The following is a 68,997-nucleotide window of genomic DNA, read 5'->3' as shown; positions in this document are numbered from 1 at the left end:
CCCCACCCCCCCCCCCCCCCACCCCCCCCCCCCCCCACCCCCCCCCCCCCCCACCCCCCCCCCCCCCCACCCCCCCCCCCCCCCACCCCCCCCCCCCCCCACCCCCCCCCCCCCCCACCCCCCCCCCCCCCCACCCCCCCCCCCCCCCACCCCCCCCCCCCCCCACCCCCCCCCCCCCCCACCCCCCCCCCCCCCCACCCCCCCCCCCCCCCACCCCCCCCCCCCCCCACCCCCCCCCCCCCCCACCCCCCCCCCCCCCCACCCCCCCCCCCCCCCACCCCCCCCCCCCCCCACCCCCCCCCCCCCCCACCCCCCCCCCCCCCCACCCCCCCCCCCCCCCACCCCCCCCCCCCCCCACCCCCCCCCCCCCCCACCCCCCCCCCCCCCCACCCCCCCCCCCCCCCACCCCCCCCCCCCCCCACCCCCCCCCCCCCCCACCCCCCCCCCCCCCCACCCCCCCCCCCCCCCACCCCCCCCCCCCCCCACCCCCCCCCCCCCCCACCCCCCCCCCCCCCCACCCCCCCCCCCCCCCACCCCCCCCCCCCCCCACCCCCCCCCCCCCCCACCCCCCCCCCCCCCCACCCCCCCCCCCCCCCACCCCCCCCCCCCCCCACCCCCCCCCCCCCCCACCCCCCCCCCCCCCCACCCCCCCCCCCCCCCACCCCCCCCCCCCCCCACCCCCCCCCCCCCCCACCCCCCCCCCCCCCCACCCCCCCCCCCCCCCACCCCCCCCCCCCCCCACCCCCCCCCCCCCCCACCCCCCCCCCCCCCCACCCCCCCCCCCCCCCACCCCCCCCCCCCCCCACCCCCCCCCCCCCCCACCCCCCCCCCCCCCCACCCCCCCCCCCCCCCACCCCCCCCCCCCCCCACCCCCCCCCCCCCCCACCCCCCCCCCCCCCCACCCCCCCCCCCCCCCACCCCCCCCCCCCCCCACCCCCCCCCCCCCCCACCCCCCCCCCCCCCCACCCCCCCCCCCCCCCACCCCCCCCCCCCCCCACCCCCCCCCCCCCCCACCCCCCCCCCCCCCCACCCCCCCCCCCCCCCACCCCCCCCCCCCCCCACCCCCCCCCCCCCCCACCCCCCCCCCCCCCCACCCCCCCCCCCCCCCACCCCCCCCCCCCCCCACCCCCCCCCCCCCCCACCCCCCCCCCCCCCCACCCCCCCCCCCCCCCACCCCCCCCCCCCCCCACCCCCCCCCCCCCCCACCCCCCCCCCCCCCCACCCCCCCCCCCCCCCACCCCCCCCCCCCCCCACCCCCCCCCCCCCCCACCCCCCCCCCCCCCCACCCCCCCCCCCCCCCACCCCCCCCCCCCCCCACCCCCCCCCCCCCCCACCCCCCCCCCCCCCCACCCCCCCCCCCCCCCACCCCCCCCCCCCCCCACCCCCCCCCCCCCCCACCCCCCCCCCCCCCCACCCCCCCCCCCCCCCACCCCCCCCCCCCCCCACCCCCCCCCCCCCCCACCCCCCCCCCCCCCCACCCCCCCCCCCCCCCACCCCCCCCCCCCCCCACCCCCCCCCCCCCCCACCCCCCCCCCCCCCCACCCCCCCCCCCCCCCACCCCCCCCCCCCCCCACCCCCCCCCCCCCCCACCCCCCCCCCCCCCCACCCCCCCCCCCCCCCACCCCCCCCCCCCCCCACCCCCCCCCCCCCCCACCCCCCCCCCCCCCCACCCCCCCCCCCCCCCACCCCCCCCCCCCCCCACCCCCCCCCCCCCCCACCCCCCCCCCCCCCCACCCCCCCCCCCCCCCACCCCCCCCCCCCCCCACCCCCCCCCCCCCCCACCCCCCCCCCCCCCCACCCCCCCCCCCCCCCACCCCCCCCCCCCCCCACCCCCCCCCCCCCCCACCCCCCCCCCCCCCCACCCCCCCCCCCCCCCACCCCCCCCCCCCCCCACCCCCCCCCCCCCCCACCCCCCCCCCCCCCCACCCCCCCCCCCCCCCACCCCCCCCCCCCCCCACCCCCCCCCCCCCCCACCCCCCCCCCCCCCCACCCCCCCCCCCCCCCACCCCCCCCCCCCCCCACCCCCCCCCCCCCCCACCCCCCCCCCCCCCCACCCCCCCCCCCCCCCACCCCCCCCCCCCCCCACCCCCCCCCCCCCCCACCCCCCCCCCCCCCCACCCCCCCCCCCCCCCACCCCCCCCCCCCCCCACCCCCCCCCCCCCCCACCCCCCCCCCCCCCCACCCCCCCCCCCCCCCACCCCCCCCCCCCCCCACCCCCCCCCCCCCCCACCCCCCCCCCCCCCCACCCCCCCCCCCCCCCACCCCCCCCCCCCCCCACCCCCCCCCCCCCCCACCCCCCCCCCCCCCCACCCCCCCCCCCCCCCACCCCCCCCCCCCCCCACCCCCCCCCCCCCCCACCCCCCCCCCCCCCCACCCCCCCCCCCCCCCACCCCCCCCCCCCCCCACCCCCCCCCCCCCCCACCCCCCCCCCCCCCCACCCCCCCCCCCCCCCACCCCCCCCCCCCCCCACCCCCCCCCCCCCCCACCCCCCCCCCCCCCCACCCCCCCCCCCCCCCACCCCCCCCCCCCCCCACCCCCCCCCCCCCCCACCCCCCCCCCCCCCCACCCCCCCCCCCCCCCACCCCCCCCCCCCCCCACCCCCCCCCCCCCCCACCCCCCCCCCCCCCCACCCCCCCCCCCCCCCACCCCCCCCCCCCCCCACCCCCCCCCCCCCCCACCCCCCCCCCCCCCCACCCCCCCCCCCCCCCACCCCCCCCCCCCCCCACCCCCCCCCCCCCCCACCCCCCCCCCCCCCCACCCCCCCCCCCCCCCACCCCCCCCCCCCCCCACCCCCCCCCCCCCCCACCCCCCCCCCCCCCCACCCCCCCCCCCCCCCACCCCCCCCCCCCCCCACCCCCCCCCCCCCCCACCCCCCCCCCCCCCCACCCCCCCCCCCCCCCACCCCCCCCCCCCCCCACCCCCCCCCCCCCCCACCCCCCCCCCCCCCCACCCCCCCCCCCCCCCACCCCCCCCCCCCCCCACCCCCCCCCCCCCCCACCCCCCCCCCCCCCCACCCCCCCCCCCCCCCACCCCCCCCCCCCCCCACCCCCCCCCCCCCCCACCCCCCCCCCCCCCCACCCCCCCCCCCCCCCACCCCCCCCCCCCCCCACCCCCCCCCCCCCCCACCCCCCCCCCCCCCCACCCCCCCCCCCCCCCACCCCCCCCCCCCCCCACCCCCCCCCCCCCCCACCCCCCCCCCCCCCCACCCCCCCCCCCCCCCACCCCCCCCCCCCCCCACCCCCCCCCCCCCCCACCCCCCCCCCCCCCCACCCCCCCCCCCCCCCACCCCCCCCCCCCCCCACCCCCCCCCCCCCCCACCCCCCCCCCCCCCCACCCCCCCCCCCCCCCACCCCCCCCCCCCCCCACCCCCCCCCCCCCCCACCCCCCCCCCCCCCCACCCCCCCCCCCCCCCACCCCCCCCCCCCCCCACCCCCCCCCCCCCCCACCCCCCCCCCCCCCCACCCCCCCCCCCCCCCACCCCCCCCCCCCCCCACCCCCCCCCCCCCCCACCCCCCCCCCCCCCCACCCCCCCCCCCCCCCACCCCCCCCCCCCCCCACCCCCCCCCCCCCCCACCCCCCCCCCCCCCCACCCCCCCCCCCCCCCACCCCCCCCCCCCCCCACCCCCCCCCCCCCCCACCCCCCCCCCCCCCCACCCCCCCCCCCCCCCACCCCCCCCCCCCCCCACCCCCCCCCCCCCCCACCCCCCCCCCCCCCCACCCCCCCCCCCCCCCACCCCCCCCCCCCCCCACCCCCCCCCCCCCCCACCCCCCCCCCCCCCCACCCCCCCCCCCCCCCACCCCCCCCCCCCCCCACCCCCCCCCCCCCCCACCCCCCCCCCCCCCCACCCCCCCCCCCCCCCACCCCCCCCCCCCCCCACCCCCCCCCCCCCCCACCCCCCCCCCCCCCCACCCCCCCCCCCCCCCACCCCCCCCCCCCCCCACCCCCCCCCCCCCCCACCCCCCCCCCCCCCCACCCCCCCCCCCCCCCACCCCCCCCCCCCCCCACCCCCCCCCCCCCCCACCCCCCCCCCCCCCCACCCCCCCCCCCCCCCACCCCCCCCCCCCCCCACCCCCCCCCCCCCCCACCCCCCCCCCCCCCCACCCCCCCCCCCCCCCACCCCCCCCCCCCCCCACCCCCCCCCCCCCCCACCCCCCCCCCCCCCCACCCCCCCCCCCCCCCACCCCCCCCCCCCCCCACCCCCCCCCCCCCCCACCCCCCCCCCCCCCCACCCCCCCCCCCCCCCACCCCCCCCCCCCCCCACCCCCCCCCCCCCCCACCCCCCCCCCCCCCCACCCCCCCCCCCCCCCACCCCCCCCCCCCCCCACCCCCCCCCCCCCCCACCCCCCCCCCCCCCCACCCCCCCCCCCCCCCACCCCCCCCCCCCCCCACCCCCCCCCCCCCCCACCCCCCCCCCCCCCCACCCCCCCCCCCCCCCACCCCCCCCCCCCCCCACCCCCCCCCCCCCCCACCCCCCCCCCCCCCCACCCCCCCCCCCCCCCACCCCCCCCCCCCCCCACCCCCCCCCCCCCCCACCCCCCCCCCCCCCCACCCCCCCCCCCCCCCACCCCCCCCCCCCCCCACCCCCCCCCCCCCCCACCCCCCCCCCCCCCCACCCCCCCCCCCCCCCACCCCCCCCCCCCCCCACCCCCCCCCCCCCCCACCCCCCCCCCCCCCCACCCCCCCCCCCCCCCACCCCCCCCCCCCCCCACCCCCCCCCCCCCCCACCCCCCCCCCCCCCCACCCCCCCCCCCCCCCACCCCCCCCCCCCCCCACCCCCCCCCCCCCCCACCCCCCCCCCCCCCCACCCCCCCCCCCCCCCACCCCCCCCCCCCCCCACCCCCCCCCCCCCCCACCCCCCCCCCCCCCCACCCCCCCCCCCCCCCACCCCCCCCCCCCCCCACCCCCCCCCCCCCCCACCCCCCCCCCCCCCCACCCCCCCCCCCCCCCACCCCCCCCCCCCCCCACCCCCCCCCCCCCCCACCCCCCCCCCCCCCCACCCCCCCCCCCCCCCACCCCCCCCCCCCCCCACCCCCCCCCCCCCCCACCCCCCCCCCCCCCCACCCCCCCCCCCCCCCACCCCCCCCCCCCCCCACCCCCCCCCCCCCCCACCCCCCCCCCCCCCCACCCCCCCCCCCCCCCACCCCCCCCCCCCCCCACCCCCCCCCCCCCCCACCCCCCCCCCCCCCCACCCCCCCCCCCCCCCACCCCCCCCCCCCCCCACCCCCCCCCCCCCCCACCCCCCCCCCCCCCCACCCCCCCCCCCCCCCACCCCCCCCCCCCCCCACCCCCCCCCCCCCCCACCCCCCCCCCCCCCCACCCCCCCCCCCCCCCACCCCCCCCCCCCCCCACCCCCCCCCCCCCCCACCCCCCCCCCCCCCCACCCCCCCCCCCCCCCACCCCCCCCCCCCCCCACCCCCCCCCCCCCCCACCCCCCCCCCCCCCCACCCCCCCCCCCCCCCACCCCCCCCCCCCCCCACCCCCCCCCCCCCCCACCCCCCCCCCCCCCCACCCCCCCCCCCCCCCACCCCCCCCCCCCCCCACCCCCCCCCCCCCCCACCCCCCCCCCCCCCCACCCCCCCCCCCCCCCACCCCCCCCCCCCCCCACCCCCCCCCCCCCCCACCCCCCCCCCCCCCCACCCCCCCCCCCCCCCACCCCCCCCCCCCCCCACCCCCCCCCCCCCCCACCCCCCCCCCCCCCCACCCCCCCCCCCCCCCACCCCCCCCCCCCCCCACCCCCCCCCCCCCCCACCCCCCCCCCCCCCCACCCCCCCCCCCCCCCACCCCCCCCCCCCCCCACCCCCCCCCCCCCCCACCCCCCCCCCCCCCCACCCCCCCCCCCCCCCACCCCCCCCCCCCCCCACCCCCCCCCCCCCCCACCCCCCCCCCCCCCCACCCCCCCCCCCCCCCACCCCCCCCCCCCCCCACCCCCCCCCCCCCCCACCCCCCCCCCCCCCCACCCCCCCCCCCCCCCACCCCCCCCCCCCCCCACCCCCCCCCCCCCCCACCCCCCCCCCCCCCCACCCCCCCCCCCCCCCACCCCCCCCCCCCCCCACCCCCCCCCCCCCCCACCCCCCCCCCCCCCCACCCCCCCCCCCCCCCACCCCCCCCCCCCCCCACCCCCCCCCCCCCCCACCCCCCCCCCCCCCCACCCCCCCCCCCCCCCACCCCCCCCCCCCCCCACCCCCCCCCCCCCCCACCCCCCCCCCCCCCCACCCCCCCCCCCCCCCACCCCCCCCCCCCCCCACCCCCCCCCCCCCCCACCCCCCCCCCCCCCCACCCCCCCCCCCCCCCACCCCCCCCCCCCCCCACCCCCCCCCCCCCCCACCCCCCCCCCCCCCCACCCCCCCCCCCCCCCACCCCCCCCCCCCCCCACCCCCCCCCCCCCCCACCCCCCCCCCCCCCCACCCCCCCCCCCCCCCACCCCCCCCCCCCCCCACCCCCCCCCCCCCCCACCCCCCCCCCCCCCCACCCCCCCCCCCCCCCACCCCCCCCCCCCCCCACCCCCCCCCCCCCCCACCCCCCCCCCCCCCCACCCCCCCCCCCCCCCACCCCCCCCCCCCCCCACCCCCCCCCCCCCCCACCCCCCCCCCCCCCCACCCCCCCCCCCCCCCACCCCCCCCCCCCCCCACCCCCCCCCCCCCCCACCCCCCCCCCCCCCCACCCCCCCCCCCCCCCACCCCCCCCCCCCCCCACCCCCCCCCCCCCCCACCCCCCCCCCCCCCCACCCCCCCCCCCCCCCACCCCCCCCCCCCCCCACCCCCCCCCCCCCCCACCCCCCCCCCCCCCCACCCCCCCCCCCCCCCACCCCCCCCCCCCCCCACCCCCCCCCCCCCCCACCCCCCCCCCCCCCCACCCCCCCCCCCCCCCACCCCCCCCCCCCCCCACCCCCCCCCCCCCCCACCCCCCCCCCCCCCCACCCCCCCCCCCCCCCACCCCCCCCCCCCCCCACCCCCCCCCCCCCCCACCCCCCCCCCCCCCCACCCCCCCCCCCCCCCACCCCCCCCCCCCCCCACCCCCCCCCCCCCCCACCCCCCCCCCCCCCCACCCCCCCCCCCCCCCACCCCCCCCCCCCCCCACACCCCCCCCCCCCCAAACCCCGCCCCCCCCCCCCCCCCGTTTCCCCCCCCAACCCCCCCCCCCCCCCCCCCCCCCCCCCCCCCCCCCCCCCCCCCCCCCCCCCCCCTTTTTCCCCCCCCCCCCCCCCCCCCCCCCCCCCTTCCCCCCCCCCCCCCCCTCCCCCTCCCCCCCCTCCCACTACCCCCCCCCCCCCCCCCCCCTCCGCCCCTCCCCCCCACCCCCCCCCCCCCCCCCCCACCCCCCCCCCCACCCCCCAGAAAGATCTACATGACACTTTTGCCCTGTACTAAAGGACTCAGGCTAACCGGATATCATCAGATCTCAGAAGCTAAGTAGGGCTGGTCCTGGCAAGTACTTGGATGGGAGAACACCAAGGAATACCAGGGTCCCTATGCAGAAGAAGGCAGTGGCAGAACTCCTCTGTGAGTTGCTTGCCTTAAGAAATATATTGTTACTTAATGACACTTCAGAAACACCCAACTCATTTAAATGTGCTAATTGTTGTTTGTATTTTCATAATGTGACTACCATTCAGAATAAAGCAGGGGTCTTCAAACTATGGCCCTCCAGGTGTTCGTGGACTACAATTCCCATCAGCCCCTGCCAGAATGGCTAAGTGGCAGGGCTGATGGGAATTGTAGTTCATGAACATCTGGGGGGCCATAGTTTGAAGATGCCTGGAATAAAGCAGGAACGCAGCATCTACTTCCACTACTGCATGCTGCAGAAGGAAATGCAATATCTTTCATGAAGAGCATAAGGAGCTGCTGGGGAAATAATCCAGTACCAAGCAGAGATGCTTCTGATGAAAGCCAACAGGCACGAATCATCTTTTGCCGGCACCAGGTATTGCTCGCCGGCACACAGTGCTGTGACCATGGTCTCCGTATCTCCACTGCTGCTTCCAATTCCCTTGAACCAGGTACCACATCTTTTCTCCCTTCAGTAATTCCTGAGATCCACCACAGAAGGTTCTGTTGATAGAAAGTGCCACGATCGGGTATGAGAAGGCAAACAACAAACCAATTGATCATCCAGCATTTTGCTGCTGTTGCTTGCAATCTTTTACTTTTAAAAAATGAGGGTCTCACATACTCTGTAGAAGAAAGATGCAGCACTTTCAGATAGATAGTTTTGATCCAGCCACTGTGGCCTGCTGTAGTATAGTTTCCCTTGCATACAAATGAGGACAATCAATTTTAATCCACAAAAGCCGGAGTCATTCGATGCCACAAAAGTTGCTTATAGGGCTCAAAACAAGACCATCAATATCACTTTAATGGTTCAAGGAAGGAAGGAAGCAAGAGAATTCATATATATACACATACCCAAAACTGAACACATTACACACAAGAGAGAGATTTCTGCAAGTGTTTCCTCCTAGGCCTTGGCTGATAAATCATCCAAAGAAGCTTTACTGTCTGGAAGAACTGTACTGCAGCAGCTGTTTTGTACGTTTATTGAAAGTGTGAGCTCAATCAATAATTTTATTTGCCAAGCTTAAAGGGTCACCCCCCTTCTATAAATGTTTTCCAGAGGAAGAGTAATCAGATGCACTCTGAAATACGAAATTAGAATGCCTAAACAAGCCCAATTGAGCTGCTGACCTTTTGAGAACATGTTATTGTCGCTGATAGGTCTGCATGTTGTAGTGTTTGGAATTGTCCTGTCTGAAGATCGTCCTGGCTAAAGCAAGTGGCTGATAGATTACAGAGACTTTCAGGTTACTCTGAAGAGGATCGGCAGGTTAAATGTCTGTATCATCCATCTGATTTAATGTTGTGGCTGTTGATGAGTTTCCACCGATTTAAGAACATTAGTTTGCAGAGACTGTTGATCGAGTTGGTCGTTGCCAGTGCCACTGGAGTTATTCTTTCGATAGGTATTGTTATAGAAAAGGCTGTTGCTGATGTGTCTTTTTCTGGATTTATGGAAATCTTGAGAGCCGTTGTCCTTTAGGCAACTCTGGAAAAGGAAATAAAGAAACTCTGAGATTAGAGTATATCATGTGAAAAGAAATGCTGATTTAGCTCTTTAATGTTTTGATAAGATTGTTATAAAACTAGGCCTGCCGCACGGTACCTATCTATGGCTCATTCCGCACATGGAGAATAATGCACTTTCAAACTGCTTTCAGTGCTCTTTGAAGCTGTGCGGAATAGCAAAATCCACTTGCAAACAGTTGTGAAAGAGGTTTGAAAACGCATTATTTTGCGTGTGCGGAAGGGGCCTATGAGTAAGCCCTGGTGATCTCATAGCTGGTTTCGTTTTCATTCATCCCCTCCCCTTGAAGCATGATTCTCAAAACTTACTTTTGCTTCATTTTCACTGAACCACCCTTTATCCAATGTGCTGATTCCAGTTTAACGGCTTCAAAAAATCCAGTTTGTGGATCAGGGTCATCATCACTATGGTAAATTACGAGTGTGGTTGGTTGCTGGGCTTCGGCAACTCATGGAATTTATTATACTTTATCAGCAGCAAAAACCACAACTCCACATACTACGGTGTATTATTTTGTCTAACCAAATTTATAGCTGGGCAGAATTTGCCAGTTTTGCAGTCTGTTTCATCCAAATGATATTAAGACCCATCCCCCTTTGTGATCATGTACTTGTGATCATGTGATCGTGTGCTCGGCAGAGGCCAATTTGCTGGTGGTTCCTGGCCCCTCAATGATGCGGCTGGCCTCCACACGGGCCAGGACCTTTACGGCCCTGGCCCTGGCCCCGGCCTGGTGGAACACTCTTCCTCCAGCTGTCCGGGCCCTGCGGGACCTTGGTGAATTCCGCAGGGCCTGCAAGACTGAGTTGTTCCACCGGGCCTTTGGAGTGTCCAGTCGCTGAGGTGCCCCCCCCCCTTCTTTGCTTTGCTCCTTGGCTCTTTTGCTCCCTATCTTTTATAATTTATTTTTGCATATTTATTGGTATTTTCAGGGAGGAGTCCGGCCGCTCCCTTCTTTTTGGGGTGGTTTTAAAGGAATTGGGTTACGGGACGCCATTACTATTGTTATTGTTTTTGACCGCTGTTTAAATGGTTTTAATGGTTTTAATGGATTTTAGTATATATGGTCACTATTGTGACCCTTGTTATATATTGTATATAGATAGTGTTGTGCACCGCCCAGAGCCCCTTGGGGATTGGGCGGTCTATAAATTTAAATAATAAATAAATAAATAAATAAAAATACTTGTAGCTGCTGTTAGAACACCACCATCATTTTAAAGTCATTTAAAAATGTTACAAGGGCTTTATCCAGATTGGGCCTGCAGCATGTCACTCTTCTTTACATCTATGCCTTTTCAAGTGCTGAACAATTTTGTGTGTGCGGGAGGTTTGCAGCCATTTCAAGCTGGCGATAAGGTGTGCAAGGAGGAGGGCCCAAGAGCATCTCAGCCTGCTGTGCCACAGGCCCAATCAGTACTGGATTCTTGCGCCATTTCTAATTGATGCCATTATGTCTGGTTGGGGCTGAAGACATTTTGGCTTGTCCAACTTCATTTTCTGGTTTCCTTGCGTACAATTCCCCCAGCTTTCTCTCATGCCTATCTTTGGGCCTTTCCCCACTTACCTTAAGCCCCGGGCTACTACCTCGGCACTCCCCACTGAGAGGGGCGGCGACAGCGCAGCCGCCCCGAAGCTGCTGCTGTCGCGCCCCTCAGCACGCAGCATCCCAGGCGCTCTTCTTAACGGCTCCTTTTGATGGCCTTGCACAGAGTGCGGGGTCATGGGGACGGCCGGGTGCGCGCCTGGGATGCTGCGCACTGAGAGCAGCGTGCGGCATAGAGGGGAACGACGAGAGTGGGGAAAGGCCCTTTCTGCTTGCTGCTGTCCAGCAGCAATTGTAATTGTGGCTGATATGTTTGTTTGAAATCACTGTTTGTGGTGAAGTGGGAAGGACATGCGACTTGCCCTCTTGGATGACACCAAACGATCCATCAAAGAGATAGAGTCAGAGCAGTCGAGAAAGGAGGCTCAGTGCCTTGACCCCTCTATCTCTCTGACTCTCTAGTCAAGTCCCCCTCTGGAATCTGAGGTTAAGAGACAGTGCACAATCCTTCATTTTTAACAACAGGTAAATCTAAGATTATATCTGATTGTATCTGATATGTTCTCATTATCTTTTTCTAAAGCAGGATTAGAAGCCAAATTTAAACCTTACTCTCTATTCAAAGGCCACTTCTCCAATAGTTCTGTAACTGTTTTAATTAGCTGTCAACTAAAAAAACACCCTTAAGCAATCAGAGTTCACCAATAATTGAGAGTTCTCTCAGAACTCTCTCAGACCCACCAACTTCTCAAGGTGCTCGTTGAGTGAGACTCCTTAAGGTAGAGGAAAGCAGATTATAAAAACAATAATTCTTCTTCTACAGTTGAAAGGATCCATGGAGAAGGGGGTATTATTTGGCTTAAAGAGGACATATGCCTTATGGACACAATTATCCCTTTGGCAAACCCCCAAATACCAAATTCTAACTGATTAACTTTTTGCTCCTGGAACATACTGATTGCTATCAATACTGCAAACAGTATGAGATTGTTACCAGGAAGAGTTAGAATATTGGTATACCAGTCTACTGTTACAATAGGTGTGGCAGGTTCTCTAAATTCCCAGCTTTCATTTAAAATGTTTGTAGCTCCTTCCCATGTGGAGATACAAGAAAAATAGCATGTGTTTGTAAGGAAAAGAGCTATATACTTTTTCTTTTTAAAAAATGGAAGTTGGGAATTTAGGGAGCCTGCTAGACATATCGGTTCAACGGTATAACAATAAAATGATATTCTTGTGCCGAGTGGAGTTTGTTTAACTGCAAAAGTCCTTGTGGCCCCGGGAGAGAGGTGGCCACACCTGGGGAATTGGAGCAAAGAAATTTAGGGAAACCTGTTGTGTGGAAGCCCTTCCAATGTTGGAAGCATCTCTGAAACATGAGTAAAGATGAGCCATCCCTAGATAGGGAGCCTTACATAATCCCTTTTCAAACCTGTATAAAGCATAGGAGCATAGAATTGTGTATGCTTAAGAATCTCTCTACACATAAGAACCCCCCCCCCAAAAAAAAACAGGGTGCCAAATCATGTTCCAATTAATGTACATGGTTTGGGATGGAGCTCTGCGCTGTGATTCTTCTCCCATGCACAGAGACATCTCTATCATTTTCCCTGAAAAACGCTACGTATACTAGTTCCAGTTCTGAAACACTGTCAGTATGATGTCATAATAGATCCAGATTTTGCCATCGATGAGCCTTTAAATTCACCAGGAGGTCTGCAGACACACATAATAACTTACAAGATGGTAACAAATATATTAAACTGCAAAAAGCTCTTTCTTGAGATCTAGGTAATATTAAAGATTAATGACAGCTAATTTAGTGTCTCTAGGTCTTTACTTCTGTGGAGGGTTATGTCACGTATAATTTTTCATTTAGATGGTCATCTCTAGCATAAGGTTCAGAGGTTTTTTTTTTCCACCACAGAGCTTCAACTGCAAATGATGCTTACAGGTTTTTATATGTGGAGAAAGAGATTCTTTTTATAATTGATTTTTTTCACAATATTTTGAATTCTGTGCAGGAAACTGAGATCTTCTGTTAGTTCCTCTGCTCCAGATTAGAAAGTTCTTTCTTTTAAAACATATCCAGTCACACCCCTTTGGTGGATGACACTCAGTATTGCAAAAGTTTGCCCATCTCAAAAACACACAACAGAGATGGAGAAGCGCAACCAACCTGCCCACCAATGGCATTGGGACGTGGCCCAGGAGGCTGCTCCCTCCTTCCCACTCCTGGGGTGGGGGGGGGGAGGTCATAAGAACATAAGAACATAAGAACATAAGAACAAGTCATCTGGATCAGACCAAAGTCCATCTAGTCCAGCTCTCTGCTACTCGCAGTGGCCCACCAGGTGCCTTGGGGAGCTCACATGTAGGATGTGGACGCAATGGCCTTCTGCGGCTGTTGCTCCCGATCACCTGGTCTGTTGAGGCATTTGCAATCTCAGATCAAGGAGGATCAAGATTGGTAGCCATAAATCGACTTCTCCTCCATAAATCTGTCCAAGCCCCTTTTAAAGCTATCCAGGTTAGTGGCCATCACCACCTCCTGTGGCAGCATCTTCCAAACACCAATCACACGTTGCGTGAAGAAGTGTTTCCTTTTATTAGTTCTAATTCTTCCCCCCAGCATTTTCAATGTATGCCCCCTGGTTCTAGTATTGTGAGAAAGAGAGAAAAATTTCTCTCTGTCAACATTTTCTACCCCATGCATAATTTTGTAGACTTCAATCATATCCCCCTTCAGCCGCCTCCTCTCCAAACTAAAGAGTGCCAAACGCTGCAGCCTCTCCTCATAGGGAAGGTGCTCCAGTCCCTCAATCATCCTTGTTGCCCTTCTATGCACTTTTTCTATCTCCTCAATATCCTTTTTGAGATGCGGCGACCAGAACTGGACACAGTACTCCAAGTGCGGTCGCACCACTGCTTTATATAAGCCGTCTTCCTTTTTCCTTTACCCCCAACTTGCCACCTAGCCTGATTTGGGGTGGGGGGGAGAAGGTGCATGGTATCTTCCTGCTGCATTGCATCAGGCCATGGTGGCAAACCTATGGCACTCCAGATGTTCATGGACTACAATTCCCATCAGCTGCTGCCAACATGACCAATTGGCCATAGCTTTGGACCCCCTGGACCAAACTTCACAAAACCTGGGTGGTATCAGTAAGAGACTCTCCTGATGATACCTCCCAGGTTTGGTGAAATTTGGTTCAGGTTGTCCAAAGTTATGGACTCTCAAAGGTGTAGCCCCAATCTTCTATTAGCTCCCATTGGAAACAATGGAGGATGGGGGCACCCCCTTTGGGAGTCCATAACTTTGGACCCCCTGAACCACACCTCACCAAACCTGGTAGTATCATCAGGATAGTCCCCCAAACAATCCCTGAAAGTTTGGTGCTGCTAGCCTAGACAATGCGCCCCCTGCAGGCCAGAAACCGAAAAACACTAAAAATGTTTTCAAAACCCACAAACGGGTGGGTGGAGCTTCGGACATGAATGGAGGGGTTGAACCGGAGGAACCCACCCCCCTTACCTACGTCCTTGTGTGGCGGTCTCTGTGATACAGTGGAGGGGGAGCAAGAAGGATGGCTACCATGTTCCCACATCCCCACACTTAGGGTTTCCCAAATCCTTGGGCCAGCCCTGGCAGAACCATCACTGTGTGTAACTGCATGATCGTACCACAGGTTTTTCCTCAGAAGATCTGAAGTGACACAGGAACTGATAGGGCTCATTTCACCTCCAAAGATTCTAGCTTGTTAGATAAAAAAGTTGTTGCCTAGAGGTAGGCTCAACTGCTCATAATAGGCCGTTTGCTTTCATTCTCCAGCCCAGACATAATGATTCCTGCGAGGCCGTGTTGCAAAATTGCATCCCAAAAAATCTGGTTCAACCCAGAATACACTTACACATGAGGAAGTGCATGAGTCATGATCTCCAAAGTACTCAGAAATAAGTTTCATTTTGTTCAGTGGGGCCTTATAACTACCCTGTTTCCCCTAATATAAGACATCCCTGGAAAATAAGATGTAGTAGAGGTTTTGCTGAAGTGCGAAATATAAGGCATCCCCCAAAAGTAAGACGTAGCAAAGTTTTTGTTTGGAAGCATGCCTGACGAACAGAATGCAGAAATATAAGACATCCCCTGAAAATAAGACATAGCGCATCTTTGGGAGCAAAAATTAATATAAGACACTGTCTTATATTCGGGGAAACACGGTAAGAATTTGTTCCGAGGACTGCAACCTGTTTTAAGGATTGTGTTTTCAATGAGGCCAACAAATATGTTGGAAATAAACTGAAAGAACTCACGCAGGCAACAAAAATGAGCAGCAAGTAGAAAAGTCCAAGCGAGCACAACAACGCAAGTTCTGCTCTGTGCTTTGTAAATGTTGCTTCTTCTAATTGCGGCGGACAACCTGGAAGGCAAAAAGGTACATTCATTTAAAGATGTCTGGAATGAGTTAATATGCATTTGGGGGTGGGGGGTGGGGGATAACCCGAGCCACTCATACTATACCTTTTACTATTAATGTAATAGTATTACTTTCATTGTACTTTCTAGCTGATGTTTCCAAGATGCACTTATATTTCCCACTGTTGTAATTTGTTGCATTTTCAATCCTCAGAGAATACCACTTGCTGTTGGAAACCTCTGAAGATGAATTAAGTTGTCTTGAATAATTCTGATCCTTATTGTACTGCAGCTTCTCCCATCCTGTCTTTGATAAGCCTCCATCTTTTTCATCGATCTGCAAAACATTGGCATGTAATGTCAGCAATTAACCATAGAGTCCTAGGCATTTATGTTCACTTGCAAGAATCAAGTATGCCACTATTTTATAACCTGCATTCTCTTCCATGTTTCCAATATGCACATACAACACACAGAGGTTTCAGTGCTCATATAAATATTTATTTATTTATTATTAAACTTATATACTGCCCTCCCCAGAGGGCTCAGGGCGGTTCACAACGAGTAAATAAATAGCACACACCATACAATAGGTGGTGGTGTACATTAAAATACAGTGTCCAATCATAAAACGTTTCAAACAACAACAGCAACAGATGGCGTCCAATAATTAAAACTCCCCTAAGAGGGAAACAGCAGGGCCCCAGTTGTTAGAAATAAAGGGGGGGAGAGGAGGGGCATCAGCGGCTCCCCCAAACCCCAAAAGTATCTTGCATTAAAGCCAGTGGCGTACTGTTAATGGGGACATGTGGTATTCCATGTCCCTGGGTGCACGCTGTTTCGTCACGTGGGGGGGGGGCGCCAGGCGGGGGGCTCGGCGGGACCTGCCCGAGCTGCCTGCCTGGGTTCCCTGCCACCAAGCCCCACCCCCATCCTCCCTTCTGGCTCTGATAAGTGGGGTGCAGGGGGATCACAGGGAGCCGGTCATGCCCCCAGGTGCCATCTAGGCGCAGTATGCCACTGATTAAGGTATCCTTAATCTGGTTGCTTTTAAGTCTGGACTATAAAGTTTATATTGACTTTGTACAATTGCAATGAATATTCTGACCGGTTGTGTTTACAACAGAATGTTTTGACCAGTTTTTTTTAAAATCACAATACAGACAAGAAACTTCTTCAGCCTATTTGAATCCCTTCCTGATCCTTCTCTCTGTATGATAGTGGCAGACTTCCTCCTGGAAATTACTAAATGCCAGTAGATTTCCTTCGACCTAGCATTTATTTCCTGTATTGTATATGCTTTTTAATCCGTTGTTTATTATTGTTGTACTGTTGTCTATGCCAATAAAGGCTTGCTATGAATTATTTGAATCCCCATCTTTTTAAAGCCTTCTGGCACCTTGTGAATCCTAATACGGAGCGGTTGCAAACACAAAATGGGAGGTGGAACCTACCATAAAATGTCCAGGAGTTAGGTCACTCATAACTCGAACAGTAACACTTTGGGGTTTCAGGTAGAAACGCTTTTTAACTGGATGCCTTTTAAAATGGAAATAGCAGGATGCCTTTTAAAATGAATTAGCTTCAATCACATAGTGGAGATCCTTGTGCTACGGAGCCACTCCTGCCGAAGCAACTTTTCAAAAATCTGTCAGTCAGAAGCCCTGCTGGGCAAAAGCCTTACCTGGCCCCACCCCCTTTTAAAAAACGATTGGTGGGTGCCAGAAAGGTGTTAGGGGGCGTCCAGTGTGAAGTTTCATTCTGGACCCATCTATCTACTATCTCAAAACTGGCACCCACCCTTTAGAGGTGGCCAGGATAATGTCTATTGAAGTCTAGCAATCTGGGCCTCTGGTAAAAGCACAGCCACGCAACTGGAAAGCGAAAGAGGCGAATAACCAGCTGTCACACTGGTCCCGAGGTCTTGTCTCTTCCATTACAAAGTCCACGGTAAAGGTGCTGATGGTGGAGTTTCTAGAAGTTCGGATTGACAGCTTTCGAAAACGACGGTATCTTAGCACGTTCGAGGGCGCATGTGAATGGCAATAAATAATTGTTTCTGTTCTGTATACAGTAAATATAGGAGGAGCAGCAGTGGCGTAGGAGGTTAAGAGCTCATGTATCTAATCTGGAGGGACCGGGTTTGATTCCCAGCTCTGCCGCCTGAGCTGTGGAGGCTTATCTGGGGAATTCAGATTAGCCTGTGCATTCCCACACACACCAGCTGGGTGACCTTGGGCTAGTCACAGCTTCTCGGAGCTCTCTCAGCCCCACCTACCTCACAGGGTGTTTGTTGTGAGGGGGGGAAGGGCAAGGAGATTGTAAGCCCCTTTGAGTCTCCTGCAGGAGAGAAAGGGGGGATATAAATCCAAACTCCTCCTCTTCTTCTTCTTCTTCTAAATGTAGGGGCACATGTAACATAAACAAGAAGAACCCAGGCAATACTGCCTGTTTGATTTACTGGGGAAATAAAAAATGTATAACTATAGGCATAGATCTCTATCTGGATGTTCTCATTCTGAATTCATACAAATGTGATGCACTTTGGAGGAGTTCTCTTCCTGCCTTTTCCAATGACAGTTCTCTTTAATCGCCAGGCAATATGCTCTCCCCTGAACAGACTTCCCTTCACAGCTGAACAGCCCTGTAATAATTTTTTGCCTAGGGAGACATCTAGTGGTAAATTGTCAGTTTTGGCAGCAAGATCTATCTTCACACAAGTTAAGGGGGTTTTGCTAGCAAATTGTTCTTTAATTGTGTGCATGTAAAGTGCTGCCAAGTCCCAGTCCTGAAATTGCCTTCGGGATTTATCTTCCCCCCCTCCCAGTTCTGGACTGTGATGCCATAAAGTTTCTCATTTGCTTTTTTTGGCAATATTTTATATAAACGTTAAAAGCTTTCTTATGCTGCTTAATTACCGGAAAACCTCAGAATCAATTTAAGAATTTGCATAACTTCTCCCCATACCTCCCTGTAATTTCAAGTAATCAGTAAATATTCAGAGTTAAGAATGAAAGGGTGCACACTTGTTTGTTTCTTTCGTCTCAAAGCTATTTAAGAGCACGTAAGCTATTTAAGAGTACATAACCCACCTCTTTGATTGGGCACCTAACAAATTTACATTAACGGATCATATTACAATCAACTGCCAATTTGTGACATAGAATCCAAATGATGACAACCTAAACTTTTGCCTCTTTTGCACGAAAGGTCTTGGGATAGTATGAGTTGACCTCAGTTATCCATGATCCAATTGCATCATGGTTCAATTACCGTAATACGCTCTATATAGGCTTGCCTTTCAAGACTGTTCAGAAGCTATAATTGGTCCAAAACCCAGGAACAGCAATGGCTCTATACCCCGTTTCCCCGAATATAAGACATCCCCTGAGAATAAGATGTAGTAGAGGTTTTGCTGAAGTGCGAAATATAAGGCATCTCCCAACAGTAAGACGTAGCAAAGTTTTTATTTGGAAGCATGCCCGACGAACACAACACAGAAAAATAAGACATCCCCTGAAAATAAGACATAGCGCATCTTTGGGAGCAAAAATTAATATAAGACACTGTCTTATTTTCGGGGAAACACGGTAGTTCTGCAAACTCACCCTGTTCACCGTTATATCATGGAATTACTATTAAACTGGGCCATACAGCATATTATCTTAGTTTACTGATTGACCCTAAACAGAGGCCCCTTCTGCACACGCAAAAGAATGTGTTTTCAAACCACTTTCACAAGTGGATTTTGCCATTCCGCACAGCTTCAAAGAGCACTGAAAGCAGTTTGAAAGTGCATTATTCTGCATGTGCGGAATGAGCCAGAGATGGGTTTTTACTAGGGCCAGGTGCAATGTTTTCCCTTCAGCTCTGCACTTTGGTAGATTTAATAAAACACCATATTCTGTTAGAGTTTGTAACTGAATGTAAAACAACTGTTGAAACTTTGGAACATATTTTATTTGATTGTCCGAAGTATGATGTGTTTAGGAAGGACTGGTTTTTTTATTAGCCAAACCTAACAATAATAGGAAGCTGAATGTTACAAATACTTAATGGGAATGATTTCCAAGTTCTACAAAGTACTGAGAATTTTTGGGGGTTAGTTTTACAGAAGCGATTGTTCTTATATTCTTTTTTGACAAGAATGCCTAATAAAGGTTGACTGACTGACTGGACCAAAACACTGCAGCAAAGTTACTTGACTGGTGAATTACTGGAAAAATAAGTTCCTGGTCTTGAAAGGTCCTTTCCACACAAGCCCCTGAAAACATTTTGCAAACTTTTCAAAAAACCCCCCCCACCTCCATTTATCCGCACTCACCCCCTCAAAAATCTTCCTGGCTGTCATTTTGTGGCTATGGCAGGTTTGTTTGTTTGTTTTACTTCATCTTAGATCCAATGCTGCGTGGTTTGAAAGCCTCATGCTGTGATTCTCTGGGGGTCATGTCTGGATAGCTACATAGACACAATCCCCCCGAAATAAAAAAAAAAGATGTAATTACAGCACAAGATGGCCAGCACAAGCTCAGAAAATTGCGCCGATGAGGAAGTCCAGGGACTGCCAAGCAGCATGGGAAACATTTTAAAGATGGGGCTGTTTCCCTGGGTGCACATAGACCTGGGCGCTGGCACCAGCTCTGGGTGGTAGGCCTGGATGCTGCCATCGGCTCTGAGCAGTAGACCTGGACACCGGTGCGAGCTCCAGGCAGTAGACCTGGATTCTAGGTGGTAGACTTGGGCACCTGTGGGGTGTCTCTCTCTCTCTCTCTCTCTCTCTGTGTGTGTGTGTGTGTGTGTGTGCGTGCGTGCGCGCGCGCGCAAAAAAATCAGATTTTTGTTTCCAGGCTCCATTTTTCCCAGATACGCCTCTGTTAAAGAGCAAGTGAAAATGCTTCTGCAAAAGAATCACTTCTAGAAAACCATTTTCAAAAAAAGAATTGCTTGGGAACAGGATGCAAATAAAAAGTTTTCAGGCAGGAAATAAAACGTTTTGGACTAAAAAGCACGTGGAACTCAGTGGAGGAAAAGGTTTTTTTTCCTGCCTCAAAACATTTTATTTGGTTTGTGCGTAAAGATCCATGCTGTCTATCTGTCTGCTTCCAGATGCAATTCAGAACACTGTTTATTAGCTAGAAAACCCTAAATGGTCTGAGACTTAAAAGACAGTTTAAAAGGCACTTAAAGGACCCCCGTCTTCCATACGAACTGCTGCTAACTGGGGGCCTTTCCCCACTTACCTTAATCCCCCCTACGCCGAGTGCTGCTCTCAGCGCGCGGCATCCTTGGCGCGAGCCCGGGCGTCCCCACAAGGCGCCGTTTAAAAGAGTGCCAGGGATGCCGCGTGCTGAGGGGGCGCAACAGCGGCAGTGTCGGGGTGACTGCGCTGTTGCCCCCCCTGTTGTGGGGAGTGCCGGGGGACCCCGCGTTACTTTCGGAGCGTGGGGCTTAAGGTAAGTGGGGAAAGGCCCTAAGATGAGCTACAGAGTTTCGGCTGCGCATACCCCCACTTTTGAAAGTAAGATGGGTGAGCACCAAAGCAAGTTATTTTCGGTTGTGGCACTTCTGTTGTAGAATTCCCTGCTAACATAGATTTGTGTAGCACTGAACCTTCTGAGCATCAGACTCTAGGTAAATATGCCCCACCCACCCCCTGCCTCGGACTGTTTCTATGCTGCATTTGCTTGATTTACTTTTTATGATCTCTTTATACTACCTCTTTTTTTTGTTTCTGTGTGCTGGTGTTGATATTCTCTTGCTGCCATTTACTTAATGATCTTTAATTTATACTGTTGAAAGCTGTCCCAAAAGCAATGTGCTAAATGGGTAGGGTATAAATATTTTAAATAAATAGTAGAATAAGGTTTAAGAACCCATGTTCATACGGTGGATAGAATGAGAACATTACACATTACAAAGAACATGGCAGCCCTGTGCTTCCCCTCCCCTGTGTCTCTCTAGGAACGGGGACTCTTTCCCATTAACCCTTAGGGCGACTCTCCGAAGGAGGCTGAGAGGACTCAAGCCACGCAGAGCCGCAGTACAAGGACAAAAGAGCTGCATGCGGCTCCGGAGCCGCAGGTTGCAGACCCCTGATCTAGTTTAACTGACCCTCCGTCATCTTTGACATCATTGGGTATATTGTTGGGCACTTGGGGAAACCCACAAATTTCCATATGGGTTTCCTCAGTGAGCCAAATAGCACTCCTGGACATTTCCGGTTGGAGAATGGAATAGGGAGGTTGCTGAATCCCATACTTCATGTACCCCATAGTTATATTCCAAATTAGACACCGCATACATGGCAGCTGAGGAACTCACACGTGGCTGTTATCAGCCCTGGGCCAACTAGCAGCCACTTTGCTTGAGCTTGTTCACTTATGAGTTAACATTCTTACAATCAGCATCTTCAACTGGCTTAGGACAAATGTGCTAGACGAAATAAGAATGGGAAATGTCTACTGAAATCAAAGCGGATGTTGATGTGGACCATTATGAGTGAACACATCTCATACTGTGATGGGCCCTATCTTATCTCCTCATATCTAACTGAGCTGGGGATAATTAGGAAAGGAGTTGATAATAAAACTGCAAGGATTGTCATGCCCTTATATAAAGCCGTGGTGCAACCGCACTTGGAGTACTGTGTTTAGTTCTGGTCGCCACATCTCAAAAAGGATATCGAAGAGATAGAAAAAGTGCAGAGAAGGGCAACGAGGATGATTGAGGGATTGGAGCACCTTCCTTATGAGGAGAGGCTGCAGCCAGTTTGGGACTCTTTTAGTTTGGAGAGGGAGACATCTGAGGGGGGATAATGATTGGGAAGTCTATAAAATTATGCATGGGGTAGAAAATGTTGACAGAGAGAAATTTTTCTCTCTTTCTCACAATACTAGAACCAGGGGGCATACATTGAAAATGCTGGGGGGAAGAATTAGGACTAATAAAAGGAAACACTTCTTCACGCAACGTGTGATTGGTGTTTGGAATATGCTGCCACAGGAGGTGGTGATGGCCACTAACCTGGATAGCTTCTTTATAAAAAGGGCTATGGAGGAGAAGTCGATCTATGGCTACCAATCTTGATCCTCCTTGATCTGAGATTGCAAATGCCTTAGCAGACCAGGTGCTCTCAGGAGCAGCAGCCGCAGAAGGCCATTGCTTTCACATCCTGCATGTGAGCTCCCAAAGGCACCTGGTGGGCCACTGCGAGTAGCAGAGTGCTGGACTAGATGGACTCTGGTCTGATCCAGCAGGCTAGTTCTTATGTTCTTATGTTCTTATGCAACTGTTGTCCTCTCAGATCCATTTTATTTCCTCACATGCAAACCATGTCATGAAAGATCTTCACCTGATATAGCTGTCGTTTATGTCACCACGATCCACGTTCTGCCCCGTTAATTAACAGGAGCCATTTCATCCTGATTTCCCCATTCCCCACACCACATTTCACCCAGTAGAGATGCAGAATGTTTTATCCATTTGCATGCTAAAAATGAACTTATTATCATACTGATTACTGGGAATTACTGAAGCGAAATGTTTGCCTGAGGGGAAAAGAATTCCTCTGAGAAGGGCCCTTCTGCCTGTCTTCGTGAAACAGACCGTTGCAAAAACTGAACAGCAAAAGGAATTTGAGAGAGGGCTTGACATATTTACATTCGCTTATGGCAGTGCCACTGGGAAACTTCCAAACTTATAGGTGTTTGTAAAAAAAGTTTTCATCAAGAATGCTGTTGGCTATTTGCCACATTTAGATCGGCGTTGAGGGGGGGGGGGTGTTCAGAGAACAGTACTGCATGTAGAGATGATAGAGACAGACTTTCCAAAGACCAAAATACAACAGAAATATACGCGCTCAAGAACATTTCCTTTAGAAAGTTGCACTATAATCAACATTTTAGAACATTAGGATTTCAGAGGATACGCTGAGGTGTTCAAATGGTAGACAAGAATCTAGGAGACCCAGGCTCAAATCTGCACTGTGCTATGGAAGCTTGCTGGGTCCCCACTGGCCATTCACTCTCACTCAGGGTATGTTACAAGATTGTTGCTGTAAAGATAAAATTAAGCAGGGGGGTTCTCAATCTCGTAATCTGCTCAGGGCAGTGGTGGGATCCAAAAATTTTAGTAACAGGTTCCCATGGTGGTGGGATGTCTAAACTGCATGGCGCATTTCGCCAATGGGGCTAGGGCGGAGGCACCGATCGGCCCAGTGTGGCCGGGCATTCTGTGGGCGGGGCATTCCTGGGCGGGGCTGTGGCAAGGACACAGCTGCTGCACCGGTCCTTGGGCAGGAAACGAATGCACGCAGGCGCAGGCTGCCACGCACGCTGGCGCACCTCCTGCTAGACTGCTTCAAGTTCTGCACACTACTGCTGAGATGAGGGTCGTAACTAAGGCAAAAATCACGTGGCAAAATGACCAATTAGTAACCCCCTCTCGGCACACACAAATAATTAGTAACCTACTCTCAGGAACCTGTGAGAACCTGCTGGATCCCACCTCTTGACCAGGGCCCTCGGAGGAGAAACATGACAGTAAAAATACAAATAAATAAAATATTTGAAAGTATATAAGAGATGGTTTACTTGAGGTGACCAGGGATGATTCCATGCTAGTTATTTTCTGCTGAACTTACGTCATAAATTCACAGAGTTATAGAGAACCCGATGATACCGTTGCCCAAGCAATACATTCCAGTGTTTTCTTCAGGTTTTTTTAAAGGACCCAACTTGTGTTTTTCCTGAGCGTAAATGAAACTGTACGACCAGCCTGTCCAGTGTGTACCGGTGGGGACATTACTGTTGCTGCATCTGGCAGGAAGAGTGATCCAAGAGACTCTAAGACCCTGGTGGCAAACCTATGGCACGGGTGCCAGAGGCGGCACTCAGAGCCCTCTCCGATCGCAGGCATCGCACACATACCCCCCGCATCTAGGCTGGCCTGGGCTGCTGGTTTCAATTATTAGCATTAAACCTAAGACCTAGTTTTGGGGAAGCAGTATAGGTAACCCTGTTAAGCGCTGTTAAACCTCACTGATTTTCATGCGAAGAACTAAAGCGCAATCCTTTACCTGGGAGTAAGCTCGGTTGCTGGCAATGCTGGCTTGCTTCTGAGTAAACCCTCTTAGGGTTGTGATTCACCCGTTGGAAGAGTTGCATGGTTGCTTCAAAGCAAAGCCACCGACTACCACCAACCTTACTCCTGAGTAACGCGTGCCTCGGAGCCAACCACTTTTTCTAAACTAAAACCTCAGTATTCAGTGTTGGCACTTTGCGATAAATAAGTGGGTTTGGGGTTGCAATTTGGGCACTCGGTCTCGAAAAGGTTACCTAAAACTGCCTAGGTGATGGCTCCTTGGAGCCCATTTGTAATGGCTCCTTGGAGCCCTTCTGTCTTTATGTTCAGATAGTATCTGAGCTTGCCTCTTAAATTACCCTCAAATAACATAGAATTTCCTCATTCTCCAGATCTTTGACTCTTCAGACTCCAAGATAAGCAAGGAGGGTGTCACATGCTACAGTCTAGACTTGATGGAGTCAACAAGAATCCTATTGTAGGAGGGTTGGGAAGCCCCCCCACCCTTGCCGCAGCCTTCAGTGGTTGCTGCTGCCTCGCTCAGCAGTATTTGTTTGTTTGTTTAACTCACTTATAACCTGTCTTTCTCTTCAGTGGGGACCCAAAGCAGCTTACATAATTTTCCTCTCCTCCATTTTAACTTCACAACAACCCTGTGAGGTAGATTAGACTGGGAGAGTATGACCGGCCCAATGAGTTTCCACAAATGAGCGGAGATTTGAACCTGGGTCTTCCAGATGTTAGTTCGACACTCTTAACCACTATATTACACTGACTGTCATGAATTTTTCATGTCCTTGTAATGAAGGTACATTGGCATGTGGCGTAGGAGGTTAAGAGCTCATGCATCTAATCTAAAGGAACCGGGTTTGATTCCCAGCTCTGCCGCCTGAGCTGTGGAGGCTTATCTGGGGAATTCAGATTAGCCTGTACTTCACACACGCCAGCTGGGTGACCTTGGGCTAGTCACAGCTTCTCGGAGCTCTCTCAGCCCCACCTACCTCACAGGGTGTTTGTTGTGAGGGGGGAAGGGCAAGGAGGTTGTAAGCCCCTTTGAGTCTCCTACAGGAGAGAAAGGGGGGGCTATAAATCCAAACTCTTCTTCCCTCCATAAATACCAAGAGCACTGGTGGATCAGACTAGTGCAGTGGTGGCGAACCTTTGGCACTCCAGATGTTATGGACTGATGGACTGATGGGAAGGGGACTGATGTCCATGTTATGGACTGATGGGAAGGGGCTGATGGGAATTGTAGTCCATAACATCTGGAGTGCCAAAGGTTCGCCACCACAGGACTAGTGGTTCTTCTAGTCCTGTGGTGGCGAACCTTGGGCACTCCAGATGTTATGGACTACAATTCCCATCAGCCCCCTGCCAGCATGGCCAACTGGCCATGCTGGCAGGGGCTGATGGGAATTGTAGTCCATAACATCTGGAGTGCCAAAGGTTCGCCACCACTGTTCTAGTCCAACATCCTGTTTGCAGACAGTGGCACACTAGTTACTCTGAAGGGTCAACCAACAGGGTACAGATGCCATGACCTTCCCTTGATGTTGCCTTTGAGCACTGGGTTTCAGGGGTTCACTCCCTTTTTGCCAGGGAGATGGCCAAGTGCCAACCCTACAATAGTAAGAAAAATGCAGAACCTTTTGATGGCAAATTAAATGAATATATATATTCAAAAGGTGCTACTACATGACAAAAAAATGCATCCATTTTTTCAAATCCTGCTTGAAAATTTATGGAAATATGTTTTGCCATGTTTTCAAATTTGCAAAATTAGATTTCAGGGGTTTTGGCCGAAGAACATGGATTCTTGTTTTCCATAGAAAACTATCAGGAACAGCTTGCCCTCCTTCCCTGGTCCTGCATGGAAGTTCCAAAACTGAGGGCACATAACTGAACCACCTGGGAGAGCGCCCCCTACTGGGCAGCCCCGTATCTTCACAGCATCAATATGGTGGCCACACAACCAAGCATGTACATGTATTGTCGAAAGCTTTCATGGCCAGATTCAACTGGTTCTGGTGGGTTTTCTGGGCTGGGTGGCCGTGGTCTGGTGGATCTTGTTCCTAACATTTCACCTACGTCTGTGGCTGGCATCTTCAGAGGTGCATCTTGTGGCCCCCCAACAACCCCTTTTCCTGGCAACGCAGCAGCTACACAAAACTCCCCACTGTCCGCGGATCTGTTGTGCAATCTGCTCAGGGGCTTTCCTGATTGGCTGCTGTGTTGTGCTGGGGCGGGAATTTTTTTTAACGTCCACCTTGCAGATCCACGTCTGCACGAGCATGCGCAGAACTACCATATGCAGAAACAGGCTATTAAAGCAAAGGCCCGTTTCTGCTCTGCTTTGTCCCCTCATATCCACGAGAATATGAGGTTTAGCGCTTCTTTGTATTGCCTTTAACTCAGTGAAGCATTCAAAACCGCCCCCACATTGCTTCATATAGACGTGGATCTTAGCTCTGCGAAATTTTTTTTTTAAGGGTTGTGTCTAGCAAGAAGGGAAAGTTTAGACACTGTGTGTAACAGACTTCCCTCTGTGATACACCTCTGAAGATGCCAGCCACAGATGCAGGCGAAACGTTAGGAACAAGATCCACCAGACCACGGCCACACAGCCCGGAAAACCCACCAGAACCAAGCACGTACATGGCTTACAGGGAAAGTTGATGAGGAAGCACTGAGGGTATGTTATATGATAATACGGAATCAAATCAATAGTTGTGGGACTTTATGGGGCTTCTTTCTGCAGTCTCTTTGTAGGTATAATTGTATTTTTAGTGTACGTTAGACAGAAATGGTAAAACTCGTTAAATTATTTCTACACTGTTATCTTTCAATAAATTAACAGACGCTTCTAAAAAGTTTTGTTTTAAGACAAGCATGACAACCTTGATTTGAATACATATATTTTCAGCAGTGTCACAAAAATGGCTTGCCTGGATCCAACAAGTGTTGAGAAACCCCAGCAAAACCTTGCTCGTTTTATAACCTGATCATTAATTCTCTGCAAACAGCAATGCACTCTATACAGTCCCATCGTTGTCATATTTTTTTATAAAAGCAGTCAGAGTCAGAGGTTAATTGCCCACATTTACTGTACAGTTCAGAGTGACCCTGTACAAGACATTTAACCCAAGAACTGTTTGAACTTTACAGTCTGAACTGTTATACTGTTTGTCGGAACTACTGTTTAATGGATCCCTTGAGAGTATTATACACTGTTTATTGATTAGGTCCTCAATAGATTTCTTGTGAAGTGATTAATTCTACAACTCAGTTGCTTAGCTGCACTCTGTCATTTTATCTCTCTCCCGCACCTCACAATGTTTAAAGTGGGATTGAGATCTGCAATTACAGAGCATAGAAACAACCGTGGAAAAGCGAATGATTCTGAGTGTCTCTAGTGATTTCGAGGGACTTACCGCTTTAGCGTTAGATTGTAGCACAGAAGAGGCATTGTCCAACCAGAGTATTAGGATCTTAGCAGCCCACTCCAGAAGGCTGCAGGGGCTGGGGATGGCACTAGGGGATGGCACTCTAGGGCAGTGGTGGCAAACCTTTGGCACTCCAGATGTTATGGACTACAATTCCCATCAGCCCCTGCCAGCATGGGCAATTGGCCATGCTGGCAGGGGCTGATAGAGCCAATGATCCATAACTGTCTGGAAGTGGAGTTCTGCAACTATAGGATAACCTGTTCGGTCCGAATCACCTCCAATTTGGGCAGATTCAGACCGAGCCAGGTCCAAATCAATGGCATCTGATTCGGCATCATTACCGAATCGGGCCTCAGATGGCCCAACTCATTTTTTTTAAAGCCCTCCAATGAAAAAAACCCTTCCCTCCCAAGTCCCCAACAAAAACCTTCCCTCCCTCTGCCCCAAGTGTGCCCCTTGCTTGAAGTGTGTTGCAGAATGGCTTCATTTTAAGAGGTGGAGGTTCTGTAGGGTTTTCCAGGCTGTGTGGCCGTGGTCTGGTAGATCTTGTTCTTGACAAGTTGCCTGCATCTGTGGCGGGCATCTTCAGAGGTATATCACAGGGAGAAGTCTATTACACAGTGTCCAGTGACTAAGCAGGCTTCATGTGTAGGAGTGGTGGTGAAACACACTAAGCCTCTTCAAGTTCTATGGTGGGAAGACTAGAGAGCCGGGAGATTCTGTGCTCTGAAGTGGCTCCATTGCAGCCAATGGGAAATTTCTGGGGGAGGGCCGTGGGGTGCACATTTCTCAAGGTAAAGCCACAAAACTTTCAGGATATCTTCAGGAGAGTCTCTTGATGACACCATCCAGGTTTGGTAAACTTTGCATCTGGGGGTTGAATGCTATGGGCCCCCAAAAGGGTAGGGCCCATCTCCCAACCTTTCCCCATACTCTCCCTTTTCTTGTGTGCCCAGAGGAAGGCCAAAAACCTCCAGGATCCTTCCAAGGGTGTTCTGCCCAGGGGGACATATGGGGGCAAATGTACCCGGGCGGAGGCCATTTAGTCACGTGTGGGGGCAGAAAATCACCCCCACAACCCTCCTCCTTCCCCCAGGATTTTCACCTGAGTGGTTCCCCCTCGCCCATGGCGGCAGTGGCCCAGACAGGAGAGGCTGCCTGCCCAGCCTCTTCCTGGCGTGACTTGGACGCCTCTAGGTGCAGTGCCGCTGTTGCTGCTGCTGCCGGGCAGCTATTCTGGGGTGGGGAGGATGAGGCAGGGCCAAAGTAGAAGCTCCCTTAGCGACTGAACCCCCAAGCCTCTGCCCCCGCCTCTTGCCTGCCTGCCTGCCTGGCGCTGTCCCCACAGCCTGGACTGGGCACGCGACCGCGGGCAACGAGGGTGCAGCTGGGCACGGGAGGTGCAAAGCCTGGTGGTTCCCATGGCCACTTCCATCCTACCCGACACTGGAGCCAGGGCCAGGAAGACAGCTGGCAAACATGGGAGGCAGGGGCCACAGGAAGTCCGAAGCCACGTCTGGCAGCATACCGATGAATGACCCGGCTGCGAGGGCCTCGGCAGCAGGCAGCATATGAGCAGGCAGCTCAGACACGAGCCGCAGGACCCCCTTGGCCTCGTGCTGTGCAGTGAGCCCATGGTGAGGCCCCCCACCTGAGCCAGAAGCTATGGGGGAGGATGGCTGAAATCAGGCTGGCACAAATGCAGGCTGGGCCCACGGATTAAGAAGGGGGCAGGGCACAAATTGGCTGGAGGGGGTGGCATGAATGTGAGAAGGTAGGGAAGGGTGGCCACCCAGGGGGAGGAGGTGGAAAACTCAGTTCTTGCCCTGGGCTCCATTTTCTGTTGATATACCACTGGATCCTTCATGATCTCAAAGTGGCGATCGGCATTACCCTGGGCCTGTAAGAAAGGGCCAAAAGAGCCAAGCACTGATTTTTCCGCTCCCGGTCATGATCTGCCTAAGTTCACAGAATCTGCATTGCTGTCACATAACCATCTAGCCATATGGGAGAATGTTCTACATGTGAGCCTTTTAATAATGTACATGGGGTGCCAACTCTGGTTGGGAAATTCCTGTAGATTTGGAGGTGGAATTGAGGGAGGACAGAGTTTTGGGAGGCGGAGCTCAGAAGGAATGCAAGGCCATAGAGATGCCCTCCAAAGCGCCCATTTTCTCCAGTGGATCTGGCCTCTGTAGTCTGGAGATCAGTAGTCATTTCAAGAGAGCTCCTTCTTCCACATGGAGGTTGACAACTCTGGTCGTTTCCCCACTTACCTCGACCAAAGGTTGCTGCGCGCTACTCCCAGCGCGCGTCATTTCTGACGCGCTCCCGGGCTTCCCCACGACCACACGGTCATCAAAAGGCTCCGTTTTGAGGAGCGCCAGGAATGACGCGCGCTGAGGGGGCGTGACAGCGGCAGCGTCGGGCGGCTGCATTGTCGCCGCCCCTGTAGTGGGGAGTGCCGGGGGACCCCGCGCTACTTGGGGAGAGTAGCGCGCAGCAGCAGGTAAGTGGGGAAACGACCCCTATCATTTTGTGTGGAAAAGGGCAACACGTTATTTTCAGTTTTGGGGCACATAAATTGGCACCCTGGAAAATCAAAATTCTGGTACACATATACTGGAGAAGAAAGTATGTCCTTAACAGGAGGCCGAAAGATACAACATTCTCCCCAGACATGTGCTACAACATAATGACTGAAGATAGCTTATGATTGTTCCAATTCATACCTCTGTAAATGTATCCAACAATATGTGTACCCTCCACTAGGCATTAAATAATTTTTATTTTATTTTATTGGATTTAATATCCTGCTCTTCCCCAGCCTAACAGCCAGGCTCAGCAGCTAACAAGATCTAAAAGATACGTCAATATTAATACAATCAGTAAATTTTTAAAATATCAACCACAGTCAAAACATTAAAATTCCCGCTCCAGATGGCATTTAATCAATACTTCGAATAATTTTAAAGTGCTAATAGAAAGCCCTATCTGCAATCAGCTTAATACCCTCCTGTCCCATTCTATTTTAAATTCATATTGAACAGGAAGAAGAGGAAGAAGAGTTTGGATTTATATCCCCCCCCCTTTCTCTCCTATAGGAGACTCAAAGGGGCTTACAATCTCCTTGCCCTTCCCCCCTCACAACAAACACCCTGTGAGGTGGGTGGGGCTGAGAGAGCTCCGAAAAGCTGTGACTAGCCCAAAGTCACCCAGCTGGCATGTGTTGGAGTGCACAGGCTAATCTGAATTCTCCAGATAAGCCTCCACAACTCAAGTGGCAGAGCGGAGAATCAAACCCAGTTCCTCCAGATCAGAGTGCAGGAGAGGAGGAATATGAATTTGGGAGGCCAAGAAAGTTGGAAAAACCATAACTGCCTCAACCAAAAGCCAGTGGGACATCTCTGTCTTATAGGGCACTAAACTAAGTTCTTCAGGGCTCTGGTGGCATCTGACAGAGCTTTCCACCAGACAGGGGTTGAGGCCAGACATTCCTGGGGTCAGGGACCACTAAGAAGGTACTTCTGGCAAAGCATGATGCTCTTTGGGGACAGTCCAAGAAAAGCAGTCCTGCTGGTATGTGTAGTTATATATAGGAAATGGAAGGATAGCAAACAATGAACAGGTATTTACCTTATACCAAGAGATTCCCTTGAATGCGACCTGTGGATCATGAACCACTTGACAAGAGAGCAATGCATCCTCATTGCATGTTGCCACAACCTCCATTGTGGCATCAGCATCCCCATAAATCACATGCCAGACTGCAAGGAACAAACAGACGATTAAAATCTGCCAGAAGAGTAATTCAAAACAACAAACTCACCGGTAGAACAGCAAGAGGAGTAGCAATAGTGGACAATTTACCTTGAGTCAGGAGGAGAAGTTGACAGCAACATATTGAAACCCTGAGCATTTTGCACAAGTGGCTGAGATTTGCTCTTTTCAGAAGAAACGAAATGACAGAAGTGAAAGCGACTGATGTATGTTGCTCTTTACAACGTAGGAAACAGATTGTGTGGGATTTCCCAGCTGACATTTCCTAGCTTCAGGGGAAAGTCCCGCAGGCTTTCCCTGATTCTCTCTTGAATGACAACTGATCTTCATCAGGGAGGGAAAAGGCTGGTAGCCTGATCAAAAGGGATGCCCATACTATTGATCGAGTGCCTGGGAGACCAAAGAGGGGACATTTCTTCTTTACCCATGGCAGAGAGTGAAGATCCAACATTACAATTCAAAAGAGAAGAAGGGAGAAAGAAGAAGGGACACACAGAAAGGGATTCATTGGGTGCGAAGAGACATACCGAGTGGAAAAAAGAGGGGTTACTGGACAGATGTGGTATTTGTCAGGTCCAATTCCCGGCTCCTCCACCTGAAGCCTGCTGGGTGACCTTGGACCAGTCACAGTTCTCTCAGAACTCTCTAAGCCCATTTGGAGGCAGGCAGCGGCCAACCACCTCTATCTCTTATCTTGACATCACTGCAAGGTTGCCATAGTCAGCTGGGACTTAGCAACACGCACGAGCCAATGGGGTGGGGGGTGTCCAACACACATGGCAGGGGCATTCCGGGGCAGGGGCATAGCAGGGGTGCAGGGCGCACACGTGCCCAGGGCGCAGTTCCCCCTCGCTCTGGCCCTGTGCACACACACATACAGTTGATAAATGAAGGTGCAGAAAAAGTGAGCTGGAGAACGAGAAAGGAGGTATCTGGTAGAGAAGGATGCAGAGAAACCTGTAGAAACAGAATATGGTGGTAGCAGCAATCACCACAGAAATCTCCCAAATAAATAAAGGTTTTTGTTGTGCTGCCAATCAAACCTCCTTAGACTATCAAAGGTTGGCAGATGCAGAAAAATGCAAAGATAATGGCCCTGTCTTCACAAGCCCCTGAAACTTTTTGCACAAGTTTACAAAATGTTTTCAAAACCCCCCATTTGTCCACACTCACCCCCTCGAAAATACTTCAACGTATTGTCGAAGGCTTTCACGGTTGGAATCACTGGGGTGTTGTGTAGTTTCCAGGCTTTATGGCCGTGTTCTAGTAGCATTTTCTCCTGACGTTTCGCCTGCATCTGTGGCTGGAATCTTCAGAGGATCTCTAGGGGTCGTATCTACGTAGCTACGTAGACACAACCTCCCCCCCAATTAAAAAAATGGAAATACAGTGTGAGATGGACGACATGAGCTCACAAAATGGCACCAACAAAGAAGAAGAAGAAGAAGAAGAAGAAGAAGAAGAAGAAGAAGAAGAAGAAGAAGAAGAAGAAGAAGAAGAAGAAGAAGAAGAAGAAGAGGAGGAGGAGGAGGAGGGAAGAGGAGGAGGAGGAGGAGGAGGAAAGAGGAGGAGGAGGAGGAGGAGGGAGGAGGAGTTGGATTTATATCCCCGCTTTCTCTCCTGCAGGAGACTCAAAGGGGCTGACAATCTCCTTGCCCTTCCCCCCTCACAACAAACACCCTGTGAGGTAGGTGGGGCTGAGAGAGGTCCGAGAAGCTGTGACTAGCCCAAGGTCACCCAGCTGGCATGTGTGGGAGTGCACAGGCTAATCTGAATCCCCCAGATAAGCCTCCACAGCTCAGGCGGCAGAGCTGGGAATCAAACCCGGTTCCTCCAGATTAGATACAGTCTGGGGACTGCAGAGTGGTGCGGGAAACTTTATAAAGAAATCTGCACGGCAAGTGAAAACGGTTCCGCAAAAGAAATGCTTCCAGAAAACCATGTTCAGAAAAAAGTTTGCTTGGAAACAGCATATAAATAAAACATTTTGAGGCAGGAAATAAGCTAAAAAACATGCGGAACTCCATGGAAGAAATGTTTTATTTCCTGCCTCAAAATGTGTTATTTGGTTTGTGCAGAAAGAGCCAGTGTCAGCACTGTGAAAGCCAGTGAGATACAGGGGTTAGTATCGGACTAGGATTTGTGAGACCCTGGCTCAAATCCCCATCTTTTCATGGAAACTTGCTGGGTGGCTTTGGGGCACCCTCTCAATCTAATCTTCCTCACGTGGTTTTTGTGAGTAGGGTGGCCACTAGGCCTAGAGAAAGATGTACTGAATAAAGCCTTATTGTGTGGAAATAGGCACTGTAGCTATTCATGGTATGGAGGTAAACAGCATTCCATTGAACCTCTGTTAAAGACTTTTTTTTTTAATCTCCAGGCAGTTGGAAGACTTTAGGTGAGATAATATGGTTTCCCACTGGGGCAAAAAACAAGGCATGAATCCCTTAGTTAGTTAAAGGGAGAAGTAATGAGTGAGAAGGGCTTACAACTTTGCCAGCTAGAGATTAGAGCTGGTACCCAAGGCTTAGGGAAGTGAATAATAATAATAATAATAATAATAATAATAATAATAATAATAATAATAATAATAATAATAAGAAGAAGAAGAAGAAGAAGAAGAAGAAGAAGAAGAAGAAGAAGAAGAAGAAGAAGAAGAAGAGTTAGATTTATATCCCCCCCCTTTCTCTCCTGCAGGAGACTCAAAGGGGCTGACAATCTCCTTGCCCTTCCCCCCTCACAACAAACACCCTGTGAGGTAGGTGGGGCTGAGAGAGCTCCAAGAAGCTGTGACTAGCCCAAGGTCACCCAGCTGGCATGTGTGGGAGTGTACAGGCTAATCTGAATTCCCCAGATAAGCTTCCACAGCTCAGGCGGCAGAGCTGGGAATCAAACCTGGTTCCTCCAGATGAGATACACGAGCTCTTAACCTCCTATGCCACTGCAGCCTGGTATCATTTGATCTCATGAGCTCTTGGAAGCTCAGCAAGGCCGGTACTTGGATGGGAGATGTCCAAGAAAGGTTTTTCAGGGGGAGGCGATGGCAAAACCCCTATGCTTACTCACTTGCTCTGAAACCCCTTCGCTGGGGTCACCATGAGTAAACTGGGGCTGAAGGGCAGTTTACACACACACACACACATACACACACACACATCCAAGGCTTCTGAAAAGTTTGCTTTGTAATCAACATAATTTATTCCCGCTAGAGGGCTTAATATGTACATTGCTCCTTCCTTTAGGAGCCTGTTCTTCAAAAGAAAAGAAAAGGAGATTACTCACTGCTGATTAAGGATATAATCAATGCCAATTGTCAGTTAAGGGCAAGCGAAGGCAAGGATAAGCTCCACCGAGCAACAGTTGAGCACCTTTAATCAAATGCTCCCCACTGATGACGCATTCAGCAGCAGACACCCGCCCTTGCAGTCCACAAAGGTCAGTGCTTTTTTGGGTTTTTGCAACGCAAAATGTTAGGGGTGTTTTTCTCCAGCTTGGCTTCTTAACTTCATAATCCCCTCCCCCCCCCTTCATACAATTGTTTGTTTGTGGGTTGTTTTCCTCTCAGTTTTTCTTTCAGACGTTCCTATGAACATCTCTGAAAAAAAAACCATGGGAAAAAACTCGAAGGAGAGACACAGGGAGGAGAAAAGCTAAAAATGCACCCATTCCTGCCACGATAAGTTTGCTGCTTGTTGAAGGAAAGAATGTCCAAAAATATGAACTTCCATTAAAAATTATGAATAGGTAGCAGGTTTGGGGTTTTTTTGCAACAAATGAGGAGTGAATGCAGCGCTGTATGCAATCCAGCCAGTGTTAAGCAGTCCCATTGATTTTCTGCAGGAATGAAATGGACAGATGCTTAATTTTCCCATCAAATTCAGTAAGACTTAGAAGTATTTCGCTTTGAGGGAAAATGTTGTGCCAAGTGCACATTTGTGTCTCATTTATTGTCTCAAAGTTTACAGCCATTCACCACTTTTATAGATCGGTTACATTTTGGAATGGTGGTCCTAAAGAAGAATTCCTAGTATAGGCTAAATTCCTCTGTCGTAATTGTAATAAACGGTTTGTTAGGAAACCCATTTTTAAATTAAAAAAAAAAACCCACCAAAATCAGATCATATGTCCTAACCCTAAGCAATAAATAAAACATGTCATTTTAGAGAAGGCCTTTTCAATCATTCGTAACGAACCCTTTTTTGAATGTTTATTTATTTGTTTGTTTGTTTGTTTGTTTATTCTTTAGACTTTTATACCGCCATATCCCCGAAGGGCTCCGGGCGGTGCACAACATACAGTCATAATACAGTCATAAGACAATCATAAAATGGCTCCAACCGCATTCTAAGCTTATAACTTACCTTACGGCGGCAGCAAGGTTACTAATTGCAGCCAACTGGAAAGTAAAGAAGGTTCCATCTTTAGATGAATGGTTGGACAAAATTTACATGCTTATGGATATGGATTGCATTGCATTATCTTTACAGGAAGAAGATACAAAGAAAAGAGAAAATATTTGGACACCCCTGAAAACCTTTTTTTTTTTTCAAAAAAAAGACAGAATTGAATTAGTCAAATTCAACGCTGAATGTTTTCAAAATTATTAGTGTAAAGTTTACATAAGTGAAGCTCTAAAAGTTATACTTTCCGTATTTTGATAATAGGTTAATTTGTTAATAAGGAAGAGAAGCCTACTTAACTATTCAGCGAACATACTCCCCATTATAGGAGAATTTAAATAAGAAAATTTAAGAAATATGCCGTTAGATTGTAACGATGTATTATTTCCAACTTTATATACAGTAAGCTTTTTTTATGTATAATGCAAGATATCTATTATTGTATTATATTTTAATTTACTAATAAACTTATTAAAAAAAACAAAAAAAAGACAATCATAAAATGGCTAAAACCTATAAAAGCAGCGATAAAAACAATGAAAAACTATATATAAGAGATATAATAATTATAAGTGGCATCCGACAACCCCACTTTTTCTTTAAAGTCCTCTCCCAAGAGGGAGGGATGGCGAGTCCCATGAGATGATAAGAGGCCCAGGTGTAAAAAACCAAAGAAAAAGGGGGGGGGCACCATCAGCAGCCGGTCCCTCCAAAGGCCCGGTTTTCACCCTCGTCTTGTTTTTTTCGGACACATTCGCAAGTTTAATCACTATTCCCTCTTGGAATAAAGTGCAAACGGTCTGCGATGTCATTGAGGCAGCCAACCATACAAGGAGCAGAAAGTGAAAGCTCGTTCGTTTTGTATGAATGAGCTCATGTTGAAAAGTTTCCACAATAGGGCTTTCCCTTTTGGTTAATTTTTAGGCTATGCTTTTCTGATCTGACCACCTAAACATAAGGACAGCTTTAAGCCTTAATCCAATTGAAGATATGCGTTAACAGCCCCATCCAAAGGGCTGGGTGCCCAGATGTAGCACCACAGCACAGGTGTCAAACTCGCGGCCCTCCAGATGTTATGGACTACAGTTCCCATCATCCTGGGCCAGCTATAGTCCATAACATCTGGAGGGCCGCGAGTTTGACACCTGTGCACCACAGCTTCTCTGCTCTGCCATACCCAAGAGGGCTTTCCAGTGGCGTCGAGAGGCAAAAACCACAAAAAGATCTCCCCGCTGTCAGAAAGTCCACATTGGGCTTAACGCTTAATGGACTTACTCCACCAAAAAGGCAATGGCTGGGAGGAAGCCAATCAGCATCAGCTCCTCCCCGGGCCATGCCTCTGGACAGCCCCTGCTACTCTGGCAGCGAGGGCAAAGGAACACTGGTGAAGCACTCTGCACTGCGTTTAACAGCTGTGGAGGGCTGCAGCAGCCGCCTGCCAGCAAATCCACCCAGAGGTGGGATCCAGCAGGTTCTCACCGGTTCCCGAGAGTAGGTTGCTAATTATTTGTGTGTGCCGAGAGGGGGTTACTAATTGGTGATTTTGCCACATGATTTTTGCCTTAGTTAAGCCCCTCCTCTCAGCAGTAGCGCGCAGAACTTGAAGCAGTCTAGCAGGAGGTGGACCGGCGTGCGTGGCAGCCTGTGCCTGCGTGCATTCGTTTCCCTCCCAAGGACTGGCGCAGCGGCTGCGTCCTTGCCACAGCCCCACCCAGGAATGCCCCGCCCCCAGAATGCCCGGCCACACCCCCTTCATGCCCCACCCAGCCCCATTGGCGCTACGCCACAGTTTGAATCCCACCACCATGGGAACCTGTTACTAAAATTTTTGGATCCCACCACTGAATCCACCCCTTCATCTGAGCAAGTGCCCCAGGGAGAACAAATCTGCCGGCACATCCCCATGCCGCCGCCACCAGCAGATTTGCCCCTCCCTTAGTCCTTCTGAAAGCAGGGCCTTCAGAATTCACTCGCTTCGTTGGCCTCAACAAGGCGTCATGTTTAATTTTAGCAGAATCACGGCTGTTGATTTTTATGTTCATGAGGAAACATGAAAGTTTAGCACTGCTCATTTAATCACAGGTCAGATATATCTTTTATCGTGTTTGATGAATTGCTCCCCTGTGACAGCAGCATCTGCCTCACTGTGAGAGCAAGGTGACTCCGGCAAGGGCCCAGCAATAATGTGACTGTATTAAGTTACCTGAAATGGTGGGAGTATTAGGCAAGAGCCTATTTTATACAGAAATAGAGACCCTCAGGGTTATGCAGAGTGGTCCTTAATATCCCAGGGCAAAGAGGAGTCCTGCCTTTTTTTGGGGGGGGGGAGAGGCATGCATCAACCTTAATGTGTTAGGTCATTAATCTAATGGGTTGAGTTATTAGCTTGATGGGTCAAGCTCGGGAGTGCCTGAAAGGGGGAAGGTAGCTGATTGAATTACATCTATAGAACAACTACAGTGCAAATGAGGCGGTTGGTCAGAAGAAGACGTTCTTGGGCTGATGCTAAGCTGGCAAAAACACTTGGGACAAAAACATTAACAAGTCCTTTGTCTTTGCTGGGTGCAGGGTCCGGGAACATTCTCCAGAGCAGATGGGAACATTCTCCAGAGCAGGGGTATTGTGTTTGGTTAATCCCTTCAGAAAGGGTGTGAAAAAGACATTATACATGGCTGATTTGGCAAGGGCAAGTTCAGAAAAACGTTTATTGTGTCCTTGTGGGTACACTACCAATGCAGAGAATGGGCTTCCCATTTTGGCGATGCCCTGCTAGGCACACAAGGGGCTGGCAGGATGGGTAGAGGCACCACTGTCTTAAACCCCCCCCCCCCATGGGTCTGTCTGGCAACCCCCAGACTGAAACAGAAGACTCCAGGAGAACAGAGCAGAACCTACTCAGGTGGACAGACCACAGCCTAACAGGAAGCCATTCTTGCAACATGGGTGTGGCCTCCTTATCTATATATATAAAAAGCTAACCATTCGTTTGTTAGTCTTGCCCTAATGCCGAAACGGCTCGACGGATCGCCCCCAGATTTTCACAGGACGTCCCTCCCTCTTACGGGCAGGTACTCGGACCTTCAAATCACTGAAAGTCCATACCTGAGCCAGGTAAAATGTCTTTTTCCTGGCACACCAGGCCATGAAGCTGCCTCTGTTTAACTGTCACCCTTAGAATGTTCGTCCAGCCTGTCTGTCTGTGGCCTGAGGGCTTAGGATGTTCGTGCAGATGGGCAGAGATGAGCATTGAAACTTGAAAGCAGTAAATAGGTAATACTGTTAGGTAATACGAGTGGAAGTGAAACACATACACATTTTGCCGTTTGAGACGTCAGGTGGGGTCCCCCCCCCCCAAACACATGCAGGTAACTTTCACTCTCTGTGCCTCACCCACTACTACCACACAACACACATACTCCCATCCACATCCAGCTCATCCTCACACACCTCACTCTGCCCTCCCTCACATCCAACTACCACTTACCCACTTCCTCACCCATATTCGCCACAGCTCTCTTTTACTAAAAGCAAGCTGGAGTTTGCCTTTTTCTTCTAAGAAAATCCACGGGGTGGGGGCGAACCAACACTACCTGCTCCGCTTCTTTTGCTCGTGGGTCTCCTTTACCAAGAACCCAGTGGAGCTACGGCCTCGATCTGAGCGCCTCACCACCCTGCCTCTGCTGCCTGACTGGGATGGCCTGCTTGCCCCAGTTCTGCCTTCCCCAAGCCAGGACTGTGCGTGTCAACCAGCCTCATGGACAGTGGGATTCGCACTCTGGACAGTTCCGTTGTGGAACGGAAAGGGTTTCCTTATACTAAAATCCAAGACAGCGCCATATAATAATGTGAATTGAAAAGGGAAAGAGGGATTCCATTTGACCACCCCAAAAGAAGAAGAAGAAGAAGAAGAAGAAGAAGAAGAAGAAGAAGAAGAAGAAGAAGAAGAAGAAGAAGAAGAAGAAGAAGAAGAAGAAGAAGAAGAAGAAGAAGAGGAGGAGGAGGAGGAGGAGGAGGAGGAGGAGGAGGAGGAGGAGAAGAAGAAGAAGAAGGAGAAGAGGAGGAGTAGTTTGGATTTATATCCCCCCTTTCTCTTCTGTAGGAGATTCAAAGGGGCTTACAACCTCCTTGCCCTTCACCCCTCACAACAAACACCCTGTGAGGTGGGTGGGGCTGAGAGAGCTCCGAAAATCTGTGACTATCCCAAGGTCACACAGCTGGTGTGTGTGGGAGTGCACAGGCTAATCTGAATTCCCAAGATGAGCCTCCACAACTCAAGCTGCAGAGCTGGGAATCAAACCCGGTTCCTCCAGATCAGAGTGCACCTGCTCTTAGCCACTACGCCACTGCTGCTCCCAAAAGGCTATGCTGGGGATCATTGGACCTGCATGGACATCTGTGTGGGTTGCGGACTGTGATGAGAAGGACAATTGCCACAGCAATGCGTGGCCGGGCCCCGCTAGTTTTAAATAAGGCCTCTTTGCCTGGCTCAACAGCAATGTACCATGAGAGCCAAGAGAGCAAATTCAGACATGGTCAGTGCAGCAGTCATTTTAGTGGCAGTTGTTCTGAGAGAATAGCAGTGGAGCCATTCCAACTAAAACAGGGGATGAGGGAGTGTGCTATAGATACTGCAGCAGCTGCCGCAATGCAGGAGGATTTGCCATTTTATCCCCCCTTTACTTGTAGCAGAGAGTGTGGAGCAAGGACACCGTTTCTGAGTAAACACCAAGACATTTGTGGCTCAAGCACGTGGCTTCATTTCAAAATATGTATCGTGGTGAAGAATGGTGGGCTGTAATCTGGTGAACCAGATTTGTTTCCTCGCTCCTCCACATGAAGCCTGCTGGGTGACCTTGGGCTAGTCACAGTTCTCTCTGAACTCTCTCGGCCCCACCTACTTCGTAAGGTGTCTGTTTTGGGGAGAGGAAGGGAAGGGATTTGTGAGCCGCTGTGCGACTCCTTACAGATCAGAAGAGCAGGATCTGAATCCAAAACCCCTCCTCCTCCTCCATCATAACTACTAACCATACAGACAGAATCCATGCTAATTTAGCTGTTCTTTCAAATACAAACAATGGAATCTAGACAATTTTTTAAAGCAAGAAGTATGTTCCTTGTTTAGTAAAAAAGTGTGTTACATGTTCAGTGCTGTACGACAACGGTTGCTGAAAGACTTGAAATGGGCCCAGGCAAAAATGACTGTGTTGGTTCAGTAATTTTATGGTGCTTGGTTTCCTGCGGACAAAGAAATAGTATACCACAAACTATAAATAATCAAATGCTGTGCTTTGAAAACGTTAATATGGGTCATTAACATAATATCAGTATACTGTGAACCTTTTTCTAAATGAATAATACATAATTTAAAATATACACACACACACACACACAAAGAGAGGAGAGAATTATGACTATAGCTTATAACTGGAGTTGCCAACCTCCAGGTGGGGCCTGGAGAATCTCCTGGAATTACAACAGATTTTCAGACTACAATACAAGAAACAAAGGTAACTTCCCTGGAGAAAATAGCTGTTTTGAGGGGGGAGCACATAGCATAAGGTGACCAGACGTCCCGCTTTTGGCGGGACAGTCCCACCTTAAACCAATTTGTCCCGCGTCCCGCGGGGTTTTTTAACTGTCCCGATTTTTGGAAGGCTGCCGCACTGCCTTCTGGGGCGCTCCCGGTTCCTGCCCTGTGACAGGGCGGGAAACAGGGGAGCGTTCCAAAAGGCAGTACGGCAGCCTCCCGCGCACGCGGCCGCAGGAGCGCACTGCCTTTTGGGGAGCTCCCTGGTTTCCCGCTCTGTGACAGGGAGGGAAATGGGAGCGCCTCAGAAGGCAGTGCGGCAGCCTCCAGCTGAATCCCACCACCATGGGAACCTGTTACTAAAAATTTTGGATCCCACCACTGGCTGAAGCTAAACAGCAGGCCAGAGACCACACATAAAAGAGGCTGAGGAAGAGCAAATGAAACGTTGAGCCTACACTGAGCAGAGGCAACAATACTCCTGGGGAAACAAGGGCAGACCAGTAACCCTTATCCACCTTTCTTTACTTATTTTGAGCCATGGGGAGATCTCAGGTAAGTGGGATATGTCAACTGAGGGCAAGAACCTGGGGTCGAAAGGGGAAGAGCCTTACCAGCTTTCAGAAATTATAGTGAGGAAATCCAAGTCTGTTTAAGCAGAGATGAGCTTCTTGATGAGTTCTAAATCAACCCTATCACATTGCACATTCTCTTTTGAATTTTTTTGGTAGAACAGCGACTTTCAGATTTGCAGCAGTACATCCAGGCATATTAAAATGTTTTCCCACTGTTTTTAAGGTTATGTTTTTTGTCAGATTATAGATTGTATTTTTTATATTTTTGTCAGATTTGTATTCACTGATTCTGTCATGTGGAGACCAACCTATTTGTTCAGCGCAGCTATTAGAAGGTCATTGTTGGCACATGATGACATATATTAAATTGGATCATATGCAAGTGGCTGAATCCAAGATGACATGGATGATTTTTGTAGCTTGATGCAGACAAGACAACACAAGGAAGGTGTGACAGGCAGGTTAGGTTCCACCTCTTCCTAAGGGTGACCAATGAGATTTTAGTTTTTAGTCGTGTGTGCTCTATCTATTTATGCTGTTCACCACCCTGAGCCCTCCGGGGGAGGGCGGTATATAAATATAATAAGTAAGTAAGTAAGTAAGTAAGTAAGTAAGTAAGTAAGTAAGTAAGTAAGTAAGTAAGTAAGTAAGTAAGTAAGTAAGTAAGTAAGTGATGGAATGTTGTGAAGAGAGCTGGAAAACAGGAATTAAGATGCAATCGGGAGTTAGCAGTTGGGAACTGAGAAGGAAAAGTGACTGAGTGAAACTATGGAGAGGAGCAGAGGTGGGATCCAGCAGGTTCTCACAGGTTCCCGAGAGTAGATTACTAATTATTTGTGTGTGCCGAGGGGGTTACTAATTGGTGATTTTGCCACGTGATTTTTGCCTTAGTTACGCCCCTCCTCTCAGCAGTAGCGCACAGAACTTGAAGCAGTCTAGCAGGAGGTGCACCGGTGTGTATGGTAGCCTGCGCCTGCGTGCATTCATTTCCCGCCCATGGACCGGCGCAGCGGCTGCGTCCTTGCCCAGGAATGCCCCACCTCCGGAATGCCTGGCCACGCCCCCGTCGTGCCCCGCCCAGCCCCATTGGCACTACGCCACAGTTTAAATCCCACCACCATGGGAACCTGTTACTAAAATGTTTGGATCCCACCACTGGAGAGGAGCTATTTATAGTGGGCTGAAAATAGTCAATTCTTTGTTTACTTGCACTTCTTTAGGCCTATGAGATAGTGAAAGGTAGCCAAACATTTCACAGCATGTAAGCACCCTAACAGAAAATGTAATGGATATAATAATGCCAAAGGTCAGCCTATTTACCATTGGAAAAACTGACTAACGCATAAAAATTAGGAACTCCAGTATAAAATGTCAACGCCAACAATGTTATTCCTTTCTAAGCAACTGAGAATGATTCATATGATGTGAAAGTTGTAAAAGAGAAGTACCGGTACTAACTTGTGTAGGTGGTTTTGGAAACAGATTGTGTGTGGGCAGATCAAGAATTGTTTGAAAAGCAGAAATGAGTACTATAAAACCTTTCTTTCTTAGACTTGCCAAAACATATTATCAGAACTGAGTTTAAGAAATTAAGGCTCTTACGTCAAGTCACTATAGTAGAAAAGAGTTTCTGCTCATCTCACAGGTATCATTCTGCCAAAATAACAAAAGTGCACTGTAGCATTGAAGGCTGTTTCATAAATTCTGGTGGCACAATAAAATACTCTTGTAATCTTCATTAAGCAAAGGATGCTTGTTTGTTTTTAATCCTGCAAGATTCTGCCCCAATTAATAGGTTAAATAAGTTGGGGGGGGGGGGGAATGAATGGAGAGCCTTTTAGGGAAATTGTTATTTCCCAAACTAACTCTAGGAGGCAACAGTACTCTGTGTAGCCTTATAATACAAGCAAAGGATTTTTAAATCAGTAAAACAAAAATTGTGAACAGGTAAAAACACTGGAATATTGAAAATGTGTACTAAGATTTTCTAATTGGACACAGAGAATACACACAAAGCAAAAAAGTGAGAATATTAATTAATGGCACTCTAACAGGAATTAGACATTGAAAAAGAAAGACGTAAGGATGCCCATTGTTTCCATTATTATTATTTTTTTGGTATTTGAACTTTTGGCAACAAACATCAAACAAGACCAAAAAATTAGAGATTTGCGAATAGATGGGGGAAAATTCAAGATGAAAACCTATGCAACAAGGGCAACAAGGATGATTGAGGGACTGGAGCACCTTCCCTATGAGGAGAGGCTGCAGCGTTTGGGACTCTTTAGTTTGGAGAGGAGACGGCTAAGGGGGGATATGATTGAAGTCTATAAAATTATGCATGGGGTAGAAAATGTTGACAGAGAGAAATTTTTCTCTCTTTCTCCCAATACTAGAACCAGGGGGCATTCATTGAAAATGCTGGGGGGAAGAATTAGGACTAATGAAAGGAAACACTTCTTCACGCAACGTGTGATTGGTGTTTGGAATATGCTGCCACAGGAGGTGGTGATGGCCACTAACCTGGATAGCTTTAAAAGGGGCTTGGACAGATTTATGGAGGAGAAGTCGATCTATGGCTACCAATCTTGATCCTCTTTGATCTCAGATTGCAAATGCCTTAACAGACCAGGTGATCGGGAGGCTGAAAAAAAGCAAGCCATGCAGGAAGCAGCCATTGCATTCACCGTCCTGTCCAGCGTGAGCTCCCAAAGGCACCTGGTGGGCCATTGCGAGTAGGAGAGAGCATGACTAGATGGACTCTGGTCTGATCCAGCTGGCTTGTTCTTATGTTCTTATGCAGATTATGTGGTGCTAAAAATAAGCAACTAAATAAAATATCTGATCAATCAAATAAAACAGTTTGGATATTTTGCAAGATATAAAATCAATAGACTGTAACCAAACAAGAAGAAATGGATATTGGAAAAAAACCACTGGATGTGATGCCCCATCCAACAAGGTTAAATATCTGTGGGTCAGCCTGAATGGATAAAACCTTGTATAAAATACTTTGTATAACAACAATTATGCAGGAACTTGTGGAAAACATACAAGAAGATTGACAAAGCTTGACAAATGCTGCCAATATATATATACTAGGGGGGAAAAAACTTTGGAAGAATGACAAAGTCAAATTAATGAATTTTTCTGGGGTGATAAGAACCCAAGAACAAGACTGAAATGGCCATCCAAGAGCTGGCCATTTGGCTGCTCTGGTACACCCATGCCTGGCCACTGCCCTCAAAGAACCTTCCTGGCGGCATGGGGAGGCTCGAAAAATCAAAAAGCCTTCCTATCTATGAGCCTCAATGGACTCACGCTACCCAAAAGGGTGGCTTAAATCCACAGTTTTGGCTGCCGGCATAATTTCGGCAAAGGCTGGGAGGGCCTGATCATGCCCCCAACCTGCCCGCTATACTGGCAGCAACAGGGGCCCTGGGACACTGGCGTGGCATCCCATTCTGTGTTCCAGCACTGGGGGGGGGGCACGCTGACTGCACACGGGCGAAATTGCCCCTCCACCCAGGTAAGTGCCCAGGGAAGGTGAATCCGTTGGTGTGGTGACATGCCAATCCCACAAGCAGATTCCCCCCCTTTGGGGGATGGGCTCTGAAGGTGCTACAAGCTGAAAAAAGAAAGAAAGAAAGAAAGAAAGAAAGAAAGAAAGAAAGAAAGAAAGAAAGAAAGAAAAAGAAAGAAAGAAAGAAAGAAAGAAAGAAAGAAAGAAAGAAAGAAAGAAAGAAAGAAAGAAAGAAAGAAAGAAAGAAAGAAAGAAAGAAAGAAGAGGTTTAGCTGTGCCTAATATTAAATTAGACTACCAAGCTGCAGGATTTGAATGGATTTCTGATTAGATTAAAAACCCAGATCAAAGAATTATGAAATTAGAAACAGCCCATTTGAAAGCAGGAATACATAGTTATCTATGAAGGGGAAAACTGAACCAGAAGAAAGATCTGATTGAAACAGATTCCCATGTAGTAAGGAGAGGGCTTTGGGGAATTTGGACTAAAACATTCACAAGACTACCGTAAGTCCCCCAATCTCACCTTTGAAATCTCCCTTGGAAGCATATTGTAACAGAGCGACGAGAATAAATAACGATAACATAATCTATAGAGAAATTATTAATATGCAGGGGAAAATTAAGTCATGCCAAGAGATAAAGGATGAAGGAAAGAAAATACAATGGCTGACATACTTCCAATTAATGTCAAGACTTAGAAGGGAATTAAAAGCAGAGAGAGGAATATTAAGGGACGTGACAGAGTTTGAAAAAGAGCTTATATCACCAAACCAACATCTGTTGGGAAGGATATAAGATCCTGCTTCAATATGTTACTGAAATGAAACATGTGAAAGACTGTATGGTGAAACGAATGCAAAAACTTTCAAGAGAGATCTTTCCAACAATGGGAGGTAGTATGGTCCTAAAACATTAAATTTACTACCTGCCAAACATTACAAGAATATTGGTATAAAATGTTTTAGAGATGGTATGTGACACCAAAAATACCATGAGGATGAATAAAATCTTCAGCGGTCTCCTCTGGCAATATCAAAAAGCTGGGTTGTTTTTTCAAATGTGGTGGACTTGTAAAAAAGAAAAAAAATACTGCTTACATGCAAAAATGTAAAACATATTAAAGACTGATTTTCCATTTGCTGCTAAAACAATGCTGTTAGGTATCCTTCCTGAAAATTTTCCTGAGAAACCTAAAGAGCTGTGTATTTTCTAACACCAGCCAGAGTCACAGTGGCAACCAGCTGGAAAGCCAAAAGATGTCCCAACACAGAAATTTGGGAGGGAAAAGGAAGAGATTATGCTAAGCTAATGGATCTTGTAAACCGACATTCAAAACATGAGTTTGATGAGAAATGGGAATTGTATTTTTATATGTTGCTGAATCAGTTCCTTAATAATACTAATGGAGATTAAAATTAGATTCAGAGGAACTAAATGAATATAATAATGTTATTAATATGTTAGTAGTTAAGGTTGTAAGTAATTGTTTATTTGATGTATACTGGTGGGTGAATAGCAGAATGTTAGGCAAAATACCGGTAAATAAGATGGAAGGTTCTCCCATAAATTTGTATCACATTTATAATTCATTGAACATTAGGATCCTGTTTACGCAGCAGTGGCGTAGGAGGTTAAGAGCTCATGTATCTAATCTGGAGGAACCGGGTTTGATTCCCAGCTCTGCCGCCTGAGCTGTGGAGGCTTATCTGGGGAATTCAGATTAGCCTGTACACTCCCACACACGCCAGCTGGGTGACCTTGGGCTAGTCACAGCTTTCCGCTGCTCTCTCACCCCCACCTACCTCACAGGGTATTTGTTGTGAGGGGGGAAGGGCAAGGAGATTGTAAACCCCTTTGAGTCTCCTGCAGGAGAGAAAGGGGGAATATAAATCCAAACTCCTCCTCCTCCTCCTCCTCCTCCTCTTCTTCTTCTTCTATATTATTGATGATTTTTTTTATAATTTTCTACTTTTGTTTATGTTTTCATATGGACAAAAAGTAATATTTTTGTAACAATTGTGTATAGGTGCACAAACAGCAGAACTTTTCTAGAAACATAATTTGCCATCCAAAGCCAGAAGTTCTGCACAGTGTTCACAAATGTTCCATCTGTTTCCTGAGGTAATACAAATATCACCTGCACTGGGAGACGGTCAAAGGGACTGGGAATCAGTTGATTCTCCTGGACCTTTTAGCAGCTTTCGATCAATCATGGTATCCTTCTGCACAGCATCTTAGTGACTGGACCATTTTACAGTGCTTTAGCTCATGCCTGGGGGAGTAGGTTTCAGAAGGTGGTGCTGAGGGACTGTGACTCATCTCCTTGGCCACTGGCCCAAGGGGTCGCATAGGGTTCCATCTTGTCTGGGTATGGTCATCTGGAGATTTGGGCTTGATTGTCACCAATATATAAATGACATTCACTAATGTATAGATGACTTCATATTTCCAGTGGATTTGAAGGAGGCTGTGGAAACCTGCAAGGAGAATGCTTTCTGGAGTGGGTCACTCCAGTTTTGTTCTGTTTACACTGGCTTCCAATTTGTTTCTGGGCCACTTAAGAGGTCCCGATATTGACCTTTAAAGCTCTTTATGGCTTGGAGACTGAAGGACTGCTTACTCCCATACGAACCTGACCACTTAGGTCATCTTCAGAGGCTATGCTTTGAGTGTCCACAGCATCCAAGGCTAGAAGGTAACAACCCAAGAAAATATCTTTTTGGTGATGGCACCAATATTGTGGAATTCTCTACCTCTGAGAGGATCATCCATTGCCCTCAATCATTGTGTTCTGCCAGTGAGTGAAAACTTGTGCACCTTTACTCATTCCCCTTCTTATTTTTATTTGCTGGTTTTATAGATATGTGCATTGTTTTTAAAAGTTGGTTTTTAAAGTCTCTCTTTAATTGCTCACTGCCTTGAAGGTCGTAGTTGGATGGAAAGACAGCACGCAAATATTCTAAATAAATAAATATTTCATATTCCTCTGCTGCCTACCCCCCCCCCCCCAAAGGTGCAACATACAAATTACTAGGACTGGTGATTATTGCATGCTTACTGAAGTGGAGCCCTGGAGTTCTGTCCCAAATTCTGGGCCTGAAGGCACCATTGCAAGGACCTGGAGGAAGACAGAGAAGCTGCAGTAGCAAGAAGGAAAACAACCTAAATTAAATTAGGCTTATGTATATGCAAAAGGAACTCATACAATTTTGAAATCAGAGTCTAACTTGCCGTTTCTAATTTGGGATCATCAAGTTGTTAGCAAGAGATGATATGTGAGGGATTAGTGACTGTTTCGTTAAGTCAAGCAAGAGTTAACCATCACATGCCTAGAATCACATGAGCTTCTGGAAAGATCTCCCTTTTCTTGAATCTTCTGGCAAAAGAGAAGAGGCAGACTCACAAAGGTGCATATAGACTGCACAGACATCCCTACTGAACACTTGTATAGATAGATTTTGCTGTTCTTATGTTTAGTGTAACTTCATTTTGTTATCCAGTCAAGTTCAAGTGCTATATTATTTGCTGTAATGATTCATTGCAATACTAACAATTAGCCATGCGATCATTGGGCAAATGTTACTCACAGAAAGGAGCATTCACACCTGAGCATCATCTCAATGGCTGCCATTACCTCGTGGGGCTAACAATGGCAGGTAGCCCAGACAATGACTCAAGGTAAAGTGTGCCATATAAGATGCTGTAACTTTATGTGTAAATAGCCTACCCTATAATAATAGTAGTCAGGGTATGTGTAGTGGTGACACCTTTTCTTTGTCTCCTTGCTCAATCTGTTGCTGTGCAGAGTATGTGTGTGGGAATTTTCTGTTTAATAAATTTCTTCTTGCTTTCAATGTTGCCTGTGTGTTTTCCATAATCACATAAAGCTCCACTCGAACTCATTACTGAAGTAGCTCCAGGAGAAAAGTGGTGGTTGGTCAACAGAGTGCTGGACACCTGGTGCCATAAAGAAGAAGAAGAAGAGTTGGATTTATATCCCACCTTTCTCTCCTGTAAGGAGACTCAAAGGGGCTTACAATCTTCTTCCCCCCCCAAACACCCTGTGAGGTAGGCGGGGCTGAGAGAGCTCAGAAGCACTGTGACTAGCCCAAGGTCACTTGCATAGTGTGTTGGAGTATACAGGCTAATCTGAATTCCCCAGATAAGTCTCCACAGCTCAGACAGCAGAGCAGGGAATCAAACCTGGTTCCTTCCCTGTGGTAACTAATCCGAGCTAGTGGGAGAGACAGGCTCTACTTTGAGTAAATAGTGACATGGACAGAATGCTAGGAGTGCTGACCCTCTTAGCGGGAGACTCTTTAAATTAGCGTAGATATCCAGAGAGAAATGAAGGATCCCTCCAAGAGCTGGGTGGGCTCAGGAATGATGCCCTGCTTGTCAGAGACCCAGAACAGCCGCTGTGTGTGTCATCCTCTCAGAGGATCCTGTGCAGCCCAGAGGGGTATTCGGAGACAATATGTAAGCCCTCTTGTCCCAAGAGGAAAGATGGAATACAAATATTGTAAATAAAAAAATCCCAATAGGTGGAGTGGTAACAATGAATACAACCTTTAAGGCCTTACGCGGCCTGGGACCTCTGTACCTTCGGGACCGCATTACCCCATATGTCCCTACTCGGCCTCTGCGCTCAGCAGAGGCCAATTTGCTGGTGGTCCTCGGCCCCTCAATGATACGGCTGGCCTCCACGCGGACCAGGGCTTTTACGGCCCTGGCCCCAGCCTGGTGGAACACTCTTCCTCCAGCTGTCCGGGCCCTGCGGGACCTTGGTGAATTCCGCAGGGCCTGCAAGACAGAGTTGTTCCACCGGGCCTTTGGCGTAACCAGCCGTTGATGGTGCCCCCACCTCCCATCTTCGTTTGTTTACATCTTTTATTGATGGAGTCAGCAGTCTTCCCATTTAGGGAGGGTTTTAAAAATGGGTTTGCTGGGCGCCCGATTCGATTTTAACCTTGTATTAACCACTGTTTTAATTTATTTATATTGGATCTTAATTGTTTAGTTTTGATTGTACTTAGTCGACTTGTGATTTAACTTTGTTGTACGCCACCCAGAGCCCTTCGGGGATAGGGCGGGTTATAAAACTAAACAATAAATAAATAAATAAATAAACTAATGGCCTCAATCCCTAGTTTGTATTTATTGCCCCTATTTCCTTTTACAATTTTGTTCCTACAGGAGAGAATGAAGCCGGAATGATTTGCTACTCAAATGTGTATACCAAAGCACCTTCCTTTCCACTACTCCTGAACAATTTATTACTTACTGTATGAGCAAAGAATAAAGGACACATTTTCAATCTCTCAGGCATCAACAGGAATCAGTCCAGCTGGCTTTCATGTCTGAATAAACCATTATGGGTAAAAACGTGAATCCTTAGCTCAAGGTAAGGATAACTTTAGCTCTGGAACAAGTTATGTTACAGCTAGTAATGTATTGTGAAAGCTTTCTGTTCATCTGGGAGAAGGCAAAGGTAGCTCAATATTCAATTTACATAAATAATAAAGATGTCTTGTCATTATTTTTTTAGTTGCCTGACTAGCTCAGGGTGCAAGTATTCTAGTTACATTATTATCCAGGCAAACTTTTGTCCCTGAGAGAAGTAAATTCATTTGGATCCATACCAATATTTGTGTCCTGTTTCTGGAATACTTAAATAATTTGGTAGGATACAGACTTTTGGACAAGGTCTTTACACTTTCGTCTTCAACACAGTGGGCACAATAAGCACAGATATAGTAGAATATACTTTTACTAGCAGTAAAGGCCGCTGTAGTGGTGGGATTCAGCAGGTTGAAACGAGTTTGGAACAACCAGTTGTTAAAATGGCGCTTGTAAACAACCAGTTGTTAAATTATTTGAATCCCACCACTGGCTGTAGGGTAATACAGTGGGTCTAGATAGGGCAGGGTGTTGAGGGAAGGTAACGTTTGCTGGGGGTGGGGGTGGGAAGGGCTTGCTGGAGGTGAGGGGAATGGTGGGGAGGGCTTGCAGGGGATGGGGGAAAGGCAGGGAGGGCTTGCTAGGGATGTGGGAGGGTGGCAAGGGTGGGGGAGGGTGGCAAAGGGTGGCTAGGGTGGGGGAGGTGTCAAGGGGTGGGGAGGGGTGTTGGGAGGGTGGCAAGGTGTGGCTAGGGGTTGGGGGGGTTCTGGTGTTCTACAGAGCAGTGGCACCTGTGGGCTGGGAACTGAATGTTGGAGTGACGAACTCCGACCAACGAATAAGAACATAAGAACTAGCCTGCTGGATCAGACCAGAGTCCATCTAGTCCAGCACTCTGCTACTCGCAGTGGCCCACCAGGTGCCTTTGGGAGCTCACATGCAGGATGTGAAAGCAATGGCCTTCTGCTGCTGCTGCTCCTGAGCACCTGGTCTGCTAAGGCATTTGCAATCTGAGATCAAGGAGGATCAAGATTGGTAGCCAGAGATCGACTTCTCCTCCATAAATCTGTCCAAGCCCTTTTTAAAGCTATCCAGGTTAGTGGCCAGCTTGTGTGTGTGTGTGTGTGCGCGCGCGCGCACATGAAAAAAATCACAGCTGACTTATGACAATTCCTTATGGGCTTTTCAAAGCAAGACACATTCAGAAGTAGTTTGCCATTGCCTGCCTCTACCTCATGACATTGGTAGCCCTTGGAGATCACCCATCCAAATTCTAACCAGGACCAGCCCTGCTTCACTTCTGAGATCTGACAAGATAAGGCTAGCCTGGGGGGTTCAGGTAAGGGCACAGGGCCAGCTTATCAATTTAAAATACAGCAATACTTTTTTTCCAGTGCTTGAATTAGAAATTTTATGTCTGTATTAAATATAACATAGGCTGGAGATGATTGAATGTTAACGAGCAGTAACCATTTATAGGATAGTTCAAAGCCTACACACTAATTTTTATTTCATCAATTATTTTACTTAGGTGCAAGGCTTTGGGGGGTGGGTATTATGGTATTCAGTGGTGCTGAATACGGGAACCTTTGTCGAGGTTTCCCCCAAGTGCTGAGGGGGGGATCAGTGAAAATCACCATAAGGTTAGTATTACAGTATAACATTATGAGATTCAGCTCCTTTTCTACACCCAAAAGTCCACTGTTTAGGTGTGTGGATCATATGTAGGATATTAAAGAACTGAACTTCTTTTAAAATAATATTTTGTATCATTTCTTTTCATTTATTAATTTGAAAATTCTGAAATAGGACAACTTACACTTTTACTGAAGGATTCTGTTGATGCAGTTATGGGTGCTATTATTCATTATGTTTCCAGTTCGCTTTTATCAGCCCTAAATGAAATCTCTCTCAATTTTAATCCCTGCTTCTGGGTTGCAGAAAAAGCATCCTATGACTGTTGTATGCCATACTATGGTTGATTAACCCCCGTTTCCCGTTCTGTCCATCTCCTTTCTTGCAGCGTTCTGATCTCTTCAGTCGTCCTTCATGCATAATTTTTTTACTTTCTGCCTTGGGCGACTTTCACATTCTGCCTCTTGGCTGTGTCGGTTTAATCACTATCTTTAAAGGAGCAGAGAGACATTCATCAACGCTACCCAGCAAGGATGGTCAGCATATGTGCAGGGAACCCTCCATGTGAATTGCCTATGCAGATATGTTTCTGGAGATACAAAATGCCATTAAAATGCTGTTGAACCGGATAGCCACATCTTTTCATGTGTATTGAGATGTTCTCCCAATCCGGGGTCATACGAGTGAGTTGTGATTATGGTAGACTGGACCCAGTAACCACAGCATAGCCAGAAGAATATATAAAATATCATATTTAATTTTGGTATTAATTTTTTCCTCACATTTCTTTTCTGCAGACCTTCAATTGTGCCTCACAATTCATGTCCTTTCTTTAGTATACTAGAAGAAGAAGGAGGAGGAGGAGGAGGAGGAGGAGGAGGAGGAGTTTGGATTTATATCCCCCCTTTCTCTCCTGCAGGAGACTCAAAGGGGCTTACAATCTCCTTGGCCTCCTTGCTCCCCTGCCACAACAAACACCCTGTGAGGTAGGTGGGGCTGAGAGAGCTCCGAGAAGCTGTGACTAGCCCAAGGTCACCCAGCTGGCGTGTGTGGGAGTGTACAGGCTAATCTGAATTCCCCAGATAAGCCTCCACAGCTCAGGCGGCAGAGCAGGGAATCAAACCCGGTTCCTCCAGATTAGATACACTAGCTCTTAACCTCCTACGCCACTAGTATATTAGTAGTATATTAGTATATTAAGGTCAATTACAATCCCATATGAGAGCCAGTGCAGTGTTGTGGTTAAGAACAGCAGACTCTAAGCTGGAGAATCAGCTCCTCGTGAAGCCTGCTGGGTGATCTTGGGTCAATCACAGTTCTCTCAGAACTCTCTCAGCCAACTCACAGGCAGGCAATGGCAAACCACCTCTGAACATCTCTTGCCTTGAAAACTATTCAGGGTCACCATAAGTCAGCAGTGAATTGGTGGCACTTTCCACCACCATGATCCAAAATGGTACTGAGCACCAACAAATCCTTCTACAACCTGACACTGTTATAGGCCTAGCTGAAGCTGGAGAGGAGATTCTTTCATTTAGTATTTTGTCAGGTAGCCCAGTCCAGAGGGGGGACAACGCAGCTCTTGGAGCCAGTGTGGGGCAACGCTGGCACATTTGCCCACCCCACTGGAGTAAGTTGCCCCTATACTGGTGGGGAGGGCAAACAAGGCAGTGGGTGAGTGCTGCACAGCTCCGCAGTGCTTGACATGCAGAGCTGCGCTGGCCTAAAATTGGATGCCAGCGTGGCTGAAGGCAGGGTAAGGGCATACCCACAGTGGAACTAACTTTAGTTGAATTCCTGCAGGCTTTCAGTTTGGAATCACCTCCAGCGTAGCATAAGTCCATTTTGGACTCTCTGGCAGCTGGGGTTTTTCTTCTGCTGCTGTTTTCCTGCACGCCTGGATTACCTCTGGAGGCAGTTCAGCAGCACAGCAGCAGCGCCATCTAGTGGTGGGATTCAGCCGGTCCGCACCACTTTGGCAGAACCGATTGTTAAAATGGTGCTTGTAAATAACCAGTTGTTAAATTATTTGAATCCCACCACCAGAACTGGGTTGTTAAATTATTTGAATCCCACCACTGGTGCTGTCCCCAGCTGCCACAGCCCTTTGGATTGTGCTATTGAAGACATAATCAAACAATCATACTGGGCTGCAGATAGCTAGAAACTAGACACAGTGGATATTGGTGCTGGCTCAGTAAAATAACAGTCTGTATGGGAAGCCTTGATAATCATTTGAAGTCGGGTTCACTTCAGAGTCTCGGAAGATTTCTCTGATCAGGGAACTCTCTGTCTAGACTTCATTAACATCTTGTACTGGCTTCTGGCTCTAGCCTTATCAGTTCCTGACACAACTGTTCCACTTAGTACGTTAATTTAAATTATAATGGACTAGCAGTAAAGCCCATTGTACAAACAAATGTAACGGGCTCTAGAAAACTGTTGGTTTTCTGCCTTTCCTCCCCCCACAACCCTGAGGCTTTCCCCACTACAGAAGGGAGCTAAGGTCAACTCGGTTCCCTTCAGTGGAGGGTGATTCCAGGCTGTCCCCACAGCAACTGAGTTGGCCCCCTGGAACTGAGCTAAGTGGGTGGGATCATCTTGGTGCCTGTTTCGCGCCTAGATCTTGATTGGCGCTTGTGTTACGGTGGGAAACGGGAGCGTTCTTTTTTTTTTACAGTTTTTACAGTTTACAGTTACAGCACTTTCTGCCCGCCACGACTCTCCCGTTCTGCGTATGCCACAAAAGTAGCTCGTGATTGGTTGAACAGATGAGGTGCAAACCATTTGGGAGTCCATAACTTTGGACCCCCTGAACCAAACATCACCAAACCTGGCTGGTATCAGCAAGCGATTATCCTGATGATACCAGCCAAGTTTGGTGAGGTTTGGTTCAAGGGGTCCAAAGTTATGGACCCTCAAAATGTAGCCCCATCTACTATTAGCTTCCATTGGAAACAATGGGGGATGGGGCACCCCCTTTGGGGATCCATAACTTTGGACCCCCTGAACCAAACTTCACCAAACTTGGGTGGTATCATAAGGAGAGTCTCTTGAAAAATCCCTGACATTTTGGTGCTGCTAGCCTAAAAAACTGCACCCCCTGGTGGCCAACAAACTAAAAACTCTAAAATATTTTTTAAAATATACCTGACTCGCGTATAAGTCGAGGGGGGGCTTTTTCAGCACAAAAAATGTGCTGAAAAATTCGACTTATATGCGAGTATATATGGATGACAAAGTATCTGTTGGCTAATGAATGTTCCATATTGAACCAATTCCTCAGTGCAGTTTAACTCCCCCCACCCCACCCTGGGTACACTTCCCCATCTTTCTTTCAATCTCTGTTTTTTTCCTTTTCCTGGATTAGAATCAGATTTCCAGATGTTCAGGAGCCTTAATTCCCATCAGTTTCTACCAGCATGGCCAATTGGCCATGCTGACAGAGGCTGATGGGAATTGCAGTTCCTGAACATCTGGAGAGCCGCAGGTTCCCTACCCCTGTCCTAGATTATTTATTCTAATTCTAAGCGGCCATGTTGCTTTGCTTGGAAGGCATGGGGTAGATATTTTCCAATCTTGCCAAATGCTTGAAAGGAATGCCTAATCTGTAAACTGCAGGCACCTTTTGGCAAAGGCTCAGCTGCTCCATGGTAACTTGAAATGTTACTACTTAAACAGAAGCTGAAATCGGTGACAGTGGCTAAGATTTGTAATGCAGCTTGAGAGTTGTGGGGTGTGTGTGTTTGTGTTCAGTCACTTCCCACTCTGATCTGTACAATGCTGAGAGAGCAGTTCATCAGTGTAAGCAAAGGAAAGGGTGACGGGGAGAGATGTGTCTTCCTAGAAGGGTTATTATCCGCTTTTGTTTGAGAAGGAAAGGAGCAAGGCAGAAGGAAATCCGGTAGACCAGGTTCTAGTATGTTGCAGTCAGTGTAAAATGAAAACAACATAGAGAAGATGGAAGAGAAATTGTTTCTTCCTCCTACATACACATAGTGAGACAATCAGGTTAAAGGCAGACATTTAGCGAAAAGGCAGAAAAGTACTATAGAGAAAGACACCCCAATTAAGACAGATTGGTTTAAATTTCAGCCATGCTATACGTTTTGAGTGAAACCTTGTCTTAAAAAGCATTATTAAAAACAAACAAACAAACAAACAAACAAACAAAAGCAGGACCACAATTCAGTGCTGTTCCAAAATTCTGAATTAAAAAAAATATTTTTATTGATTTTTTGGAATTATTACAGATTTACATTGTATATCTTATATTTCATCCTCCATATCCTTTCCCCCCTTTCCCCCCCTCCCCCCTCTTCTTCTCTTCTTTAGATGCGCAGCAGCAGGTCCATTCTTTTCAATCTTCTCGTCCATTTTTCTTCTGTAATTCCAATTTCATTTAACCAGTCTTTGAATTCCATCCAGATCCACTTCATATCTTTTTGTTTTTCTTGCCATATTTGATTTCTTGACATTATGTCAAAAATTTCTAATTGTATTTGCTCCCATATATATTCCAACCATTTCTGCATTGTCCAGATTTTTTTGTCTTTTCACCCCAATGCTATTACTGCATGGGCCGCTCTGATCATGAGTTTGAAAAACTTTCTCTTTCCAAAATTCTGAATTTTGGCTTGGAAAGGTTTTAAAAAATACCTCAGACTTTTTCATACTATCCATTTTGAGAGAACAAGAAGCAATTCACTCATTATCATAAACTAAATATTTTATAGGAATTTTTTTCCCCAGTTCCCCCTCAATTTCTCAGTTTTTCTGGGGAGGGGGGTCTTCAGGAAGAAAAAAATGGGGTTGGGGGAGACTTTCCCATGCATTTTTCCCAGGCCTCCTTATCTCTACTTAACAGTGGTCCCTAGACATCCATATCAAGATATAATGTGCGTACCTAAATTATTGTGCTGTATGATGACTGACAAAAATGTTCTGACTCTTCTTCCTGTACGTTTTGATCTTTTATAGGTTTGAGTAACAAATTCAATTTTAAAGGCTTTATTTTTTGCTTTAAATTCTAACTTAATTTTAAAACAGATTGCTTTTAAAAAGAGACACTTACAACTGGGGCCTTAAAAATGTGGTTTTAAAAAAGGTTAGATAAGTTTGATAAATGAAATGTTATTCTGACTGGTGTAGGCGCAAGGTGGATTTTGAGGACTCTTTAGCTATACCTAACATTGATTCCTTCAATTACATTGTCTTTATAATCTTGTGTTTTAATCATAACCAATTCAATCAAACTATATGCAGGCTATTTGCTCTTTGCCCTTTTCTCTGTTGCTAACCAGATCAGTGACAGCCTTGCCAAATACCCCTTTTTCTCACTTCTACATGGGAATGCAAGAGATTACGAACCAAATCGTTTTTGAGGTCTCCTTGTCCCAGCAGGCACCATCAGTCTGCCCTTTTCTGATACAAACCAGAGCATGGCAAATTGTTTGGGCTCTTTGTCTAGAAAAGTAGGGCAACTGAGAACAAGACTGATAAGGTGAGGCTGGGCCTTAGTTCACGGGACGTCAAAAGGGTGGAATACTGACATCTTCCAATAAGGGCACTTGCCTGTCCTAAATGTTTAGGATAAGGGGACGATCTCCTCCCTTTTCGGTGATTGATTGATGATGATTGTACTTTGGGGTGTATTTAAGGTGACCAGATGGTCACCTTTGTGATCTGGGACGGGGAAGCTGCCTGCGGCGCTGCCTTCAAGACGTTAGAGCCAACAGAAGCAGCTATGCTGGCTTTGGGGCTCACCGCTTTGCCACCCCAGACAGAGCCGGCAAACGGCAAGCCCCAGAAGGCCATGCACTCCTAGGCGCTCCTGGTGGATCGTGGAGGCTGGGCCGCCGCAGACTGCCTTGCACCCCCAAGGCAGTGCAGCAGCCTCCCAAAAATCGGGACAATTTGTAGAACCCGCGGGACGTGGGACAAATTGTCCAAAGGCGTGACGGTCCCGCCAAAAGCGGGACGGCTGGTCAGCCTAGGTGTATTCTTTCTAATGCTGTTCTGATGTGACCTATAAAAATAAGAACCTGCAGCCATTTTGTGTGGCTCCTCTGATACTAGCTTGCCCGTTGTGGGCCTGAATAAAATTATTTCTTTGATTTTATTCTTTGTCGGCTTAAGCTTTCTGGGCTTAAATTTCTTGTCAGGTTGCCCCGTGGTAACATAGGGATGATGAATTGAACTTCATAACTTATTTATAATGTCTAAAAATTCATGTACTTGTGAAATTTTGTATCCAGGTTTCCTTTTATTGCATAAAAATTTTAATTAGAAAAGATGAAAAGAAATTTTTGATTTTTAAAAACCATCAGTTTTTGTCTACCTTGATGCTCAGAAACTCTGATTTTTAGGAATGTAGAATAAGGTTAGAAAGATTTGGCATAAATGGCACATTAGTTCCTGGTATCCCTGTTCACTTGCCTATGTGTAAGTGTCTTCGCTTCCCTACCATACATGATACAATGGTGTCCTCAGTCCTGGACTGCAGTGCCAGTTTGCCTAACCTGTGTGTGTACACACACAGTTGTGTATGCAGGTAGAAAGACAGTTTTTGTTTTTTAAAAACCATTCCCACCACCTTCTTTTTGTGTTGCCTAAACTCATGTCACTTCTAAATAACCCTGTCCCTAATGTGCTTCATGTTATATTATTAGTGATCTCTAAGCTCTGTAAAATCCTCACTAAGACAAATGAATGCTCAGTATTCTGCTGAAACTGCTGTCGGTATTGTAATGGTGCAATTCACTGATATATTGTAAGTTAGGCATACGATTATATGTTTCTGAGCACTACCTTTGAGACAACTATTCACCAGATTCAAGGTTTGGGGAAGCACCATTACAGTTTTTAATATTGTATTATATGTTTTTTCATTTGCTGAATTCTCTGATCATCCGGAACATAGAATTCATACCCGTAAATTTGCATTTAAGACAGAGAGATCCCTATTTTTTTACTGCACTAACCCGACCAGCAAATACAAATTAATTTAAAAATATGTTCTGCATTTGTCAGTTTACATAGTTTATGTACCTGTTTGAAAAGACAAAGGGTATAAGAGAAACAGTTCACTTGTCCTGTGTAAATAGAAATGCTTGCTCATTGATAGCTGTTGCTAGAAAATGTTCTGTTGTGAAGCAGAGGGGGAAATCTCTGCTTGAATGCTATATAGGACAAGATTGACGGAATGAATGTGGTGATCAGTGACGAAGTCTGGCATCTGGTGAATCCCTGGTCAATTTGATAGGTAAGATATTTTCCCTTCTAATTTATCCAAAAGCACACTCACAGTTCCTTAATACAGAATCATCCCTATTAATATGCTGTAAATAAACTGATGAATGAGTCATCAGTATATATTTCTAAATAGATGTTTTAATCCATGTAGTGGTTGTGAGTGCACAGGCAGGCTTGTAGGTATTCTAATTTAATTAACCTGTGTCATCCAAATAAGCTACACAGGGAATTTGATGACAGAATAATATAAAACATGAACTGTAAACTAGGAGATCAGCCTAAGTATTTACATACTTTACAACCTAAGCGAGCAGCAGTGGCGTAGGAGGTTAAGAGCTCGTGTATCTAATCTGGAGGAACCGGGTTTGATTCCCCGCTCTGCCACCTGAGCTGTGGAGACTTATCTGGGGAATTCAGATTAGCCTGTGCACTCCCACACACGCCAGCTGGGTGACCTTGGGCTAGTCACAGCTTCTTGGAGCTCTCTCAGCCCCACCTACCTCACAGGGTGTTTGTTGTGAGGGGGGAAGGGCAAGGAGATTGTCAGCCCCTTTGAGTCTCCTGCAGGAGAGAAAGGGGGGATATAAATCCAAACTCTTCTTCTTCTTCTACATCCTGGAGAGTGCTAATCCCACTCTCTTCCGCATATTATGATAATATTTTAGAGAGTGATACAAAAAGAAATTTTAATTTGTCCTTGAATAAGGGGCATTTCTCTCTAGTAGCTTTGGGTAGTAATATGCTATGTGTTGGAAAGCGGAAAAAACTCTGAATAACTAACCCAGTAGGAGGCTATGCATCTTTTTTCTTGGACAGACACTGTTCAACCAGCGAAGTGAATTTGCCTTTTAAAAAGCTTGTTCTCGAATAAAGTTCATTAATCTTTAAGGTGGGGAGGGACTGTGGGTCAGTAGAAGAGCCTCTATTTGAAATGCAGAAAGTTCTCGTTTCAGCCATTGGCATCTCCACTTACAATGATCAAGCAGGTTAGGGGTCCTCAGAGTGGCGGCCATGATGCCAAAATCTTTTCTGGCGCCCATCAAATGTTTTTAGGAAGGGGCTGGGCTGGGGTCAGATAAAGCTTTTGGCCAGCAAGGCTTCTGGTTGCCTACTGGAGATTTGATCAGCTGTGCAGATTTTTTTTAAACGTTGGATTTACCACAGTATAAAGGTCTGCACTGTGTTACTGAAGCTTTCCAGGCAACCATTTTGTGGCTGGCTCTGGCCGCTTCCGCACGGCCACGCTGGGGGTTGGGTCGGCGTACATGACGCCGACCCAACCCCCCCCCCCCCAGCACAGTTCGTGCGAATGGTCCCGGGAACGACAGGGAAGACGGTGTCGCGGAGTGCCGTCGCCCGATCGATGTATCTTCCCTGCGACCGTCCAGCGCGTCGCCAAGGCCAGGGGACATGCCCCCCTGCCCTGCACAACCGCTCCAGAGTTGCAGGGCAGAGGGGGTGTATCCCCAGGCCTCGGCGATGTGCCGGAAGGTCGCAGGGAAGGTAAGTCGATCGGGAAAGGGGGGAGGGATGGCGCCTTCCAGCTGCTGCCATTCGCACAGCAGCGGCTGGAAGCCTCCATTTTCCAAAAATGGGGGAAATGCGGCTTCGCGCTGCTGGGGAGGAGCTGTTACCGCGCTACTCTGGGTAACACTTTCCTTACTCAGAAGTATCCCGCTCTCGGCAGAGCCCAGGAACCCAAGCAAGACCCGACACGGCTTGGATAAATAAAAGTGATTTATTGAGATGCTGACCTAAGTGTCAGCACCTCCACCCCACACAACAACAGCGCTTCCTAGCAGCCTTACAACCCCTTAAGTACACTTTCTCCCGTCGGGAGCCCGGGAGACTCAAAAGACAGCCCACCACCATTCATTAACAGAATTCCAAACAACCAATCATTCATTTGCAACATGCAGGAACCAATCAGAGTTCGATAAGCATTCCCTTCTTGAGCTTCGCGCCAGAGTAGGGCGAGGCGATGACGTGTCCACTGGCGGGAAAACACAAAAGGTTTCCCCAGGTGTTCAGGGTCAGGAAGCAGAGGGTGATGACGAGAACTTCCTTATCTGGCCTCAAGCTGGACGGGATTAGGCAGGGCGCAGGCGCTTTCTGACTGAGGTCTTCCTTTGTCCTGCTGGCATCAATGTGGAACCTTTACACGTGAATAGGATGTGCCCAGGTGGAGCGGAGATGGCTCTCTGCCTTGGGCTAAGGAGGTTCCATACAGTCACAAATACAAAGAAACTTACAAATCTTATTTCACTATCTAATACAGGTAATTTCTATCAAGCTAGCACAGAGAACAGGACAGTTTATAAACCTTAATTCGAACACAGTCCAGAAATGGAGGAATTTCACTTCCGGCTCCGCTATCAGAGCGAAGGTGGTGTGGCTGCAAAGCAGCTGCACCCCCCCCCCCCATGCGAACAGCTCCCTAGGGACGGCGTTTTTGCGGAAAGGGCCTCTGTTTCTCACAGCAGCCATTTTGTTGTGGCTCGCACCATGCAGTGCCAAAATTTCAAATTTACCCACAGGTTCAAAAAAAGTTGGGAACCTCTGCAGGAAGTGATAGAAAAGTCCTCTGCCCAAGAACTTGGAGACCGCCAAGGTATTACTGGACACCTGTTTTAACCAGTGTGGGATTTACCTGTAGGCTTGGCAGGCTGAAGCCTAGGGCCTCAAAATCAAGGGCGCCTCCAGCCAAGGTGTGTAATATTTTTGACACTGTCATAGACCATTATTTCACATGCTGTCATAATGCACTGTTGTCTCTAAACAATCCTTCCGTCATTTTCCTTGTACTCCATTTCACAATAATACTGTCTTAAGCCAATAACTCGACATTGATTTTGGTGTTGGTTTTGTCCTTCCAGGACTTCACTGAAGTGGACCCCATTTTGCGGACCCCATCTTCCTCTAGTCATGAGGGCAGGGGATTAGGAGGGACGTCACAGGTAGAATAACCTAGGACCTCTCTTTATCTAAATCTGGCACTGTGTTTAATTCAGCAGGAATATATTCAAATGATTTGAATCTCTGAAGACAAAGCTGATAGTAATGAAGGTGACAGTACTATAAACAAAGAAATTCACTTGACTAAGTACAAGAACATGTCCGGTTTCAAAAGTATGACTTTGTAATTACAATTGTATTCTATTTTTGTTCCCTCATGGAATGCAAGTGATGCATATAGCGTTCTACGAAACTATCCTGCCAGGGCAATGACCAGTCTCATGCTTACTTATCTTTCTAGCAAGGTCGCTGTATCAAGTATCTTCCAGCCATAGGAGGGGTTTTTTTTACCTACAGAAACATCTCACTGCCATTATTATGCATTATTTATTGTACACCGCTTTTAAGTAGGTAAGAAGTGAGGTAAAGTGTTTCAAATAAATTAAAATAACTAAAGACATATATCTCAACTTGCTTCGTACAATGAACATTCAACACTTAAGAAAAGTACTTTTAAACTGACATGCAGAAATAAAAACACTCCCAATTATATATATATATATCTCCTGTTTCCCCGAAAATAAGACATCCTCTGAAAATAAGACGTAGTAGAGGTTTTGCTGAAGTGCTAAATATAAAGCATCTCCCGAAAGTAAGACGTACCAAAGTTTTTATTTGGAAGCATGCCCGTCGACCAGAGCATGCAGCTGTGGAGTGGAAAAATAAGACATCCCCTGAAAATAAGACATAGCACATCTTTGGGAGAAAAAATTAATATAAGACACTGTCTTATTTTCGGGGAAACAGGGTGTGTGTGTGTGAGTGTGTGTGTGTGTGTGTGTGTGTGTGTGTGTGTGTGTGTGTGTGTGTGTGTGTGTGTGTGTGTGTGTGTATTTGGATGAATGGTGATGAATCACCTTATGATGAAGGAAGGAAGGTTTCAGGCTTTGCATTGTAGAAAATAGAATAGTAAAGCCCTGTTTGCTACTATTCTATTCCCTACTATGCAAAGTCTGAAGCCTTCCTTCCTTCAGTGTAAGGTAGGACATGGTGGATCCCAAAACAAGTTTGACCCATTTTATTCCCCTCAATCAGGAATTTTCAGCAATCCTTTTGCAGTTGGGGGCACTCCTGTACGAACACAGCAGGCAGGAGACGTTCTATTCCTCTCCCATCCACCTGTTCACTTTAGGTTGCATGCCATGCACTGTCGGAGAATCTGCCCACCCACCATTCTTTGCAGGTCACCCAGTACACTGTGGGCAGATTCTCTGAGTGCCCGACAGTATTCAAAGTCCCCCAAGCATGTTTTCTTCCTGTGGCAGCGAGTTTGACCTATTTACAGCAACGCATTCATTATTGCCCAGCCATTGCAGGGAGGTTCCTGTTTCTTTTCTTTCTTTTGTGTGTTGCACATGCGCAGCTATGCAGATGCAGCCGGTCGGATTGTGGGATTCCTTTCTGTGTGCCTGTGTAGCTACGCATGTGTGGTAGGAAATAAAAAAGAGAGAAGCGTTTTGTGTGAAGAAGCGAAAGCAACCTGGATTGTTTCCATGGGCTCCAATCGCTGCCTGAATGGACGAAGGGCTGTCAGGGATGGCACCTAGTTGATTGAAATACATCCGTAGCCCTATAAACTAATGATGGTGATGGTATCTAGGTGATTGAGATGCATCCCTGTCAATGTAACTGCCTTTAGATATATGTACTCTGCCTGTTCAGTGTAACCACTGAACATTCTTTCCTTGAACTTACTTGTATAGTTTCATATGCTTGGTAGGTAGCTAGGCCTGACACTTTCTACTCCCATGGGAAGCGGGATGTTTCTGTGGGGGGTAGGAGGCCAGGTGTTCTGTGGGGTGGGGTAGGAGGCCAGGTAAGAGGCCATCTGTTGCTGACCTTGGGGCACTTATGCCAGAGGTGGGATCCAGCAGGTTCTCACAGGTTCCCGAGAGTAGGTTACTAATTATTTGTTGCAAATTGGTGATTTTGCCATGTGATTTGCCATGTGATTTTTGCCTTAGTTACGCCCCTCCTCTCAGCAGTAGCGCGCAGAACTTGAAGCAGTCTAGCAGGAGGTGCACCGGCATGCGTGGCAGCCTGCGCCTGCGTGCATTCGTTTCCCGCCCAAGGACCGGCGCAGCAGCTGCGTCCTTGCCACAGCCCCACCCAGGAATGCCCTGCCCCTGGAATGCCTGGCCACGCCCCTGTCATGCCCCGCCCTGCCCCCATTGGCACTACGCCACAGTTTGAATCCCACCACCATGGGAACCTGTTACTAAAATATTTGGATCCCACCACTGACTTATGCCCAAACTCTTTGGGAAAATGGGAGGGGGATTGTTTCTGGATAAAGGGGGTCGTAAAAGCCAGGTCAAGCTGAACTGGCTTACTGCAAGCTGGGTGCTTCGTTACCTTTCCAATAAATGTTACTGGTCAACAATCCAGAGCCTGTTTATTGATTCAAGGGTCAAGACTTAACAAGGGCACACATGCAAATAGGGTGGGGGTGGGGGAAATAGGTTCCTTTATAACAGTGATGGCGAACCTTTTCGAGACCGAGTGCCCAAATTGCAACCCCCCCACCCCCCCCCCCCCCCCCCGCCCCCCCCCCCCTCGTACCCCCCCCCCCCCCCACCCCCCCCCCCCCCCACCCCCCCCCCCCCCCACCCCCCCCCCCCCCCACCCCCCCCCCCCCCCACCCCCCCCCCCCCCCACCCCCCCCCCCCCCCACCCCCCCCCCCCCCCACCCCCCCCCCCCCCCACCCCCCCCCCCCCCCACCCCCCCCCCCCCCCACCCCCCCCCCCCCCCACCCCCCCCCCCCCCCACCCCCCCCCCCCCCCACCCCCCCCCCCCCCCACCCCCCCCCCCCCCCACCCCCCCCCCCCCCCACCCCCCCCCCCCCCCACCCCCCCCCCCCCCCACCCCCCCCCCCCCCCACCCCCCCCCCCCCCCACCCCCCCCCCCCCCCACCCCCCCCCCCCCCCACCCCCCCCCCCCCCCACCCCCCCCCCCCCCCACCCCCCCCCCCCCCCACCCCCCCCCCCCCCCACCCCCCCCCCCCCCCACCCCCCCCCCCCCCCACCCCCCCCCCCCCCCACCCCCCCCCCCCCCCACCCCCCCCCCCCCCCACCCCCCCCCCCCCCCACCCCCCCCCCCCCCCACCCCCCCCCCCCCCCACCCCCCCCCCCCCCCACCCCCCCCCCCCCCCACCCCCCCCCCCCCCCACCCCCCCCCCCCCCCACCCCCCCCCCCCCCCACCCCCCCCCCCCCCCACCCCCCCCCCCCCCCACCCCCCCCCCCCCCCACCCCCCCCCCCCCCCACCCCCCCCCCCCCCCACCCCCCCCCCCCCCCACCCCCCCCCCCCCCCACCCCCCCCCCCCCCCACCCCCCCCCCCCCCCACCCCCCCCCCCCCCCACCCCCCCCCCCCCCCACCCCCCCCCCCCCCCACCCCCCCCCCCCCCCACCCCCCCCCCCCCCCACCCCCCCCCCCCCCCACCCCCCCCCCCCCCCACCCCCCCCCCCCCCCACCCCCCCCCCCCCCCACCCCCCCCCCCCCCCACCCCCCCCCCCCCCCACCCCCCCCCCCCCCCACCCCCCCCCCCCCCCACCCCCCCCCCCCCCCACCCCCCCCCCCCCCCACCCCCCCCCCCCCCCACCCCCCCCCCCCCCCACCCCCCCCCCCCCCCACCCCCCCCCCCCCCCACCCCCCCCCCCCCCCACCCCCCCCCCCCCCCACCCCCCCCCCCCCCCACCCCCCCCCCCCCCCACCCCCCCCCCCCCCCACCCCCCCCCCCCCCCACCCCCCCCCCCCCCCACCCCCCCCCCCCCCCACCCCCCCCCCCCCCCACCCCCCCCCCCCCCCACCCCCCCCCCCCCCCACCCCCCCCCCCCCCCACCCCCCCCCCCCCCCACCCCCCCCCCCCCCCACCCCCCCCCCCCCCCACCCCCCCCCCCCCCCACCCCCCCCCCCCCCCACCCCCCCCCCCCCCCACCCCCCCCCCCCCCCACCCCCCCCCCCCCCCACCCCCCCCCCCCCCCACCCCCCCCCCCCCCCACCCCCCCCCCCCCCCACCCCCCCCCCCCCCCACCCCCCCCCCCCCCCACCCCCCCCCCCCCCCACCCCCCCCCCCCCCCACCCCCCCCCCCCCCCACCCCCCCCCCCCCCCACCCCCCCCCCCCCCCACCCCCCCCCCCCCCCACCCCCCCCCCCCCCCACCCCCCCCCCCCCCCACCCCCCCCCCCCCCCACCCCCCCCCCCCCCCACCCCCCCCCCCCCCCACCCCCCCCCCCCCCCACCCCCCCCCCCCCCCACCCCCCCCCCCCCCCACCCCCCCCCCCCCCCACCCCCCCCCCCCCCCACCCCCCCCCCCCCCCACCCCCCCCCCCCCCCACCCCCCCCCCCCCCCACCCCCCCCCCCCCCCACCCCCCCCCCCCCCCACCCCCCCCCCCCCCCACCCCCCCCCCCCCCCACCCCCCCCCCCCCCCACCCCCCCCCCCCCCCACCCCCCCCCCCCCCCACCCCCCCCCCCCCCCACCCCCCCCCCCCCCCACCCCCCCCCCCCCCCACCCCCCCCCCCCCCCACCCCCCCCCCCCCCCACCCCCCCCCCCCCCCACCCCCCCCCCCCCCCACCCCCCCCCCCCCCCACCCCCCCCCCCCCCCACCCCCCCCCCCCCCCACCCCCCCCCCCCCCCACCCCCCCCCCCCCCCACCCCCCCCCCCCCCCACCCCCCCCCCCCCCCACCCCCCCCCCCCCCCACCCCCCCCCCCCCCCACCCCCCCCCCCCCCCACCCCCCCCCCCCCCCACCCCCCCCCCCCCCCACCCCCCCCCCCCCCCACCCCCCCCCCCCCCCACCCCCCCCCCCCCCCACCCCCCCCCCCCCCCACCCCCCCCCCCCCCCACCCCCCCCCCCCCCCACCCCCCCCCCCCCCCACCCCCCCCCCCCCCCACCCCCCCCCCCCCCCACCCCCCCCCCCCCCCACCCCCCCCCCCCCCCACCCCCCCCCCCCCCCACCCCCCCCCCCCCCCACCCCCCCCCCCCCCCACCCCCCCCCCCCCCCACCCCCCCCCCCCCCCACCCCCCCCCCCCCCCACCCCCCCCCCCCCCCACCCCCCCCCCCCCCCACCCCCCCCCCCCCCCACCCCCCCCCCCCCCCACCCCCCCCCCCCCCCACCCCCCCCCCCCCCCACCCCCCCCCCCCCCCACCCCCCCCCCCCCCCACCCCCCCCCCCCCCCACCCCCCCCCCCCCCCACCCCCCCCCCCCCCCACCCCCCCCCCCCCCCACCCCCCCCCCCCCCCACCCCCCCCCCCCCCCACCCCCCCCCCCCCCCACCCCCCCCCCCCCCCACCCCCCCCCCCCCCCACCCCCCCCCCCCCCCACCCCCCCCCCCCCCCACCCCCCCCCCCCCCCACCCCCCCCCCCCCCCACCCCCCCCCCCCCCCACCCCCCCCCCCCCCCACCCCCCCCCCCCCCCACCCCCCCCCCCCCCCACCCCCCCCCCCCCCCACCCCCCCCCCCCCCCACCCCCCCCCCCCCCCACCCCCCCCCCCCCCCACCCCCCCCCCCCCCCACCCCCCCCCCCCCCCACCCCCCCCCCCCCCCACCCCCCCCCCCCCCCACCCCCCCCCCCCCCCACCCCCCCCCCCCCCCACCCCCCCCCCCCCCCACCCCCCCCCCCCCCCACCCCCCCCCCCCCCCACCCCCCCCCCCCCCCACCCCCCCCCCCCCCCACCCCCCCCCCCCCCCACCCCCCCCCCCCCCCACCCCCCCCCCCCCCCACCCCCCCCCCCCCCCACCCCCCCCCCCCCCCACCCCCCCCCCCCCCCACCCCCCCCCCCCCCCACCCCCCCCCCCCCCCACCCCCCCCCCCCCCCACCCCCCCCCCCCCCCACCCCCCCCCCCCCCCACCCCCCCCCCCCCCCACCCCCCCCCCCCCCCACCCCCCCCCCCCCCCACCCCCCCCCCCCCCCACCCCCCCCCCCCCCCACCCCCCCCCCCCCCCACCCCCCCCCCCCCCCACCCCCCCCCCCCCCCACCCCCCCCCCCCCCCACCCCCCCCCCCCCCCACCCCCCCCCCCCCCCACCCCCCCCCCCCCCCACCCCCCCCCCCCCCCACCCCCCCCCCCCCCCACCCCCCCCCCCCCCCACCCCCCCCCCCCCCCACCCCCCCCCCCCCCCACCCCCCCCCCCCCCCACCCCCCCCCCCCCCCACCCCCCCCCCCCCCCACCCCCCCCCCCCCCCACCCCCCCCCCCCCCCACCCCCCCCCCCCCCCACCCCCCCCCCCCCCCACCCCCCCCCCCCCCCACCCCCCCCCCCCCCCACCCCCCCCCCCCCCCACCCCCCCCCCCCCCCACCCCCCCC

General features: G+C 52.8%; 1 protein-coding gene across 1 annotated transcript; it reads right to left on the bottom strand.

Annotated features, from left to right (window-relative positions):
- Positions 1–8,394: 8,394 nt before the first annotated feature.
- CD83 (CD83 molecule) lies at positions 8,395–31,518 on the bottom strand. Its single transcript, XM_048508230.1, has 5 exons — positions 31,443–31,518; positions 31,209–31,339; positions 15,151–15,382; positions 14,943–15,049; positions 8,395–9,043 (listed from the first exon to the last, which is right to left on the bottom strand). Exons 1-5 carry the CDS (start codon positions 31,489–31,491, stop codon positions 8,852–8,854), a joined length of 711 nt encoding a protein of 236 aa, XP_048364187.1. The 5' UTR covers positions 31,492–31,518; the 3' UTR covers positions 8,395–8,851.
- Positions 31,519–68,997: the final 37,479 nt, after the last annotated feature.

This window comes from Sphaerodactylus townsendi, linkage group LG09, assembly GCF_021028975.2.
Source record: "Sphaerodactylus townsendi isolate TG3544 linkage group LG09, MPM_Stown_v2.3, whole genome shotgun sequence".
Taxonomy (NCBI): Eukaryota; Metazoa; Chordata; class Lepidosauria; order Squamata; family Sphaerodactylidae; genus Sphaerodactylus; species Sphaerodactylus townsendi.
The sequence above is the reverse complement of the archived record's forward strand: the minus strand, read 5'-3'. Positions and strand labels throughout refer to the sequence as shown.

Excerpts from the sequence above, each read along its gene's own strand:
- CD83 (XM_048508230.1), bottom strand. The coding sequence starts at position 31,491 with ATGCTCAGGGTTTCAATATGTTGCTGTCAACTTCTCCTCCTGACTCAA. Across the intron at positions 31,340-31,442 it reads ACTTCTCCTCCTGACTCAAG|TCTGGCATGTGATTTATGGG; the intron begins GTAAATTGTCCA and ends TGTTCCTTGCAG. Across the intron at positions 9,044-14,942 it reads TGCTCATTTTTGTTGCCTGC|AGTTGCCTAAAGGACAACGG; the intron begins GTGAGTTCTTTC and ends TTCCTTTTCCAG.